The 72,089-nt window shown below is 46.0% G+C and overlaps 2 protein-coding genes across 2 annotated transcripts in view; one reads left to right on the forward strand and one right to left on the reverse strand.

The window, feature by feature from the left end:
- Positions 1–5,678: 5,678 nt before the first annotated feature.
- PABPC1 (poly(A) binding protein cytoplasmic 1) lies at positions 5,679–32,351 on the forward strand. Its single transcript, XM_068237736.1, has 16 exons — positions 5,679–6,070; positions 11,745–11,960; positions 14,581–14,774; positions 14,847–14,962; positions 16,154–16,293; positions 16,441–16,535; positions 19,714–19,851; positions 23,703–23,798; positions 23,884–24,153; positions 24,230–24,320; positions 25,663–25,776; positions 26,705–26,865; positions 27,781–27,865; positions 27,949–28,079; positions 28,170–28,269; positions 31,717–32,351. The coding sequence occupies exons 2-15, from the start codon at positions 11,768–11,770 to the stop codon at positions 28,260–28,262; spliced, it is 1,917 nt and encodes a 638-aa protein (XP_068093837.1). The 5' UTR covers positions 5,679–6,070; positions 11,745–11,767; the 3' UTR covers positions 28,263–28,269; positions 31,717–32,351.
- Positions 32,352–58,418: 26,067 nt separating this feature from the next.
- YWHAZ (tyrosine 3-monooxygenase/tryptophan 5-monooxygenase activation protein zeta) overlaps positions 58,419–72,089 on the reverse strand; it is a 70,356-nt gene continuing 56,685 nt past the window's right edge. The window contains exons 4-6 of the mRNA XM_068237737.1: positions 68,093–68,256; positions 67,902–67,997; positions 58,419–59,526 (exon numbers count right to left, since the gene is read on the reverse strand). Of these exons, the coding sequence (XP_068093838.1) occupies positions 59,464–59,526; positions 67,902–67,997; positions 68,093–68,256 (323 nt within the window). The 3' untranslated portion in view covers positions 58,419–59,463. The remainder of the gene's footprint in view (positions 59,527–67,901; positions 67,998–68,092; positions 68,257–72,089) is intronic.

The raw sequence follows: 72,089 nt of genomic DNA on the forward strand, positions 1-72,089 counted from the left end.
ATTTTCTAAGCTCAAAGTGCAAGGAAAAGCGCTTTAAAAAAAAAAGCTCAATAAATTGATCAGCGCTTGCGATAGCACTGGCGATTTATAATTTAAACAAGGCCTGAGTTGGCATTGCATCACAACGGCCTTTGGGGATTTCTGCGTTAATTTGCGGTAATCCCCGTTCAGGCATCAGGCCAAGCAGGATGTGAGGCTCTCTAGTGCTTACTTCCTGTGGTCGAAAAGACGAATTGCGTGGAAGTATATTGACAAAATATGTTTCCGCGCATGCACATCGCGAATACATACGGCGGCCACTTTAAAATATCTGCATCGCCATAGACTTACATGACTTCTGGTCCGGCATACGGCGAAAAACCTCATTTCCGTTGCATCGCGTTGCAGTGTCCCGGTATGAAAGGCCCCATAGACTTTCATTGGTGTTGCATTACACTGCGATAAAAACAGGTTGACGCAATGTCCCAGTGTGAAAGGGGCCTCAGTGCACGGATGTGACCAGGGGTTTCCATCACGTTCGTCGTCTGCGATTATCACATGCTGTTACTGCCGCGCCCCATGATCGAGTATGCCGGCCCGAGATTTTCCAGCATGTCAAATCAATACACGTGGCTGAATTGTTGATCGAGCATAATAATAATTAACAAATCTGATGGTCGATCGGCCGCCAAGTCTACAGATGTATGGCCACCTTTAGCTAGAGCAGTATACATTCCGGAGTGACAAATTGCAGTAAAGCTGAATAATCACCACCCAGCGGGTCCAGCACGGCGCAGGGGGGGGGGGGGGGGGGGGTCTGGAAGTGTGGCGATACAATGACCCAAAGGCATGTCATTGTGCACATGACATCTGGGTCCTATTAGGATTCCAGTATGCCGCCTCGGGTTCTCTTTAAAGATTCGATCTACTATGGTGGTTGTTATCGGTGCGCATCACTAAACGTCATTTGCGCGATCACACAACTGCACCCACGTTGCAAGATGGCGAAAACGACCGCTTGTCTCTCAAAAAATTACCGATCGTCAGAAAAATCATCAGGAAGTGCTGTAATCTACTAGGGAAGAGAGAGGGTTTTTTACTTACTCCACAGAGTTATCACGGACTTTACTGGCAGCCCAGCTGTTTACTTTTTTACTGACTATCAGTAAATTTACTAACAGTTGGCAACACTGTCTCTGATATTAGGTGACACAAGTCTATTAAACACAACCAAAGAGATGTTATTTTTCCAGCGGTGTATGGGCAGATCGATCAAGAGACAGATCTCTCTCAGATCAAATCTAATCTGAGAGAGATCTGTTGGCTGCCCATACACCTCAGGTCAATTCTCGAAAAAAATTTCAGCATGAAATCTTTTGGGAATTGGCCTTGTAATGCCGCCTCACCACCTACGCCACATGCTATGGGCTGGCAGTGAGTTGGCGTCAATGCGGAAGCAGCTAGCGGCGGGCGGCCATAAAGGTATAGCATCTTAATACACGGGTCCTGGAAGGGCACAATTAACATTTGGGGGACAGCAGCCGGGGGATCTGTCGCACTCGTCGTTCGTCCCGATATAACACGCCATTACTGCTGCGCACCCGACTACCCATGACAAGCCGAGATTTCCCAGCATGTGTGCGTCTGTCTTCCTCTACTCTGTCCATTTCTTTTTATCTCTCTTATACCCTCCTCAATCCTCCTCCCTTTGCCCCCCCCCACCCCACCTTGAAAAAAGTAATCAGCAATGGCTCATTGTAAATGCATCTAAACAAGCACATGTCCCTAGCACTTTGCAGTGTACATAACTGTGTTACTAGTCTAATATGAAACCATATAATTAATATGTATTTATATAGCATTGACATTTTCAGCAGCACTTCAGAGTACATAGTCATGTCCCTGCCATAGTCATATATGGTATCCTACCATATTCATATTATGTATTTATATAGCACTGGCATCTTCAGCAGCACTTTACAGTGTACATATTCAAGTCACTGACTGTCCTCATAGGAGCTCACAATCTAATCCCACCATAACCATAGTCTAATGTCCTACCATATTATTATTATTATGTATTTATATAGCACTGACATCTTCTGCAGCACATTACAGAGTACATAGTCATGTCACTGACTGTCCTCAGAGGAGCTCACACTCTAAGCCTACCATAGTCCTAGTCAAATGTCCTTCCATATTATTATTATGTATTTATATAGCACTGACATCTCCTGCAGCACGTTACAGAATACATAGTCATGTCACTGACTATCCTCAGAGGAGCTCACAATCTAATCCTACCATAGTCATAGTCTAATGTCCTACCATAATATTATTATTATGTATTTATATAGCACTGACATCTCCTGCAGCACATTACAGAGTACATAGTCATGTCACTGACTGTCCTCAGAGGAGCTCACAATCTAATCCTACCATAGTCATAGTCTAATGTCCTACCATATTATTATTGCTATTATGTATTTATATAGCACTGACATCTTCTGCAGCACATTACAGAGTACATATTCATGTCGCTGACTGTCCTCAAAAGAGCTCACACTCTAATCCTACCATAGTCATAATCTAATGTCCTACCATATTATTATGTATTTATATAGCACTGACATCTTCTGCAGCACATTACAGAATACATAGTCATGTCACTGACTGTCCTCAGAGGAGCTCACAATCTAATCCTACCATAGTCATAGCCTAATGTCCTACCATATTATTATTATGTATTTATATAGCACTGACATATTCTGCAGCACATTACAGAGTACATAGTCATGTCACTGACTGTCCTCAGAGGAGCTCAGTCTAATCCTACCATAGTCATAGTGTAATGTCCTACCATATTATTATGCATTTATATAGCCCTAAAAGTGACCCTGTAGTGTGTGGGAGTGGGGAGACACACACACACACACACACACAGACTACAGGTTCACTTTTAGGATTTAGATACTGGGCTGCAAGTTCATCTTTCATGCATATCCCCACATGCCCCTCCCCCACCAGTCACTTTTATGGTTCAGATGTCCGCCTTGCGTGCAGATCCTCAATGCCTACCAACACTCCACCACAGGGTTACTTTAATTTAGGGTTTAGGTGGCAGGTTATATATATTTCGGCAAAATACTACTCCATCGTGTGTATTTTGTAGGGAAACACTGCCCATTGTGTGTATTTTGTGGGGAAATGCTGTGCATCATGTGTATTTTGTAGGAAAACGCATGCGCTGTAGTGCACAGCTTGCCAAAAGAGACCTTTCAGGAATCCCCCCCTTGAAAATCCTGGGTTTGCCCCTGGTGTCGATTGGGCATGCTTATTGCCGAACCAATTTCACCAGATTAGATAACAATTATTGAATCGGATTGCAATGCGTTAGGCCTCGTTCACAGAAGTGCGTGGCGGCATAATGGCCGCTTTGTAAAGCATCTTGCAGCAGGACAATGCACCACCTATGCAACGTTCACAGTGCGGCGGGTACATTGAGTTTGCAGTATGGTAACGTACTGCTTGTAGTATGTTTCCAGGGAATGCGTACGTTAACAGTAGAAGTGAAGCATACTTTTCATTGACTCTGTACTTCACAACGTGGCCGTAATGTAAGACTTTTTTGTTCCATTGTGTTCCTGTTATACAGGGAATGCAACGCAATGTCTGACTATGAATGTGGCCTCTGGCTATGGTCATAGTGGGGCGTTGCAGTGCGACGTAACAGCTGCTTTGTAATGCGTAAAGTCGCACTGGAATGCCATACCTATTCAACGTTCACAGTGTGCCCAGTGCACTGTATGCAGTGTGTTACCACACAACATGCGCATTAACATTGGCAGTGAAAGATACTTTTCATTGACTGTATGCTTCACTTTATGCAGTGGAACGCAAGGATAATGTACGGTGCCACTTTTACATTCCATACCTGTCTTTTTTCAGGGAATGCAACACAATGTCCACTGTGAACCTAGCCTTAAAGGAACACTTATCTGAAAAAAAATATGCCCAGTTACCTACCTAGGGCTTCTTCCAGCCCCCTGAAGTCCTCCTGCATCCTCTCTGTGATTCTGCTGTCCTTTGTCACCCTCCATAAGATGGGCGACACAAGTCGCCTGACCACTGTGCATATGCAGTGCTGGCAGCGCCTTCTCTATCGCGCTCCCATGGCCTGTAGCATTCTGCGCATGTGCGGCAGCAATTTTTGCTTACTGTGAAAGCACAGAACGCTCTTGGCTACAGGAATGTGTTGGATGAAACATGTGGCCACAGGCATTAACACAGAAGGAACTGATCAGTGCGGGATGATGGCAAGGGACCAAGAAGACTTTAGATGCCCCCAGTATAGGTAGCAAGATATAGGTGCCACAGTATAGGTAGTAAGCTATAGTTACCCCTAGTATAAATAGCAAGCTATAGGTGCCCTCCCAGTATAGATAGCAAGTTATTGGTGCCCCTGGTATAGGTAGCAAGTTATAGGTGCCCCCAGTATAGGTAGCATGGAAGGGGGCGCAGCAGGCACACAACGGCAAGAAGGTGGGGCTACCGTCCAGAATTTAGCGCAGCGGCAGCGGGCAGGGAATGACTTACTTCTTCCTGGTTCCAGGCGCTGGAGATCTGCGTGTCACCGGTATTCTCTGTCTCCAATGCCAATCACTGTACTTCTGCTGATCAGGAAGTACAGTGAGCGGCACTGGAGACTGACGTACGAGAGATAGCGGCGCGGGAGACTTGGGCGCAGGACGCATCCGGTATATGGCTGATCCTGCTGCCGCACAAGTCTCGGCTGTATTAAATACTATTCCCCCTCCAGGCCGCCATGGATAGTGGGGGAATGAAACAATTCGGCTTCCAGCAATTGCTGGAAGCCGAATTGTTTTAAAAGTAACTTTAGCGCCATCTTTTGACAGCGCTGAAGTTACTCCCCGTGCCTGCTACAGCCATAATTCCTATTCTGCGGCCAAATCTCCTGCGCTGGTTTCAGCGTGTTCGTGATTCTGGGCACCGGTAATCCCCCTTAAACTTGCCTATGTACATATACTGAGGTATTTAACGTTTTTATTTTATAGAGTAACAGGTTTGCAGTAGTCCCAGGGACAAGAAGAGAACAACACTTTCCCTGTGTGGATAGACAACAGTCACATCCTCCGTTAAAACTGTGAAATTCCAATTCAGTTACACATGTGCTGCACACGTGTTGCAAAGTCTGTCTTCCATTACACAGCAGAGAAACGGTCCAGCTGTTTCAAACTACATTTCCCAGCACGCTTTGCGCGTGACCAGCCACGTACGTACGCATAAGCACGCTGCTAACAGAACTCGCTGATTCCCCGGGATCTCTCCACTCCTCTCCCCTCCATTTTGCCCTACAGTCCATCTACAGAACCGACGTAACTTTGCAAAGAGTAGTATACAGTAATCAGGCCGTACAGACTCGCTAAACTGTATTTTTTCCTATTCATGTCGTCATCTCCACAAAATGGCCGCCGCATCACGTGCCAATTCCCCCGCCCTCCCCCCAGCTGGAAGGCGGGGCCTGCGACATCCACGACGAAGATGTGTCTTTAGCTCTCTCCCTCTCTCATCCCCGCCCACCCGAAGTCACGCGCCTGGAGGATTGGCCTTCCCCGCCTCGTCATCGTCGCGTTAGCACGCTGTGCGTGCGTGCGCTCGTATAAATAGGGAGCCTGCAGGCTCCGGCCTTTTCCCCTTCTACCCCGGCTGTTAGTGCTGTGTGTGAGTGTGTGCTCCGGAGCCTGGCCTCGGCACACATTTCTTAATTCATAAAAAAAACTAAAAAAATAAAAAAAAATCACAAAATCCCTCGAAAAACCCAGAAAAATCCCCTCCGCTCCTCTTCTCCTTGCCGCGCGCGACCTCTTATTTTATTTTGCGTTGATTTTAAAGCGAAGAAGCAGCAGAGACGTTTCCCGCCGCCCCTCCTCTGTCTCCCCTTCTGGTTTTTAACGCTCCGGCACAACCACCGTGTAAAACACAAAAGAAAAAAAAAAGCGGAATAAAGTAACGGAAAACGCCACGAAGAGGAACCTCCGGAACAACCCCGAACGCGACACTCCGACCGCAGGTGAGACCCGGGAGGCTGCTGGGGGAGGGGAGGCTGCTGGCTTGTGTGTGGGGAGGCTGCTGGGGGAGCGGGCAGGGGAGGCTGCGGTCCGCCTCGGTAAGTGGGGAGGCTGCTGGCCTGTAGGCGGGTGTTAGGGGGAGCTGGGAGGTTTCTGGACTGAGCGAAGGGCTGTAGGTAAGGGGTGTTCGCAGGTATGACGGGGATGCAGCTGTGGGGCGGCTGTTGGCCTATGGCAGGAGGCTGCTAGACTGAGTGGACGTGGGGAGCCTGCTGAGGAGGGCTGGAAGGCTGCAGTTATCATGGGAAACAGGGAGGCTGCTGCATGGGGGGAGGGGAGGGATACAGGCTGCTGGCCTATATGTGTGGGACGAGGCTGCTGGCCTGCATGTGTGAGGGTGCTGGCTCCTGGCTTGCATATGTGAGGTATGCTGGCCTGCATGTGAGGATGCAGGCTCCTGGCCTGCATGAGGGTGGGTTGATGGCTTGCATGTATGGGGGGGGGGGGGGGGGGTTGCTGGCTGTTGGCCTGCATGCGTGAGAGGGGTTGCAGGCTCCTGTATGCGTGAGGGGGGGTGCAGGCTGCTGGTCTGCATGAGGGGGGTGCAGGCTGCCGGCCGGCATGTGTGAGGGGGGGTGGGGGGTGCAGGCTGCTGGTCGGCATGTGTGAGGGGGGGGGAGAGGGGGGGGAAAGCGGCTGGCCTGCATGTGTGTGGGGGGGGGGGGGGTTGCAGAGCTGCTGGCCTGCATGTGTGGGGGGTTGCAGAGCTGCTGGCCTGCGTGTGTGTGTGGGGGGTTGCAGAGCTGCTGGCCTGCGTGTGTGTGTGGGGGGTTGCAGAGCTGCTGGCCTGCATGTGTGGGGGGGTTGCAGAGCTGCTGGCCTGCATGTGTGGGGGGGTTGCAGAGCTGCTGGCCTGCATGTGTGGGGGGGTTGCAGAGCTGCTGGCCTGCATGTGTGGGGGGGTTGCAGAGCTGCTGGCCTGCATGTGTGGGGGGGTTGCAGAGCTGCTGGCCTGCATGTGGGGGGGGGGGGTTGCAGAGCTGCTGGCCTGCATGTGTGTGTGGGGGGGGGGGTTGCAGAGCTGCTGGCCTGCATGGGGGGGGGGGGGGTTGCAGAGCTGCTGGCCTGCATGGGGGGGGGGTTGCAGAGCTGCTGGCCTGCATGGTGTGGGGGGTTGCAGAGCTGCTGGCCTGCATGGGGGGGGGGGTTGCAGAGCTGCTGGCCTGCATGTGTGTGGGGGGGTTGCAGAGCTGCTGGCCTGCATGTGTGGGGGGGGGGGGGGGTTGCAGAGCTGCTGGCCTGCATGTGTGGGGGGGGGGTTGCAGAGCTGCTGGCCTGCATGTGTGTGGCGGGGGGGGGGGGGGGTTGCAGAGCTGCTGGCCTGCATGTGTGTGGCGGGGGGGGGGGGGGGTTGCAGAGCTGCTGGCCTGCATGTGTGGGGGGGGGTTGCAGAGCTGCTGGCCTGCATGTGTGTGGGGGGGGGGGTTGCAGAGCTGCTGGCCTGCATGTGTGTGGGGGGGGTTGCAGAGCTGCTGGCCTGCATGTGTGGGGGGGGGTTGCAGAGCTGCTGGCCTGCATGTGTGGGGGGGTTGCAGAGCTGCTGGCCTGCATGTGTGGGGGGGGGGTTGCAGAGCTGCTGGCCTGCATGTGTGTGTGTGTGGGGGGGGTTGCAGAGCTGCTGGCCTGCATGTGTGGGGGGGTTGCAGAGCTGCTGGCCTGCATGTGTGGGGGGGTTGCAGAGCTGCTGGCCTGCATGTGTGGGGGGGGTTGCAGAGCTGCTGGCCTGCATGTGTGGGGGGTTGCAGAGCTGCTGGCCTGCATGTGTGGGGGGGGGGTTGCAGAGCTGCTGGCCTGCATGTGTGGGGGGGTTGCAGAGCTGCTGGCCTGCATGTGTGGGGGGGTTGCAGAGCTGCTGGCCTGCATGTGTGTGTGTGGGGGGGGTTGCAGAGCTGCTGGCCTGCATGTGTGGGGGGGTTGCAGAGCTGCTGGCCTGCATGTGTGTGTGTGTGTGTGTGGGGGGGGGGGGGTTGCAGAGCTGCTGGCCTGCATGTGAGTGAGGGGTATTTAGTCTGAGGGGAAATGGAGAAGTTGCAGTGCTGTAGTGGAGTTAAGGGAAGTAGGTAGTCTGCTGGTCTGCATGTGAGGGGAATACAAAAGTGTAGTCTGCTGGCCTGCAGCTGACCCAGGTGAAGTGGGTGGCTGCAGGTATGGGGGGATACTGCTAGACTTCAGCTGAGTGAGAAGCTGAAGTCTGCTGGGCTCAAGTCTACTTTGGGAGACACAGCAGAAAACCTCCTAGGCATATTCTGGAAACATGATTGGGTACATAACACCCCCTCTAACTGCCAGGTTTCAGCCAATCACGCTTTGTGCTGTAGAGGGGGCTGTAATGGTGTAACTGTTCCCTATGAAATGTACTGCTGGGTCCCCTAAAGTAGACTAGTGCTGACTGCAGGTGAGTGAGGGGAGACTGTTGGCCTGCAGGTGAGTGAGGGAAAGTAGGGAGGCTGTTGGGGGGGGGGGGGGGGGGGCTTGTGGGTTCATGGGAGCAGCATGGTTGGCCCCAATGTGCATCATTGGGGTTTTGGATATGCTATTCAAAAATGGTGCAGGTGCTATATTTCCCCACATGCAAATTGTTTCAGCTTATTTTAATATGCTGTCAATCTGCTCCTAAATGTGAGGAAAAGGCAGCAAATCAGCTGGGCCTTATAAATTAGATTTGATGAATTTTGAATCTATGGAAATTTGGATATCTACACACTATGCAATTTCTTATCAGATCACCAGTTGATCTGATGGAAAATTGTACTGTGTAGAAGGGGCTTTAGACTTTTTAACGCATCAGATTTGGTTAAAACAACCAACTTAACTAATCTTTTAAAACCAGGGGCTAACATGCTCATGTCTCAATGCTATGTTAATTGGGTGAAGCTGCTGTTAAAATATATTGATTGGCTGCAGGGAGAAAGCAGCCATATGTGGTATTTGCATGGCATTTCCATAGCTATGTACTGCTTTGTGCACTCTGTTCTACCTCTGACTGGAACCCCCAGTCAAAGAATTATATAAAAATTAAGGTGCAGATTATTTTGCTTTTGTATTATGTATCCTTTGAAGTGGACTTGAACTCAAAACTTCCTCTCTGCTGTGAAAACTTATCAACAGCATAATGAACTTTAAAGTGAATGGGAACCCGGTTTTAAATAAGTCAGATACTCGCCTAAGGAGAGGAAGGCTCTGGGTCCCATAGAGCGTCCTCTCTCGGTCCCCGCTGTTGTCCTTGCTCCCCGTTGCGGTATTTGACCGTTTCGGTCAAATACCCCTTTTTCTCGGCCGAAGGGAGGCTCCGGAAATGCTTTGGGAGCCCGAGTGCTCCCGAAGATGGGCCGCTCTACACTGCGCACACGCGTGTTGCCTGTCTTCGCTAGGACTCGGCTCCCGAAGACTTCTGACGTCCCAGCGGCGGGGGGTGTGAACTATGGAGCCAGCGTTGCACCGAGGGCACCAGGAGAGGATGGCTCATTAGGACCGAGCATTCCCTCTCCTTAGGTGAGTATCTGACTTTTTTTATTTACATAGGGGTTCCAATTAGCTTTAAAGAAACATTTTTGTTACAGCTGATACTAGTCCTGCAATAAATCTGCAGTCTACTTCCTGCTTTCATAGGAGCAGGCATATTAACATCCTGTTTACAAACAAACAACAAACAAACACAGAACATTTATATTGCGCTTTTCTCCTGGCGGACTCAAAGCGCCAGAGCTGCAGCCACTAGGACGCGCTCTATAGGCAGTAGCAGTGTTAAGGAGACTTGCCCAAGATCTCCTACTGAATAGGTGCAGGCTTACTGAACAGGCAGAGCCGAGATTTGAACCCAGGTCTCCTGTGTCAGAGGCAGAGCCCTTAACCATTACACTATCCAGCCACTGCATACAAATGAGCGCTCTGCTATGGCAGTCAGCTAAGGCATCAAATTACGACTTCAGTGTTCTCCCCAGGCTCTTTTAGCCAGGTGGTCCACCTGGCTAGTTTTGGTGAGCACCCGGCTGTCATCAGCTCACTTCATCCTATGCTGCAAGTAGAATTGTGCAGAGAAGCACTGGCCCTGCATTCTCTCATCTCGCCCTGCTACTTTTTCATGCCACCTGGCTGGGAAAAACTTCTGGGGGAGAACACTGGACTTGTGTTTAGTCACGATGATTGGGAATTAGGCTAAACCCTCTAAAGACACACAGGGTGCATTTCTCTGTTTTCTTCTGTCCTGTGCAAGAATTCAGGTCCACTTTAACTAGTATGAAAGGAAAGCTAGGTAGACCAGTTGGACAGGATACTAGCCTGCTTGGTGAGCATCTTGACCTGGAATCTGCTTCTCCATACTTCTGCTTAGTTTTCACCTCTTCCTATTTTTAGGAGGGCTGGAGTGTCCCTGGATACTGGTTTTGACTAACTTTGGTTACTGGAACTGAAGTTCAGAGAAGCATTTTTAGAACATCAGCCATAGTTTTCTAGAGTGGTGGGTAGAAGGCGCAGCTAGCTCAGGAGCTTAACAATGCAGTCTACCAATAACCAGTTTCTAAAATTGATTCAAAATTTGTTTTAAATTAGTTGAAAATTAGTCAGCTTGCGATTACTATCTATACAGCTCACTTCCTGTTAAACCTTGCTAGTGTTGCAAAAGACAGGAAGCAAGTGAGATTTCCCAAATGGGTACATTTTCTGCAGTTTGATAGGAACTACAGAATCTCCAGCCACTAAATTTTTACTCAAATTTATCACGAGCAGCCGACCTGGGCCACAAAAATAAAGCATGCAGTTGCATGACTGCCCATACACAGTCCCCTGTTTAGTGATCTGCATGCTACATAACTCTATCAAAGTGACTTGAGGTACTCAATACAGTTACAGATGGCAGAAAGTTGATCTACCTCAAGTCAGAATCTGATCAGAGAAGGATCAGACCAATTGAATCCTTCCACACACTGCACCTAGATTTTAAATGGATTTCAGCATAAAATCTAATCTATTGAACCGCAGCATTGCAATTCAATGCAATGGACCATCTATCTATTGCCACACCCAATCAATATCTCCTGTCCAGTACAATAGGATTTCTAGCAGCATCGACTAGTGATCTAATCTGCCAGCAATTGACATGGAAAATCAGTGTATGGGCACCTTTACTGTAATCAACTTACAAATGTCACATGTTATGCCTTTATAGTGTACATTATATAGCATTGACCTCTTCCGCAGTGCTGTAGAGTACATAGTCGTGGCTTTGTCCTGCAGAGGAGCTCACATTCAAATACTGACCAGTTCAGTGTCCCTAATGCAGTCTAAAGCCTCACACACTCTAGATGAAATATGGCTGCAGTCGCTGACCACTGCCTTGGCTGGGAATCAAGTGTGAGCACTAGAACATGGGTGTGCTATTCAGCCACTACATTTTCTGTATGTCCCACATTTATGTACTGTAAACTGAGGAACTAATTACCTCCATTAGTATTTCCTAACTGTTGATTTTAGCTATCTTGATGATGAATTTACACAGTCAACATATTCCATGGTGATGATGTGATTTTTGGTTTAACACATGCGGTTGTTTGTCACCCTTTTACTATATTTAGTTCTGTGGATAAATCATTTACTTACCTGTAATTTTTTGTTTTTCAGTTGCACACAAATAATTATTCATCATGAATCCCGGAGCTCCCAGCTATCCTATGGCTTCCCTGTACGTGGGAGATCTGCACCCTGATGTGACTGAAGCTATGTTATATGAGAAATTCAGCCCAGCTGGACCCATTTTGTCCATCAGGGTTTGCCGTGACATGATCACCCGTCGCTCCCTGGGTTATGCTTATGTTAATTTCCAGCAACCAGCTGATGGTAAGCAAAAGTTTTCAGTCTTTCGCTGATCTGTTAATTTGTAGCCTTAAACCTGTCAGCCATTCTGCACCATCGATTCAAGGTAGTGGGTTTTGGTAGAAAGGGATAAATGGCTGTCTGCTTAGATATTTTAATGCTGAAGGCTTGCCATGCACAGAATGAGGTGGAGTGTCACTTTGATGTCTTGCCTTTTGGAACCGTTAATTCAATGATAGAGCGGCACTAATTTAACTGGGATAGGAGTGCCCAAGCCTCAATGGATCCTCTTACCCTTGGATCCAAGCTGGATACAAAAAAGGGGGGATGGAGGCTGGCACATCCAAAATAAAAAAAGCTCTTTTATTGAAAAGTCATGTTAGAATCGGTGGCTGTATGGCCACAGATTTTAACATGACTTCAATAAGAGCTTTTTCTATTTTGGATGTGCCAGCCTCCATCTCCCCTTTTTGCCTTTTGGAACCTGCATTCCCAGAACATGATGTAATGTGTTCAAGGAGGAAGTAGTCTAACACTTTGTGTTGCACAATCGCGCAATGTTTACTTTTGAGCCTTGTCCGGATTGATTTCACCTTACCTTCTAAAATGAACATTGAAAAATCAAGCACTATTAAGCTGGCCATAGCCACTGGTCTTATTCAGTGGCCTTGATCACATCAGCTGGGCATCTATTGCTCACACATCAGGTCGGTCCACGATTTGAATTTTAGATTGCCAATCAAGTATGATTTGGACATTTTTCTGGCGGTTGGTTGGGGATATATGTATCGTGTTGCACTGCATTGCGATTATGCATGCAGTTCAATGCTTGATGGATTTCTGCTGAAAATGTTGGAATCTCTCTAGTAGGAATAGATCTCTACCTTCCTGTCCAGACGTGAAAAATCAGACATCCACAAACAAAACTTTTTCTCTGAACTGTTTGGCAATGTCTTTTATGCTGGGCATACACGGCTCGGTTTATATTATCAATCGAGCCGCTGATGGCTCGATTGATGATGATCAACCTGTCTGATACCCCGCCGGATCGATTCAGCACTCGATACCGGCGGGGAGAACAGTGGGAGCAAACTAAACGCAGTGCCCGCGGGGACGAGCAGGAATTGATCCGCGAGCGGTGACGCGCCGCCTTCGAGCCGCTGGCTCGATACCGGCGCATTCTCGAGCCGTGTATGCCCAGCATTAGTCCATGTTAAAGGGAAGGTTCAGGGACGCCTTGAAAAAAATAAAAATCCATATCCACTTACCTGGGGCTTCCTCCAGCCCGTGGCAGGCAGGAGGTGCCCTCGCCGCCGCTCCAGAGGCTCCCGGTCGTCTTCGGTGGCCGACCTGGCCAGGCCGGGTGCCAGGTCGGGCTCTTCTGCGCTCCAAGGACGGGCTCTTCTGCGTCCCACGCGTGCGCGCAGACGTCATCGGACGTCCGCCGGGCTGTACTGCGCAGGCGACCTGGCAGCCGGCCTGGTCGGGTCGGCCACCGAAGACGACCGGGAGCCTCTGGAGCGGCGGCGAGGGCACCTCCTGTCTGCCACGGGCTGGAGGAAGCCCCAGGTAAGTGGATATGGATTTTTATTTTTTCCAAGGCGTCCCTGAACCTTCCCTTTAAGGCCATAAAGCTCCAGTCTGACAACTGCATTTCCTTTTTAATGATACCAGTTGCCTGGAAGCCCTGCTGATCTATTTGGCAGCAGTGGTATCTGAATCGCATCAGAAACAAGCATTCTGGTAATCTTGTTTAACGCCTGTTCTGCTGCATGCTTGTTCAGGGTCAATGGCAAAAAGTATTAGAGGCAGAGGATCAGCAGGGCTGCCAGGCAACTGTTATTGCTTAAAAGAAAGTAAATATGGCAGCTTCCATATCCCTCTTCAGTTAAACCTCTAGCCGGCTGCGTCATGCCGAAGGGCGTGGCCGCGGCTGCAGCCCCAGGACCGCCTAACGCTGATCAGCGCAAGTCCTGGGGCTCTGTTTTGCAGACCATCGCGCGCAGACTGCGTGCGCATCTCTTGCTTGGTGAGCGCAGCTCCACCTTCAGAGACTTAGATGGCAAAACCGCTGTCTAATTACTGGTACAGAACTGCAATCTACAGCAGCGCTGTACTGGGGACAGTCATGTGATACGGCTGTCCCCTCCAGAGGCACAGGGGTGATCGGTTGTCATAGGCTGAAGCCTATGACTGATGATCACAGGGATTGGCTGGCGGGGGGAGGGAGGACTACATTAGTAAAAAAAAATTTTTTTTTTATTTTGTAATAAAAAAAATAATCTGGGGGGTGATCAGACCCCTTCAACAGTGAGCTCTATTGGTGGGAAGAAATGGGGGGGGCGGACGGAATCACTAGTGTGCTGTCGTGTGGCCCTGCAACTTGGCCTTAAAGCAGCAGTGGCCAATTTTTCAAAAAATTGTCTGGTCTTTACGGGGGTTTAATACTGCGGTTCTCAATTGGCTAAGCATACAAATGGGTCACACTTGGCAATGCTCATTGACCACCCAGCTTAGGACTTCATTGCACATGAATAAACAAATTTTCTGCGGAGATCACTGCTAATGGGATTGACAAAATGACTATTTGTAGCAAGAACAGAATGTTTTGGCGTAATCTTAATGTAAAAACTTTATTTTTCAGCCGAACGTGCCCTAGACACCATGAATTTTGACGTCATTAAAGGCAAGCCAGTAAGGATAATGTGGTCACAGCGTGATCCATCTCTGCGCAAAAGCGGAGTTGGCAATATCTTCATCAAGAACCTGGACAAATCTATTGACAACAAAGCATTGTACGACACCTTCTCTGCCTTCGGCAACATCCTGTCTTGCAAGGTTGGTGACCGACATGAAGTTGTGCCTTTGTTTCTGTTTCATATACAGGTACTGATTAATATTATTTTATAGGTGGTGTGTGATGAAAATGGGTCCAAAGGCTACGGCTTCGTCCACTTTGAAACACAGGAAGCTGCAGAAAGAGCCATTGACAAAATGAATGGCATGCTTCTAAACGACCGCAAAGTGTACGTATTAAGATAGTTCTGCGCATTTAAAAACAAAGCTACGTATAATTTAAGCATTTTTTAGAATTTCCTACTAGAACCATGAATTTTAAACATTGTTGCCAGCTCTCAAGCTTGGTTTTAAGTCAGTTGAGCAGAGTGTAAGTTATGTGCTTTAGTTTCAAGGACAGTTGTCTGCCAGAAATGATCTATCGAACCATCTTTCTGCCCAAAAAAATCTCATGGTGTACATAATGCTCACAATAGAGCATTGAGGGTTCTGCTGGAAATGTTTTTCATGCTGTGATAACTGCATGATCTTAATTGGGGTCCATTGTATTGGTGTAGCAGATATGACCCTGCAATATTTGTACAAGTAGTAAACAATGTGCAAGTTTTTTAATCCAGCAGTGAAGGTTAGTTGGCTGCCTCTGGCTTTTGCTTATTTGATATGGAAGTGTTTGCAGAGTGACTCAGATGTCAGCCTTCAGAACAGACTTTGGGCCTCTGAGGAATTAGTGAAGGGAGCGTTCCAATACACTGGAAAGGGTGACATCACTGGTCTGGTGTGTGTGTGTATATAGATGCTGCCTGAAGGCAAATGTCAAGATACCCGTACATGCGTTGATTTTTCCCATTCGAATTCTTGCAGATTAGATTAATCTGCTGATAATCTATTCCACAAAGAATGTATGATTGCAGTTTGATTTTTTTTGGTCAAAATCCATATCGATCACGGTAGAAAATGTAGGTTGATTGGGTTGGGGCAGAAGCAGCAGTCGATTGACAATGCTGCAGTTGGATCGATTTTTCAATAGATTGCTCGCTTAAAATCAAATTCATCCGCTATGTGGTAGGAATCTGTTCCTATCAGATGAATTGATTGGTTTGACGCATCAGATCGATAAGCAGCGCTGCATCCCTTGTACTCTATTGGCAGTGGCCCTTATTCAGTTAACTTTTTATCCAGTTTTCTCCTAGATGTTATTTTCACTCATCAATAAAATGCCCTTTAAGCCACCAGCAGGCAAGGAAACCTTTAGAATAAAGTGCTCCCTAAACGCTCAAAGCGCTCTAGTGAGTTACAGGCCTCAATGAGGGTCATTTTGATTGAGATGTTCTAAAAGCTGTTAGCCTAACAGGACTAGCTCTTTTTCATGTAGTAAAATAGAGTTCAGGATTTCTAAAGAAAATACAAACCTTTTTGTGCAGGTTTGTGGGACGATTCAAATCCCGTAAAGAAAGGGAAGCTGAACTTGGAGCAAGAGCAAAAGAGTTCACAAACGTATACATCAAAAACTTCGGTGAAGACATGGATGACGAACGGCTGAAGGAAATGTTTGGAAAATATGGTGAGTTATCCTAGAGTGGTTGCCATCTCCTGCAATGCTAGAACTGATGTGCACATCTATTTTAAACTGCACGGCATTTTTTATGTACATGACAGTAGTTGGCGCTTGGAGATGTTTCCAATGCTTAACTTTTTTTTATTTTTTCAGGACCTGCTCTTAGCGTTAAAGTCATGACTGATGATAGCGGAAAGTCAAAAGGATTTGGATTTGTCAGCTTTGAAAGACACGAAGATGCTCAGAAGGTAAATTTTGCGTGCCTAGCTTGTGGCTTATTTGAAGTACTCATTTGTATTGTCTTGGCCTCTGCTTGGTCATTAGAATATATTTAGATATGCAAAAGCTGAAAGGGCACACGTGTGTACTGCAGATAATTACAGCCATGCCCAGCAGCACCCTCAGTACTTATGACAAGTGAAAAATCACATCCTAAAATTATAAATCTGGACAGTTAACCTAACTTTTGTAATTAGGAAATTAGGCTTAAAGTGCAGCTAAAGGAAGAACTTCCTATGTGCTCTAAAAAAATTAACAGATTGAAAAGTTACAGAAAATGTCTTTATTACAATTTAAAGGACTTACGAGCCCAAAAGAGGAAAAAAATGTCTTTACCTTTGTGAATTTGTAACGCACGGAGGACGCCATCCGCACCCTCCGTGCAGCTCCGCCGGGTCCCTGCTGCTTTTGTCCCCCCCCCCCCCCCCCGGCCGGACCCCGACCCCACAGCCCGGGTCGGGCGCTCCTTCCTCCACAAATATGGCCGCCGGAGGAGGCCGCGGCTGAGCAGTCCGCACCGCCGCGAGTGCGGCTGCGCAGCTCTAGGTCCTCCCTCCTCGATCCACGCTACGTAGCGTGGAACGGGGAGGGAGGCCCTAGAGCTGCGCAGCCGCACTCGCGGCGGTGCGGACTGCGCAGCCGCGGCCTCCGGCGGCCATATTTGTGGAGGAAGGAGCGCCTGACCCGGGCTGTGGGGTCGGGGTCCGGCCGGGGGGGACAAAAGCAGCGGGGAACCGGCGGAGCTGCACGGAGGGCGCGGATGGCGACCTCCGTGCGTTACAAATTCACAAAGGTAAAGACATTTTTTTCCTCTTTTGGGCTCGTAAGTCCTTTAAGGAAAGCCTAAAAATCTAAAGTTTTTAACTTGGTCTTTCTTTGCAGAACACTGAAATAGTGGTTTAAATGTTTACTGAATGGGTACAGCTGCCTAGGCAGTGTTCCTGCAGTCTATTTACAGCAGCTTTTAGGCCTGGTGCACACCATGCAATTTACCGTCAGATAAATGGGTCTAAAGGCCCATACACATGTCAGATTTTTTTAAACGACGGGTCGTTTGGATCCGCCAGACGGATCGCTCAAAGCCAGTCTTATCAGCTGAACGACTGACTGTACACATGCCCGATTTTATGTCCGGACGACTGAACGACGGGACGTCCAAACGACCCGTCGGTTTAAAAAATCCGACTTGTGTATGGGCCTTAATAGACAATTTCCGACAGGTCCAATTTGATGGTTTTTCTGATCGATTTGCATAGGAGTCGAAATCCGATCGGACCTGTTGGAAATAAACTATCGACCCATCTGATGAGAAATCGCATGGTGTACCAGGCATTAAGAACGAACGAGACACTTCGATCTGGCTAAGTAGATCGAAGTGTTTAATTTCACATTAACCTCCTTGGCGGTATGAAAAATACCGCCAGGAGGGAGCGCAGCAGTTTTTTTTAAAAAAAAAAAAATTTTTTAATCATGTAGCGAGCCGAGGGCTCGCTACATGATAGCCGCTGCTGAGCGGCACCCCCCCGCCCGCTTCGATCGCCTTCGGCGATCTCCGATCAGGAAATCCCGTTCATAGAACGGGATTTCCTGGAGGGCTTCCCCCGTCGCCATGGCGACGGGGCGGGATGACGTCACCGACGTCACTGACGTCGGGACGTCATTGGGAGTCCCGGGCCACCCCTCGGCGCTGCCTGGCACTGATTGGCCAGGCAGCGCTGGGGTCTGGAGGGGGGGGGGGGCCCGCGCCGCAGCAGATAGCGGCGATCGGGCAGGGGCCGGCGGCGATCAGAGTGCTGGCGCAGCTAGCAAAGTGCTAGCTGCGTCCAGCAAAAAAAAAATTATGAAAATCGGCCCAGCAGGGCCTGAGCGGCACCCTCCGGCGGCTTACCCCGTGTCACACACGGGGTTACCGCCAAGGAGGTTAATTAAGTTCTTGTGAAATAAAACCTTTTCATTGTGTGGCGTGTAAAGGTAGCCATACATCTAGCGATTTGGCTGCACGATGGACAATTTGATTTGATCATTTTATAGAATCGAGTGTTCCAGAATTCCCAGTGGATGTGGTTGATTTCATGTGGAATCAACCGATTTAGTCGATCGAGCATGATGCAAGATATCGGTGAATCGCACACAAATCTGCTACTGATCACATGTCGTTCAATCGATTCTTGTATTCAGAGCATGGAGACGCATCGAGCAGATCGAATGTGAAGATAAATCGCAGAGGATATTTGTAGTGTGTGGGTCACTGGCCGACCAACTTTCGATCAACCATACTGAAGTCTATTCCCTAATAGTCTATTGCTTTGTCGAATGAATCAGAATTGCTAGATGTATGTCTACCCTAATTAAGCTAGGTACACTAAATTAACCTTGGTAATAGCGACCAAAGACCACATTGGTCAAGAATCTTGCGTGACTCAGCGTTGTTACAGCCGCCGACTTCTTAAAGCGGAATGAAACCCAGCATTGCTTCTTTGCCCTAAAAAATTTACAGCATATTATATACAATGGGCACTTTTTTTTTTATTTTTTTTTATACTAGAACAGCATTCAAAGGGTAATGCTGGGCATACACGGTACATTTTTGCCAATGTAATCGATTCCGTCTCGTCCCCGCAGGCGCCTGGATTGATTCCCGGTCGTCCCCGCAGGCGCTGCTCATCTTTTCGTTTTACCATTGTCCTGCCCGCAGTATCGAGCTGGGAATCGATCCGGCGGGTGATCGGACACGTCGGAAATTATCAATCGAGCCATCAGCGGCTCGATTACAACGTACCGTGTATTCCCAGCATTACACACAGTACTTGAGTTCAGTGCAGAGAAATCTAGACTCCTCGCATTTCTGCCTTCAATACATAAACAATTAAACCAGTTATAAATAAAGTGCAAAGTCAGCACTCAAAGCAAGAAACTGTACTTTTAGGAACGTATAATTTCTAGACTCCCCAACACTGCAGGGTGGCCTCTTAAGCACGTCCCAGTGGCTGCTGCTCTTGAGCGCTTTGAGTCTGACAGAAAAGCTCTATACATATGTTTGGATTATTAATGCATTGTAAGGAACTGCATTCATTTTTGTCACAATTCTGCCTATACATAAAGACAATTTATAAATGGGCTTGCTGGCTGCTTTTTTTTTTTTTTTAGGCCGTTGACGATATGAACGGTAAAGATATGAATGGGAAGTCGATTTATGTCGGACGAGCCCAGAAAAAAGTAGAACGGCAAACGGAGCTGAAACGGAAATTTGAACAAATGAAGCAAGACCGGATCACTCGGTATCAGGTATGTTTTCCTATAGTGGTTTTAGTAGGGTTTGTCAATTTGTACAGTGTGCAGACTTTTAATTCCTTTTATTACATACTCTTCATCGAATGGCCTACATCTAGAATTCCGAATCCCAATGTAAATCACAAGATATTTTGAAAGTTTTTAAAATTGTATAAATTACAGGTTCTGGCTTAAAGGATACCTTAAAGTGAATCCGTCTAACTGTTTAGAGTGGCACTATGGCCCAAGATGTAAATTGTGCCTACTACTTTCTCCCTTAAAGAAAACCGGAACTGAAAATAAAGTCAAAATAAGCATACACAAGTCATACTTGCCTCCTGTGTAGTCTACTCTTCAGTGTCTTTCTCCTGTCCCACGTTCTATTTGTTCGCTGTGATCAAGGGAATTTTCCGTCCTCCATTTTGAAAATGGCCAATACCCATAACAGCTTTCTGGTCAGCACACAGTTAAACTGTAACATCGCCCACTTGAGCCATAGGGAAACATGGACATTACCTGGTACATCAGTTTTCCTCTCAGCTATAACTGACAGCAACTGATATATTTCAGATCTGACAAAATATTGTCAGAACTGGAAGGGATTATTGTCAGAAGAAAATGGAGAGCTACTGAGAGGAACTGATGGCAAGGTAACTATGCAATGTTCATTTTGAAGTTACCTCATGTGTTTGTTTTAAATATTTTTACTCAGTACAGGTTCTCTTTAAGGTGCTTATTAATAATTTCTATATGGATTGTACAATCTTACCACTCCTATGTAATATGAGGGGCTACTGAAGTATCCATCCACAGGATATACACTTATTACCTTCTACTTCATAGTTCTAAGATTTTAGTTAAGATTGTATTATTGATGGGGTTTACCACTTGACGACCGCAGTGGTAAACCCCCCTCCCCAAAGACCAGACTCATGTTGGCATTGCTGGGCTGTGCAGGCTTTTCAGCCTCATGCACAGCCCAGCTTAGGTGCCCAGCAATCGGACTCACCTCTTTTTTGTCTCTAAGGGGACATGCCGCCGGAGGGGTCTGATCGCTGCAGGCTTTGTTCTTTTTTTTTTTTTTTTTTTTTTTTTTCAGGATGCCTCGGCGAGGCTCTCTTTCCCCGGCCCCCTCCCTCCCTCCTCCATGTAATTTGGAACAGGATGGTGATCCGTCCTGTTCCGCCTCTCATAGGCATCAGCCTATGAGAGGGCGCTCCCCGGCCAATCAGAGGCCGGGGATCAAAATAAACAAGTGTCAGCGCCAAGGCAAAAGGCGACCGCAGCCTAGAAGGACAATGTCCAAAAGTCCACACAAGCAATGAATATATAAAGTCAGCGCAGGTCTATAGTAATACAGCTTTCGTCATTTTCCTGTATACAGGATCTTCGAACAAAAGGTAAACAAGGCTTACCAGATTCCAACAACCCACATTATAAGGTTGTAAACGAGTTTGATAGATGGTCCGCAGAACTTTCAAATGGTGTCAATTCACCAGCGATGTTGTACACCAGAGATTCCTCGAATATAGTAGATATCCTGAGGTCGCAGAGACTCTCCAAAGGGGAGTCCAGTAGGATAATGACATGAAAGAGATATACGGCACATCTAAGTGTAAACCGTCTTTATTACAGAACAAGTAAAACAATTTAAAAACGAGGATAAAAACTCATACGGGGCCCGTGCACTGGGAACCCCGAAAAAGTAGCACGCATAAAATGGTCAATAGAAGACCTCATATAAAATGGTGCCACCTGCCAAGGTGACAGGCGGCACCATTTTATTTGAGGTCTTCTATTGACCATTTTATGCATGCTACTTTTTCGTGGTTCCCCTTGCACGGGCCCCATATGTGTTTTTTTATCCTTGTTTTTAAATTTTTTTTATTTATGTAATAAAGACGGTTTACACTTAGATGTGCCGTACATCTTTCATGTCACTATCCTACTGGACTTCCCTTTGGCGAGTCTCTGCGACCTCAGGATATCTACTATATTCTGGAGGAATCTGTGGTGTGCAACATCGCTAGTGAAATGACACCATTTGAAAGTTCTGCAGACAAGCTATCAAACTCGTTTACAACCTTATAATGTGGGTTGTTGAAATCCTGGTAAGCCTTGTTTGTTTACCTTTTTGTTCGAAGATCCTGTATACCAGAAAATGACGAAAGCTGTATTACTATAGACCTGCGCTGACTATATATTCAGAGGCCGGGGATCGCTGATCTCGTACAGCGCTGCGACCCCCAGCAGCGATGTATGCTTGTAAACAAAGGGGATTTCTTTCCCCTTATGTTTACAAGCAGCCTGCTAGCTGCGATCGGCGGCTAGCAGGCTATTCACAGAACTCCGTTCCGTGAAGCGGCAGGGAACGATCGCGCATGCGCGCGCGGCTGTTCCCTGGGAAACTGCAGCCTCAGGACTTGACGCCAGTTGCCGTTAGCCGGTCCTGGGGCTGCCGCCGAGGTCACACCCATCGGCGTGAGGCGGTCCTTAAGTAGTTAAGCTATACTCCCACTGGTCAGCTATCACTATATCACGGCATGTATCAGTGACTGTATTGGTCTTGATTTAGCTTCTTGTAGTAGTGTAACTATACAACAGTTGGCAATGGGCTATGTTCAAATTCAGTATGTCATCACTGTGAATTTAATTTAACATTATGACCTCCGCTTTAATTGTGTTTTTTTTTAAGTGGGATTGTCTGCCACAAAATCAAATTCCATTTATCCACTGCTGTTTAAAACAGAAACCTATTGGAATGCTTGCATAATGCATCTTGTCAGCCAGCCTGACTCCTTTCTGGTACATTTCCAGGGAGAGAAAAGCTAATCTCCCCTCCCACATTCCTGATCCTCACTGATTGGCTGAGGGCAGTTCAGTGTGACATGAGGCTGAGAAGGGAAATAGAATTCACCCCTCTGCAGAAGCTGCTGAAATATGATCTATGCTGTGCTCATGTGTTTACACAGAAAGCTAGCTATTACAGTGCAGTTTGTAGGAGAGAAAAAGAGAGAGGGTGAAAATTACATCAGGGTTGGCTTCAGAGGCAGAAAATATGGGAGAATGCCTGGAACAATTTTTTGATTCACTATATTAAATTCACTGAAATCAAAATCTGGACAGTAAAATAAATGTTGTCTGATCTGGGGTCTAAACCTGAAGGTCCTTTTTTGTGTTCACACCTCCATATAAATGGAGTGACTAAGACTGTGGCTGGAGAATGGTAATGTAGTTAGTCAACCTTCTAGATTATTGTAGTGGGCATCCCAAAAACAAATGGTCCACATTCACCTGTGTTCCTGTTGTGCTAGGTGCCTGCCCTACCTATTGGAGTGCACTCACTGAATCGTATTGCTTCTGCATTTCAACTCACTGCTCATACAATCTTATGGGTCTGTTCACGACTCTGCGCTGTAACAGATCGCATTATTCGAATGTGCTGCATTAGTAAAAACAACGCTTGCACTGTGCAACGCACAGTGTGAAGCCAGACTTATTGTATTCAAAACCATAGCTGCAGTCAGTCAGGCAGCTACTAGACAGGTAGTGTCTGCTCTTTAGTCCACATTAAGGAGACTTTATTTCATAGTTGGGTTTCCCACGTGATCGCAGCCGGGGGAGGAACTCCTTCCTAGTATGTTGAAAAATGGCTGGCCACAACCACTTTACATATCCAGAAAGCACTCATGGAGAGCCTGGCCTATATACAGCCGAGGTTCAATTAACTGTCTTACTGTGTAGCGTGGCAAAATGAAAGTAGCTTATTGTGCTATGACGTGGACAGAAGTGACCTAGGAAGGCCCACACTTAATATAATTGACAGTTGAATTTTAAGCACCTTTTCATACTTTTTCCTGTTTCAGGGTGTAAATCTTTATGTCAAAAACCTTGATGATGGCATAGACGATGAGAGATTAAGGAAGGAATTCTCCCCCTTCGGGACAATCACAAGTGCTAAGGTGAGTACTAGTGTGGTGAGCAGTGACGTAAATGGATTTACGCTTGGTCTGGTGGTTTTCTAATGAAACATGCTCGTTGCTGCAGGTGATGATGGAAGGAGGCAGAAGTAAAGGATTCGGGTTCGTTTGTTTCTCCTCTCCGGAAGAGGCCACCAAAGCTGTCACTGAAATGAACGGTCGCATCGTAGCAACTAAGCCGTTATACGTTGCTCTCGCTCAGCGCAAGGAGGAGCGCCAAGCCCATCTGACCAATCAGTACATGCAGAGGATGGCAAGCGTCAGAGCAGTGCCAAACCCTGTGATCAACCCATACCAGCCACCACCATCAAGCTACTTTATGGCTGCCCTTCCACCGGTAAGTGCCATCAAAACTTCAGCCAGTCTGAATGTAAAGGAATGAGATCATCTGCTAACCACTCTTCCTCTTACAGACCCAGAACCGTGCTGCCTATTATCCAGCTGGACAAATAGCACAGCTCCGACCAAACCCTCGCTGGACTGCACAAGGTGCCAGGCCACATCGTAAGTACAAGTACCTTTGTAATGGAACATTGAGGCCCCTGAGAGTCTGTTCTAGCAGGCATTGCTTGTAAAATGACAGTGAAAACAAAGTGAAGATAAACAACTGTATATATCCTACTTATAAAAATGACTTTAAGATATCCTTCTCAGTGAAGGACACAATAGCCCGATTGGGTTCGGGCTGGAGAAAAACTGGCTGTTGCATAGCCTAACCCTAACATAAACATTCAGGCAGAGAAAAAAAGCATCACAGCATGTCTTCTTGGCACTGGACATATAAATGTCTTCATGTTGCATGCCATTTAAAGAGAACCAGAGATGAAGCACCCTCTTGTATTTTACCTTATAAATCAGTGAGAACATGACAGTAAACGCCTAATCTGCTCTGTTTCATTGTTCTCTGTTTAATCTGACTTATCACCTCTGATAAGAATCCCCGACTGAGCACTCAGTCTAGCTTTGCTACGGAAAGATTATAGCTGAGTCGGTCTTCTCTGGTGTCTTTTCAATCCCAAGCCTGCCCCCTTGTGGCTCTGCTATAATGACTCGGCTATAATTATTCCCTGCAAAGCCAGACTGAATGCTCAGTCCAGGATTCTTATCACAGCTAACAGACACTTTTAGCTGTGAGGATAAAACAGAGAGCATGGTAAGTGTTTTCTCTAATGTTCTTAGAGGGTGCTTTATCTCTGATTCCCTTTAATTGGTATGCCATTAGTCATTTTAGTCGGTGTGCAACAAAAGTATTCTTTTTACTAGAAGAGGTCCAATGACCAACTGCTAGACACCCTTCCCTTACATTAGTGTCCCCTGGAAAAGGGTGTGTTTGGCCTATTAAGCAACAGCAACATCAGAAGGCACAAAAAGGCATTTAATGAAACCTAAATGGAAATTCCATTTTTGAAGATTTGTGAAACGCCCATCTATAACCACTTTATAACAAAAGGGAATAGGGGAGAGTCTGGCTCTGTAGCTTTGCCACTGGGCATCTCAAATTGCCGTATTTTACCATGGCAACCGTATGGTGTACAATTTGGGAGAACTGTTCCAAGGCTTTCTAGAGACTACTTCCTTGCTGTGTTTCACAACAGGACTGATCCAGTGAGTGAAGGCAAAATGCCACTCGTAGCTTCCAGTTGCTATCTAAACTGGCATTCCTATTTGCATTTAAAAAGGTGATCAATCAGAAAGTGTGCACATTAATCCTTGCAATTTTTAAAGTCCAAGAGCTTTCTGGATGGTACAGTTTGTATTTCCTTGACAAATGCTTGTAGACTTGGGTGTGAATGTGGTTAGTAACTAGCATAGAGATAATTTAAGAATATATTTCCCTTCTCTGCAGCCTTCCAGAACATGCCAGGTGCCATCCGCCCCGCAGCTCCACGGCCACCAACCTTCGGTGCAATGAGACCGACTTCATCTCAGGTCCCAAGAGTAGTGTCTGCGCAGAGAGTGGGTGAGTTCTTGGCACAGTTTTTTTAACCTGTGGTGGCTGAAATGCTGGTGTTACCAGCTGATAGGCGGACCTGTTTGAGTCAGACTTGGAGAATTAGATTGTTGGCGCAGTACACATTTTCCGTGCTTAGCAAGTGAAAAAGGAAAGCGATAAAACTAAAGTTTGGTGCAACTTGTTTTAGAGTACTTATTTGCTCTCAAGTGGCGGAAAACAGAATTTGGTCCAGTTTTGTCTTCAACAGAATGGCTTGGAGAGACTTCTTATAAACACAGCCGGTATAAATAATCCAACTTTTGAGTAAAGCTTTCAATAGTGGGAATGCCGGTTTCAGCAATCATTCAAAGCAAAGGGAAAAGCAGTATTAAGCTGTTGCAATAAGTGTGCCAAATTTAAATAGCCTGTCATGGAGTGCTCCTGTAAAATGCAGCATTTGACCAGAAAATCTTTTTGGCTTTTGGCTCCACCTTTGTAATTGCAGCCCTGTCTCATTCCAAACAAGACTGTTTGTCACATTACACACAGGCAGGCTGCTGTGCATCTCCAGCCCTCAGCCTGTAAAACTTCACTCCCCTATCCTCCTCCGGCTCTCTGAAATCTCTGGCTAGTAACCTTCTCCTGCCCAGACTGAGCTCCCATAAGCCCTTGCTACTAAGGTTCAAAGTGCCAAGGCACCCTGGAGAAGCTGTGGGTTAGGCTTGTTTAGTTTAGAGGGAATTAGAGTTAAAACAAAGTATTTGGCTTGAGGAATGCCCTATAAACTATATGAAAGGAACACAATTATGCAATGAGTAAAAGTTTATCTCGAATCCACTTTAAACTGAGCAAATGGGTTTTGTCATTTTCAACGTTGGGAAGCCGTTTCTCCAGGGTTAGGTAACTGGCTTTATGGAATTGTCTAATATTGTGTTATGTTTTTTTTCCTTTGTAGCAAATACCTCGACACAGACCATGGGTCCTCGTCCTGCGACTGCTGCGGCTGCTGCAGCTGCCAATTCCACTGTGCGTTCAGTCACTCAATACAAATATGCAGCTGGCGTGCGCAACCCTCAGCAGCATCTCAATACTCAACCACAAGTGGCTATGCAGCAGGTAGGTTACTATAAGTTTGTCTGCAGAATGTGTAAGCATTCTACAATGTGCAAATAGGCAATATCTTGCTTGCCTTAAGGTGTGTACACACGCAACACGCACTACTATAAGGAACAACTGGTCTGCCGGACAGGCGTTCCAGCGATAGTAGAACGTGTACAGTCTGTTGGCTCAACAGATCGTTCAGAAACAATGTTATCAGTCTGCCGACAGACTACACACGCTTTATCGCTGGAACTCCCGGCCAGCGGGAGGGTCTGACGGACCAGTCAATGTGTGTACGCACCTTTAAAGTGAACCTGAACTCAGATTTTTTTGTTCTAAAAGATAAGCAACTCCATAACTGCCTTGTACAGAAAAACATTTTTTTGTTACAGCTTATTGAACTCCTTCAGAGATGCTGCTGTGCAGTTACTTCCTGGTTTTCTGGGAGCACAGAAAGTGTTTAACTCTTATTTACGTACTAAAGTAGAATCTCATAGTAAACATCGATATAGTAAACTCAGGTCTCAGCAAATGCATCTGTATAAATACACTGACCATTCTGATATAGTAAACTACTTTTCCAGGTCTCTTAGAGCTTGCTATAAAGATTTTCACTGTAGCTCTCAACTGGACAGCTGGGAGCTCAAATTACACTAGCACATTACTTGCCAAGAAGGGAGAATTAGGATATTCTCTGTAGGGTGGATTTCTCTGTATGCCTTTGCTTCCGTGCAAGAGTTAAGGTCCGCTTTTAATACTTCTACAGCAGTGGCACTTGAAATAAACAGATAAAGCTCTCTAGTTGTCTGTTGTTCATTCAATAGTTTTTTTTTTCAAATAAGTTTTATTGAAATGTTTTCCGTATACCAACATACATACATTGGTAACAACAGTTCTTTCAATAGTTTACCGGGTGTGTTTTTCTTCCAGCCGGCTGTTCATGTACAGGGTCAAGAGCCTCTGACTGCCTCTATGCTCGCTGCTGCGCCTGCCCAGGAGCAGAAGCAAATGCTGGGTAAGATACCATCTCCCCTCTTCTGACACTTTGCAGGCTCGCTCATCAGAAGTGGTGTTGAACTGTGGCTTTATTCTGTTTAGGTGAGCGCCTCTTCCCATTGATCCAGGCTATGCACCCAACCTTGGCTGGCAAAATCACTGGAATGCTGCTAGAAATCGATAACTCAGAGCTGCTTCACATGCTGGAATCACCGGAGTCCCTGAGATCTAAAGTATGAACTCTGCCTTGTTACATTCATACATCATGTCATGTGACCGGGCGGTGCAGAAGCTGTAACTCACCTCATGCTTTATTTGTGCAGGTTGACGAAGCTGTTGCTGTGCTCCAAGCTCATCAGGCCAAGGAAGCTGCGCAGAAAGCTGTGGGCAATGCTACAGGAGTGGCTGCTATCTAAAATGCATGTAAGTAGATTGCTTTTTCCCCATCTGTTTACACAAAAAATCTAAAGCTTCGACTTTCAAAGAGGAACTACAAGGTTTGAACTTCATTCCAATCAGTAGCTAAAACTCCTTCCAATGAGAAATTTTCCTTTTCTCAAATAGATCAGCTTCTGTCTAGCCCCGCCTTTAATGGATAGTGGTCATAGGTGTTCTAGAACCAATCAGAAAAACCTGTGACCTCTTCTAAGGGGTGGGGCAACAGGCATAAGCAGAACAAATTGGGACACTCGATGAGTATAATTTAAAATTCATTGCACTAGTGGGTTACCCACCCTTTAAATTGGCAAAGCGCTTTTTGGAATTGTAGGCGATCCAAAAACACTGCCGAAATAGCCCTAGAGCAGGGGTCTCAAACTTGCGGCCCTCGATACAATATTTTGTGGCCCTCGCCGGCAAAAGCTTCCTTATAGTTCGCTTCAGTGCTCCCAAGTAATCCGCCACATCCCCGCCGCTAAACGAGGGCTGCAGAGCCCCCAAATTGCCCGGGGGGCAATCCGCCGGCATTTCCTGGAAGGGGCAGAGCTTTTAGCTCTGCTCCTCCTGACGTCAATCGCGGCGCATCGCCGCTATGCCCGCCCCTCTCTCTTCCTTCAGAGAGGGGCGGGGAGAGGCGGCGATGCGCTGCAATTGCCGTCAGGAGGGGCAGAGCTGAAAGCTCTGCCCCTTCCAGGAAATGCCGGCGGATTGCCCCCTGGGCGATTTGAGTTTGAGACCCCTGCCCTAGAGGGTCACAGCACTAAGGCTGCAAAGGAAGCAGTTGGCTTTTTTACCTTTGTGCAAACTTATGAACTGCATGAGGCGCTCAACTCTGCCAAGGGGTATGGCGTTAGGGGGAAATGTTTGCTTTAGATCATGTGTGCTTTAGAGGCAATGCAATGACTTACAGTAGAATGTAGTACATTCACAATGCCAAACTTATGTTCATTAGAAAGGTTTTCATATCAAACACCACCTATATTTAATAATCCGGGTTACTCGTGTGTAACGCTGCCCTCCCAGTGATGTTTACCCTAGGCGGTTTTGTTGTGAAGCCTTCTGCACTAGAGCAATCTGGGAGACCATTCTGCCGTGATGCTACTTGCCACCTGTGATAAGTGTTAGAATGTAGATCTGGAAGGAGAACGTTGGGTCCTACAGGAGAAAAGTACCTTTACAAATGTTGAAGCAATTTTAATTGCTCCATTCAGTACATTTCCTCTTTGTACAGGAAGGGACTAATTTTGCTACTGTGCAGCAAAACAGTAAGTTATAGTTATACCACAGTTTGGAACTTCTGCTTCCTGGTAGAACTTTTTACTGTAATAGTGCAAGAACTCTGCCAGGGTTCTCTTCATAAACTTAAGTCTCGCTACTAAATGTGGGTTTAATTCTTTTACCACCTCAGAGAAGTAATAGTGATTTTAACTTTTGGATCGCCTGGTTAGCATCCTTACTTTTTTACCGGATAAAAATAGTTGATTTAGTGCCTGACAGTTACACTTTTAGCCCAAAGCATTTTTATAACTCTCACCCTGATTGGTCCCCAGTGAAGTGGACTCCCGATTGGTGCAGTTAGCAGCAGTGAATGTGAAGTCATGGCTTGAGCTTGTAAAGCCAGTATAGTTAAATCTACACATTGTTGGGATTGAACATCCATAAGCACAATGTAGCTTTGGCCATGCATGGTCCTGAAGGGTGTGGAATTGAAGTCTACTGGAAGCAGTGAATTGTGCCCAGCTGCAGATTGCTTGCAATCTCATAACTTACAATAGGATTGGGTGTGCATGTTAATGCAAATTGGATCTAAAATATTACTTGGCAAAGTCACTGTTGCTGCACCCATGACTATGCTGCAAATACATTCCACACTTAAAGTGAACCAGAGACAAAGCACCCTCATGTATTTTACCATATAGATCACTGGGAACATTAGAGAAAACACCTACCCTGCTCTGTTTCATTTTTTTCACTGTTCAGCTTGCTTCTAATCAGCCCTGATAAAATTCCTGACTGAGCATTCAGTCTGGCTTTGCTATGACTCAGCTATGATTCCTGAGCAGAGCCAGAAGGGGGCAGGGTTGGGCTTGAGAAGACAGACTAGGCTATGATTCCTGAGCAAAGCCAGACTGAATGCTCAGTCAGGGATTTTTTTTATCAGGGCTGATAACATGCAGGCTGAGCAGTGAAGAATGAAACAGAGCAGGGTAGGTGTTTTCTCTAATGTTCCCACTGATATATATGGTAAAATACATGAGGGTGCTTCGTCTCTGGTTCACTTTACAGTGAAAAAGTGCCCCAATTGGGTACTTGGGAGGGGAAGCCTCTGGATCCTTGAGGCTTCCGTCCTCTTCAGCCTCTGGATCCACCGGCAATTTCTGACAAGCACTACACAGTAGAACTGGAACTCAAACAGACTTGGCCATTTCTGCCTGATCAGAAAGCTGCGCAGATTGTAAATATTGCTGCATGTGGTGTGTGTTGGTCGCTAATGAAGAGGACAGGGGAAGCCTCATTAGAACCCAGATGTTTGCCTCTCCCAAGGCAAGTTCTCGTCAGGGGCACTTCTCAGATTTCCTTTGAGACCCTGACAATTTTAGTTGGGTTGTATATTTGCTTTATACTAATGAAGGCTATTGTCACGAGTATAATAAACAGCTTCCAGTAGATGCCTACCCAGTATTCCTAAAAATATTTAAAAACAAGGAACACCAAGAGCCCCAATAGTGTAATATGTACTGGTAAATGGTTACTAGATAGAGTAAATATTAAAACTCACAAACCAGGGTTACCATTAGGCAACCACTGTAAAGGCAGGTGGGGAGATTTTCCTGACCCCACTCAGGAACAAGTCGCGATCTGTAGATGAGAAAAAAGGGGGGTCAATCCTCCACCCAGGGTGAACTCCATATTATGCAGGAGAACAGAGGCGCCAAAAGGATAAAAGGAAGCTAAATGAGCTTAAAAACCAAATTCAGAGGTGCCTGGCTCTTCTACTGACCACATATGCTATTGCTCCGTTGTTGTTGCCTGTTGAAGCTGGATCAGACCTGTGAAACGTGTTCCATATTTGGAGTTCATAAATAAAATATATTGACTGTCTTTACTACAGTCGTTGTGTGTCTACTTGTAGGAGGGAAGTCCACCACTACCTCCTCTATTTACCAAGAATTTGGTTTTTCAGCTCATTTAGCTTCCTTTTATCCTTTTGGTGCCTCTGTTCTCCTGCATCCTTAAAATATTTGTATCTGGAGTTGGTTTAGTGTTAAAAATAGTGGCTGCTTTGTCCATCTTGAAATATGAATAGAACTCCCAAATTCAGTATAACTGCCTTTACTGTAATAACCCTTCCTTTCTAGTGTAATGAATTTCCCTTTTTGTGTAGCTTCCCTAATGTTTGCATTGGTTAACCCTGCTTTGTTACTTTTCTAGGACAACATGAACTTCAAGTTTCCATCACTGAAGTTTAGTTTTATTTTGAAATCTTCAAGTACCATCGCCGAAAGTTACCATCTGGGATTTTAAAGCCAACATCATTGATCGGGTCATTTGTGTCTTCGACGATTCACTTATTCGGGGTCTTGAGAAAAACATTTGACACCACCTTCAGTTCCTTTTAATGGGGGTTATGGAAGAACTTCAAACAGTACTGTTGAAGTTCCCTTCATAGGAAGAAAAATCTATGAAAACAGCGTAAAATATTAAACCTTGTAAAAACACCGCAAAAATCTAATAAAAAAATCATAAAAAAGGAAAGGAAACTACCATGCTTACGTACGTAACAAATGCCAGGTCTGGCATACTGCTGCTAGTCCTAGATACTACACAAAAAAACAAAAAAAAATTGTAAAATATAAAATCAAATGTAATTGTTTTTTAGACCCGGGGAAAGGCATTTTGATCAGAGTACGGAAAGTTAAGCATTCCTTTCTTTGATTTTTGTAATTCTTTACTGTGGAAAAGCTCAGATTTCCACCACAGTTGGTATCGTGTGGGAAAGATAGCTGGGCACGAGACATAATTTGGATTATAAAATTCTTGCTTTAATAAAAATTAAAACCGTTCAACTGGCTTTTGTGGTTATTTGAATATAGTGGTTTGTGAATAGTCTCTAGCACAGAGGGAGGGGGTGTTATGCCACACACTGCTCTTTTATCATTTCACAGGAAACCTCAAAAGGAACATGGAGGCTGCCCCTTTATATCAATGTTCACACACCTGAAACAAGCATGTGGGCTAATCCAGCTACTCTGTTGCAAACATCTAATATATGTGCTTGTTCAGCATCTGTGGCATACACATGCTCAACAAGTCTTTTAAAGCTAATGGGAATCCCGATGTAAATAAGTCAGATACTCGCCTAAGGCGAGGGAAGGCTCGGCCCTAATGAGCCTTCCCTCTCCTCTCCTGTTGCCCTCCGTGCTGCGCTGGCTCCCCTGTTCTGAACCCCCGCCGAGGGGACTTCAGGAGCCAAGTCCTCCCAAAGACAGGCGGTGCACACGCGAGTGCGTCATAGAGGGCGTGCACAGTGTAGAGTGGCCCTTCTTTGGGAGCACTCGGGCTTCAGAAGCCTCCCTTCGGCCGGGAGACAGCGGTATTTGGGGACTGGGAGAGGAGAGGGGATGCTCTATGGGACCCAGAGCCTCCCTCTCCTTAGGTGAGTATCTGACTTTTTATCAAATTATCAATTATCAAACCACTTTTGCTGTGTCCTATCAGTTTGAACAATGGCAAACAAATTTTTTTGGTTTAACAAAAGTTGTTTCATAATTGTGCATTTAAAAGACTTGAGCATGTGAGGCTTAAAGGAGTCATCAGGGCAAATCTATTAAAATGAGTGGTACTTACTGGGTGCTTCCTCCAGTCCTAAGCTCCCAGGACCTCCCTCGCCGCAGCCGTTCGCCAGAGCTCCGACCCAGTCCCCGGCGATGACAGAGCGACCTGGAGGTCGCTCTGTACTGCGCCTGCGCGATTGGTGCTGTCAATCACGGCTACGTGGGCCAGAGCAGACTGTGCAGTAGTTCTGCGCCTGCGCAGTCCACAGCGACCTCCAGGTCGCTCTGACATCGCCGGGGATCGGGTCGGAGCTCCGGCAAACTGCTGCGGGCAGAGCTGTGGCGAGGGAGGTCCTGGGAGCTTGGGGCAGGAGGAAGCCCCCGGTAAGTACCACTCATTTGAATAGATTTGCCCTCATGACTTAAGGTTCATACACACGCTCAAGTCTTTTCAATGCATGATTGTCAAACAACCTGAAGATGTTGGACAACTTTTGTCAAAATGACAAGGCGTTATCACTGAGACGACAAACTAAGATGCAGCTGAAGTCAATCAACTGTTAAATTGACTTGAGCCGCGTCTTTAGTCATTGGTTGCCTCTTATCAGTGATAACGTTTTGTCTTGACAAAAGTTGTCCAAGTTGTTTGCAAATTGTGCATTTACATAGCCTCAGCAGGACAGCCAAGCAATATGCATTGTTAAAGTCAACCTCCATATCCCTGTTGGATCAGGTGCGCTTTAAAAAAGCCAGTGCAGTCAGAAAACCTGATCAGCATAAGGCTCTGTACACGCATCCAATCTGCAGATGAATGGCCAATTTTACCACTGCCATGTATTATGAGGGCCATCAGATTATGAATACTATAAATGGACAGTGTAGGTAATCCTTTGCACTTGCATGCAGGTGGTAAAATAGGCTAGTCACCTGCAGATACAAATTGGATGTGTATGGAGCTTTAGTTTTCAGGGGAAGAATAGTTGGGTAGCTTCACCATAACGGCCACCTTTCTATAGGTTTCCTTAACGTGTATCTTCCATAAAGTTAACCTTTCAATCTGCCTGGTTTCTAATTTTATAGCTCAACTCATACCTGTACTTGGGTTATGGCAATTGAGGGCTAGAATTGCAAGACTCTTGCTGCTTGTCTTTGGGGTCCCTCCAGTTCCACGTTCTTCTAAATATTTGACTAGCTCACTCCGTTTAATACACTTGTGGAAGTTTCTCCATGATTCATAGCTCTACAAGTGCACAGCAAGAAAGTACTTGTGAATAAGCACTTGCTCTGCACATCAGTGGTTTAGAACTTGTGCATGTGTAGTTCAGAATAGTTTGGGGATCTTCTGGAAGATTGTGGGGAGAAGAGGATTAGGTAATCTTGCCCAGTGGAGTCGGAGCAATTTTGGGTACCTGAGGTCTGAATCTGTGGTATAAACAGGAGTTGGAGTCCAATGATTTGTGTACTAAATCCACAGCCCTGGTAAGTATTAGACTAAGGACAAAAGTGGAAAATGATCCGCAACGTTGTCTTCACCAGATTCTTTATTTAGGACATATCCTTAGTACAGTCAAAAGCTATGAGGTCTTTTGACTGTACTAAGGATATGTCCTAAATAAAGAATCTGGTGAAGACAACGTTGCAGATCATTTTCCACTTGTCAGTATTGAGCTTGGCTGCTTTGGATCTAGCACTGCCTTCCCAGGAGCGGTATTTCACTTGTATTGCTTATTAGACTAAGGAGTCGGCCATTTTGGGTACCTGGAGTTAGAGATTTTATAAACGGAGTGATTTTTGTACAGACTCGAGCCCTGGTTTCTCAAGCGTGGTAAGCATATACCCCATGTGTACTGCTGGGGTACGCATTCTTCATCTGAATTGGCTTTGTGTAGCCATTCAGCCTCAGTGTGTACAGTGAGCCTATCTATTTGCATACTCTGTTGCCGAGCTTATGTGGCTGTACCTTTCCCAGAACTGCTGCCATGTGCATTAATAGGCCGTTAGGTTGTATTAATGTGGCCAGTCTGATGTGCACATCAGACTGCAACAGACTGGGGAGGTCAGACGTGTTTTTACCAATAAACCTGTTTGTCAGCTGGTAGAGACAGTGGAGCCAGCAAGTTAACTGCAGCATGTTTTCATGGTATATTGCTGCATGGGAGCCAGCCAGGTGGAGAGGACAGATTACATCATGAAGTTGGGAGGGCGCCAAATGCTTTCCTCCATCTCCATAGACTTACAGAAATGTGCAGCAGTGGTGAAGAAAGCCTGATGCTGCTATAGCCTAGTCTGCCAGGCAATCAGTGTTGCAGCCGGCTGAACTCTGCTTACTACTTTACCTCACTGGACATGTGAGAAGACCGGACATGACAATGGAGGGGAGTGGTAGGCTCCAGCATCAAGATTGTGCATTACTGATGCACCAGTCTGCAATTGTGTGGTGGGTGCTAGAAATGCTTAGCAACTTAGGGGGTATACAGGAGGGGACCATATTAATTTATAAATAGCCAGCAATATTAGACAATGGTATACGCAAATATGGACACTGGTACAAAATTCAGAATTGGTGATAAGTGACAAATGCAACATGGTGCATAAAGTATAACAGATTGCAAGATACAAACTGGAAAACAATTTCCAAGACACAGAAGGGTGAGAGTCCTGCCCTTGCGAGCTTACAATCTAAAGGAGCGGAAGGCATTTCCCCATAGGGGATTTTTTATGGAAAGGTGGGGAAACGGAAGCCACGCATACATGCACGTGTGTGTGTGTATATATATATATATGTGTATATATATGTATATATATATATATATATATATATATATATATATATATTCTCCCCACTTATTGCCAGATCACCCTTCAGATACAAGTAATGTGGTGCCTGTCCCTGCTCCTCCCAGGTATAAGGTATCTATGCCCACCCCCAATTGTAGAATAAACAGTGCAGCATAATCTGGCCTGTCCTACTACCTCTTGCCCAATTAGTGCACTCCAGCTTCCAGATGGCTTTCCACAGCAAGTACTTCACCACTATTTCCTGTGTAGCAGGAATGAACCCTTGTGACCCACTGAATCATGGTAACTCTGTGGCTGCAAGGTAGCCATAGAGACCAGATGCTCACACTGGAGAGGAAAGACTTCGGACAGGTGCACTATCACTGCTAGTATTAGAATGTTTAGCATGTTTCAGCATTACCAGCTATAACCACAGGGTGGCAGTGTGCTCTAGTGACAAAGTTCTTCCGGTCTGTAAAGGAAGCTGTGTATAAAACTTGTTTGTTCTAGGTGTGATATAGCTAAGAGAGCCTTTTGCGATGAGGCTGCTGAATCTTTCTCTTGGTTTCTTCATTGATGTGCACTAAGAAGCTTGACTTGGGTAGGAGTCTGGCTGTGACGTTTCAGCTGCAAGCATGGCTGAGCCCAACTTTGTTTTTTTTTTTAATTATTATTATTGCAGTACGTTTGTGGGGCCCCAAGCAGGTAGCTTAGCAGGGATAGCTTGGTCAATTGCTCCTCTAGTGAGGCTAGTCCTGCAGAAGTGGCATTCTGTTTTTGTTTTAAAGAGCTAGCACACATTTTAAGTATTAATAAAAAGCCCTGAGGGTATTTTTATGCTATTTGGACCCTTTTTACTTTGTGAGGTGTGCTGGAAGACTCTCCTGCAGGATGGAGGATGGTAGACAGAATGCCTGAGAGGTTAGGGGTGGCCATACCACACTGCAAGCAAAGTTAATGGAAGTCTCAGCATCTGAGTCGTCACCCTTCGGAGGGAGCATGGTGTGTTCATTTCGGAGGTGGTTGACTTCTGGTTTTCCAAGAATTTATGACGACATAGTGCCTGTGGAGTCGATAACCAGATTTGAGCGCTACTCTATACATTTTGAACCACAGTTTGCCACTCATTGCAGTATATGTGGCTGGTGGTGTCTAACTGGAGTTAGATGATCTGATCTTTAGGCCTCTTTTCCAGACAGTTGATAAGCCTAGTAACTGCTTACTGAGCACACAGTTCAACTGTCCAGAAAGCAGTTGCCAGGCAGCAGTTAGAGTTTGAGAGGCATTTCACTGCTTATCAACTGCCCGTGGAAAAGAGGCCTTAGGCCACATACACACATCAGACCATAGTCTTTTGAAAATGAAAGATCACAGACCAAGTTTACCCCCTTCCATGTAGTATGAGAGCCATACCTACAGTCTATTCTATGGAGCTGAACTCCCCATCAGAAAAAAATCTTTGCAAGATGCTGCACACACAGATGCTGTACAGACACAAAAGATCAGTATCTGCAAAAGATCTGTTCCTGCCAAAGATCCGTTCCTGCAAATTGCATTCATAGTCTATGAGATCTGCAGATCATCATACACACCTTGTTTAACTGACATTCATCTGCAGATCTAAAAATCCATCCTGGTGGATCTGATCTGCAGATGAATGTCAGTTAAACAAGGTGTATGAGGATCTGCAGATCTCATAGACTACGAATGCAATTTGCAGGAACTGATCTTTGGCAGGAACAGATCTTTTGCAGATACTGATCTTTTGTGTCTGTACAGCATCTGTGTGTGCAGCATCTTGCAAAGATTTTTTTCTGATGGGGAGTTCAGCTCTATAGAATAGACTGTGTAGGTATGGCTCTCATACTACATGGAAGGGGGTAAAATTGGTCTGTGATCTTTCATTTTCCAAAGACTATGGTCTGATGTGTGTATGAGCCTTTACACTTGTTCTGTGTCACTGAAAAAAAATGTATTGCAGCTGAGCAAGCAGCATTCCCTAAAAGCTGATAAGGTGGCCTTAATATGCCTTGCCATATTATTGATAAAGCACCAACATTCTGTGCATTACTGCTTTCATTTGTTTTCCAGTCCCGGAGGGCCCTTAGCAAATCTTACCAAAATGGTAGGCGCAGTAATCTCTACTGCCTAACTCTCATACAGTATATTCAAAGCTCACATTAAAAAGACTTCAAACATCATCACTGTGGCTCCTGGCCTGTGCACATTTAAAATTGCAAGGGTCAAATTTGAGTTACAGCCAAGACTGCTCAGCCTGCTCCCGCTGAAACTCTGGGCTGTTACTGTTCACACTTCTAGTGTTCTTATTCAAGTTCTGGCAATCCTAGGCACCCAAATTACTTACGGAGCGCTGCTATAGCAATAATTCTCACTATGGCCTATGGCAGCATCCAGGGATGAGCTCCGGATCAAATTCGGATAAAATCCGAATGGGTTTCATTTGAATTTCATCCTCTAGTGCAGCTGAGCGTGTGTGCGAGAGGTGGATAAACTTAAAGGGAACCCGAAGCGAGTAAAATTTAAAATAAACACATGATTTAGCTGCAAATGAATATTACATACTAACCTCACCGTCAGTTCCTCTCAGAAGATCACCATTTTCTTCTTACAGTGATCCCTTCCAGTTCTGACAATATTTTGTCAGAACTGAAATAGACCAGTTCCTGTCAGTTATATATCAGCTGCTGTCAGTTACAGCTGAATGTGCAAAGTAATGTTCATGTTTCCCTTTGGCTCAAGTGGGTGATATTACAGTTTAACAGTGTGCTGACCAGGAAGCTGTTATGGGGTAATTGCCATTTTCAAAATGGAGGACAGAGAATTCTATTGATCACAGTGGACAAACGGGACACAGTAGAGGAGAAAGAGATTAAGGAGTAGACTACACAGGAGGTAAGTATGGCCTGTGTATGGTTATTTTGACTTTATTTTCAGTTCAGGTTCTCTTTAACCAGCAGCCTTCTTTTTTAATCTGTTCCAAGCCATGTCATGTGACTACTACTCTTCCTCCTTTGAAGGAGGAAGCGTTTGTAGTCACATGACTGCAGCGTGAGATGGGTTAAAGAAGGATGCTGGGTAAGTTTAACCTCACACTCTCTCTCAAGTGCACTAATTGGGAGGATGAAACCCATTCGGATTTAATCCGTACCTCATCCCTGGCAGCATCAAAACGATTGGCGCTGTTCTAAAATTAGCTGATCCGACTGATCACTGTGAGCCAATCGGTGATCACAGTGTGGGGTTTTGTTCATTAACCTCTTAAGGCTCCTCTGTTTTGGGGTTAAAACAGGTGCCTGCTTGTGTATTTCAGCAGAATGGACTTGTATTAATAGTCCTATTTGCACAAATAACGGCAAAATAGATTTTATGAACGTCCCATATATGCACGAAGCGATTAAAGTGTACCCAAGGCATAATGTGTTTAAAGGCGATCCTTAACTGAACTTAAAAAAAAAAAAAAAGTTTAACTTACCTGGGGCTTCTACCGGCCCCTTGCAGATGTCACCAATCTGCCGGTCCCCTGCAGCGAGCCAGTTTTGTTTCTGGCGACTGGCCAGTTGGCCACTGCACCTGCGTGGCCCTGGCCGGGAGTGTGACCGAGTTAAACTTTATTTTAAGTTCATTTAAGGATCACAGGATCACTTTAATTCTTTGGACACAGTCACGTTAGTGAATTCATCACATATCTCTGTGTTATTCCTTCTCTCCTGTGGTTCTCCCCTGGCTTGTTGGCAGCTTGAGAAGGTAAGGGGCAATCATTGCAGGAGAGGGATGCCTGCAGCACGCCCTCTCATGCACTCAGAGCGCCCTTTCACCACCTCTGTGCCCTGGACTGCCACTCCTCCCTGCTTACCCCCTATCCCCCGGACCATTTTTTTAAATTGATAACAAAACCAACTAAAAATGGGACACAGGAGTGGCGAAAACGGGCTTTACTTGATCCAGCTAGCCCCTTGGATCAGGTATGTTTTTTTTTTATTGGGTGCCGCGTTCTCTTTAACCTGTAGCCGACTGTGTTGTGCTGATGGGCGTGGCTGCAGCGGCAGCCCTGGGACCGCCTAACGCCAATTGGCATAAGGCCCTGTGGGCCTGTTTTGCAGGAGAGCCTGCGCATCCCTGCTTGAATGACGGAGTTCCACTCCGTCATTAGCCTCCCAACGGCCAGCGCTGCTAGAAGACTGTTAGACTCTTCTATGTTCACTACTATGAAAAATTGATCAGAAAAATGAACGGACATGACGGAAATTATCTATTGAGCCATTTATCTGCCGAAAAAACGTATGGTGTATTCCCAGCATTAAAATGTTCCCTCTCCACCTGATGCAGTGGAGTCTCGGTTATACGGCAGCAATGGGGATCGGCTGATAAGTGTGCTTTCTGGTTGCTTGAGACTGAATGTTAAAAACCAGTAGCTGGTTTATTGTTCTTCTTGCTATTGTTATATTGCAGTTCTGTGTCCATTGTCCAGTGCACTGACTTAACCACTTAACCTCTTGAGGACTGCAGGGCTAAACCCCCCTAGTGACCAGGCATTTTTTAGCTAAAATGGCCACTGCAGCTTTAAGGCCAAGCTGCAGGGCCGCATAACTCAGCACACAAGTGATTCCCCCCCCCCTTTTCTCCCCACCAACAGAGCTCTCTGTTGGTGGGGTCTGATCGCTCCCCCCATGTTTATTTTTTTTTTAATAAATATTATTGTTTGGTTTTTTTTAAAAAAAACCCCTGTTTCTTTAACTCCCTTCCCTCCCTCCCTCCCTCCCTCCCCACAGCCGGCCAAATATGGCGATCGGCTGTCATAGGCTTCTGCCTATGAGAGCCGATCGCTCTCTTGTCCCCCATGGGGACAGCCGTGTCACACGGCTGTCCCCAGTGCAGCGCTGCTGCTGATCGCAGCGCTGCACAAAGTAAATAGACGGCGATCACGCCGTCTACCGGTCTCCCGAGCGGCAATAGCCGCTCGGAGACTGAAGGCGGGGCGGAGCTCCGCCCCCAAGCAGGAGATGCGCGCGCAGCCTGCGCGCGATCTCCTGCAAAACCGAGCCCCAGGACTTTACGCCAATTGGCGTTAGGCGGTCCTGGGGCTGCCGCCGCGGCCACGCCTACTGGCGTGACGCGGTCGGCAAGAAGTTAAAGACCGGCTGGATTTTCTATGATCTGTGCTTCAGCCCACAGACCAGCAGGGCGATCAGACTTCCCCCCCCCCCCCCCCCTTTTTTTCCCCCACTAGGGGGATGTCCTGCTCGGGGGATCTGATCGCCACCGGCTACTTGTGTGTAGCGGGGGAGCTTCTCAAATCCCCCCTCAGCAGCGATATCCTGCCCTCCCGCTGCTTCCCTCCCCTCCTCACTATGGGTGGCACAGGACGGCAATACATCCTGTACCGCCTCTGATAGGCTTCAGCCAATCAGAGGTCGGGGATCGCCGATCTCCTTTCCTTCCCCGCGTGTTTACATTTCGCCTGCGAGCCACGATCGGAGGCTCGCAGGCTGTTCACGGAGACTCCCTCCGTGAACTGACATGGAACGGCCGCTCTAACGAGCGCCCGTTTCCATGGAAACACCACTGCGACCAGCCGCCGCCGTCGTTAAGTGGTTAAGCTGTTGGACACTGCTGCAGTAGTGCTACAGTACCTTCCATAACAGCGCTTAACCACTTGCCAACCGCCCACAGACGATGGGCGGCGGCAAAGTGGACACCGAAAGGACCGCAATACGCCCATCGACGGCGGGTCCTTTCGGCATGCGCGGGGAGTGATCGCGTCACTGGTGACGTGCACTGCCCCCCGGTAACTGTCTCCGCCCACCCGCAACGACAACGACGTTAGGAAGCGCCGGTGGGTTGTTAACCCCACGAGCGCCGCATGCAAAGCGTATAATACGCTTTGTAATGTATACAAAACGTATTATACAGGCTGCCTCCTGCCCTGGTGGTCCCAGTGTTCGAGGGACCACCAGGGCAGGCTGCAGCCACCCTAGTCTGCAGCCACACACACTGATCTGCCCCCTGATCGCCCACAGCACCCCTCAGACCCCCCCCCTGCCCACCCCCCAGACCACTGTTTGCACCCAATCACCCCCCCCTAATCACCCATCAATCACTCCCTGTCACTATCTGTCAACGCTATTTTTTTTAATGTCCTAAACTGCCCCCTGGGGGCTCCTGATCACCCCCCCCCACCCCTCAGATTCTCCCCAGACCCTCCCCCCCCCCCCCTGTGTACTGTATGCATCTATCCCCCCTGTAATAACCCACTGATCACCTGTCAATTACCCATCAATCACCCCCTGTCACTGCCACCCATCAGATCAGCCCCTAACCTGCCCCTTGCGGCATGGCATCTGATCACCCACCCACACCATCAGATCATCCACAGACCCGCCGTCAGATCACCTCCCAAGTGCATTGTTTACATCTGTTCTCTCCTCTAAACACCCACTAATTACCCATCAATCACACCTTATCACCACCTGTCACTGTTACCCATCAGATCAGACCCTAATCTGCCCCTTGCGGGCACCCAATCAACCGCCCACATGCTCAGATTGCCCTCAGACCCCCCTTATCAATTCGCCAGTGCATTATTTACATCTGTTCTTCCCTGTAATCACCTATTGATAACCTATCAATCACCCCGTCACCACCTGTCACTGTTAGCCATCAGATCAGACCCTCATCTGCCCCTTGTGGGCACCCAAACAACCCCCCACACCCTCAGATTGCCCTCAGGCCACCCCTTATCACCTCCCCAGTGCAATTGTTACATCTGTTCTCCCCTCTAATCAGCCACTGGTCACCCATCAATCACCCCCTTGTCACCACCTGTCACTGCTACACATCATACCCATCAGATCAGACCCTCATCTGCCCCTTGCGGGCGCCCAATCACCCGCCCACACGCTCAGATTGCCCTCAGACCCCCCCTTATCAATTTGCAAGTGCATTATTGACATCTGTTCTTCCCTGTAATCACCTATCAATCACTCCTTCACCAACTGTCACTGCTACCCATCGAATCAGACCCTAATTTGCCCCCTTGAGGGCACCCAAACACCCGCCACACCCTCAGATTGCCCTCAGACCCCCCCCCTTCCTATCACCTCCCCAGTGCATTATTTATATCTGTTCTACCCTCTAATCACCCACTGATCACCCATCAATCACCTCCTGTCACTGCTACCTATCATACCCATCAGATCAGACCCCTATCTGCCCCTTGCGGGTACCCAATCACCCGCCCACACCCGCAAATAGCCCTCAGACCCACCCTGATCACCTCCCCAGTGCATTGTTTACATCTATTCCCCCTTCTAATCACACCCTGAGACACCTATCAATCACCTCCTGTCACCACCTGTCACACCAACCCATCAGATCAGGCCCTAATTTGCCCCGTGTGGGCTCCTGATCACTCGGCCAAAACCTCAGATCCCCCTCAGACCCCCTCCAGATCACCTCCCCAGTGCATTGATTGCATCTATTCCCCCCTCTAATCACACTCTGAGACACCTATCAATCACCTCCTGTCACCCCCTAGCACACCTACCCATCAGATCAGGCCCTAATCTGCCCCCTGCGGGCTTCTGATCACCCGGCCAAACCCTCACCCGCCCCACCGCAGTGACAGACTTTTTTTTTCTGATCACTGCTGGTTTCTACGACTTAATTGTGGCTGAGACCAACCGTTATGCCACACAATACACAACCGCCAATCCAAGAAGCTACCATGCCCAGCCTTTTCGGTGCAAACCACTCCAAGTGTCCAAACGTAACATTTTTTGGGGCCTTCTCCTTAACATAGGTCTAGTCAAAAAGAATGTATTGCGGTCTTATTGGTCTACGCACCCAATACATCACATGCCCATGTTCTCTGATGCCATGTCCAGGTCACGATTTGAGAACATCCTGCACTTCAGTGCCAATACAACCTGTCATCTAAGAGGCCACCCTGCTTATGACCGGTTCCACAAAATTCGGCCCCTCATAGACCACCTGTCATCAAAATTTGCAGTTGTTTATACCCCTGAACAGTCATTTTGAGGCATTTGGTTTCCAGACTACTACTCACGGTGTTGGGCCCCTAAAATGCCATGGCAGTATAGGAACCCCACAAGTGACCCCATTTTAGAAAGAAGACACCCCAAGGTATTTTATTAGATGTATGATGAGTTCATAGATTTTATTTTTGTCACAAAAAAAAACCCAATAAAAATCAATTTCTGCTAACTTGTGACAAAAAATAAAATCTTCTATGAACTCACCATACACCTAACGGAATACTTTGGGGTGTCTTCTTTCTAAAATGGGGTCACTTGTGGGGTTCCTTTTTTGCCCCTGATCATGCGGACAATTGGCCGCGTCCGCCGGAAGTGACGGGACCCGGTACCGGCCGATCCAGGAAGCGGAGGATGGCGGCGTGGGAGCGATCCAGGCTTATGGGGCTGGAAGTATGAAATTCTTTTTTCATGTCCGGAGTCTCTGGTTCCCTTTAAAGGGGAACTGAAGAGAGAGGTATATGGAGGCTGTCCTGTTTATTTCCTTTTAATCAATACCAGTTGCCTGGCAGCCCTGCTGGTCTATTTCTCTGCAGTAGTATCTGATTAAAACCAGAAACAAGCATGCAGCTAGTCTTGTCAGATCAGACTTATAAGTCTGAACCACTGAAACACCTGATCTGCTGCATGCTTGTTCAGGGGCTATAACTAATAGTATTAGAGGCAGAGGATCAGCAGGGCTGCCAGGCAACTGGTATTGTCTAAAAGGAAATAAACATGCCAGCCTCCATATACCTCTCTCTTCAGTTCCCCTTTAAGGGCTGGTTTATTGTTTTCCTTGCTATTGTCATATTGCTCTTGTGTGCACACGTTAGTCATTGGAGACTGGTCTGCTAATCATAGTAGTGCACCGACTAGATAATCCAATAATTCTTCACCATCACTACTGGCATCATCTAGTATCCACTACTGCCCCCTGTATAAGGCCTCACAGGCAGGGCCTATATTGTGAATTGATTGTTGCAGGTAGTACAAACCCATCAGTCAACTGACCTGAGTGAAGCAACATTGTTTCGCAAAAAAAAAAAAACAGCTGAGTGTCCAGAACCTAAGGCATTCTCCATTACATGTGCACAAGCACGGCCACCACTAAACAAAGTTTGCTGCCGAGAGGACTAACATTTATGTCCTGAGGGTATCCACTACTAGTAAAAACAATAATGGGCTCACCTAAGGGTATCACTTATGTTCTTTGTGGTGCGGTAAACCTGGCATTTCGTCTGTCAGTGTGAACCGCACAGATAAGTTATTTGGCTTCCCTGTTAATTGGCCCAGCGCCGATCACTGGCAGGCTAATGGCTGGGTTCTGCTGTGTAAACTGACGGGAGCAAAAGCTCAAACTCCCATCAAATCTCGTTCCTCATAAGATGACGCATTTATGTGTTTTGCGGTAGAACGAGAGAGCCGCGGACCTGGTGCCAATCTGCGTTAGGTGGTCCGCAAGAAGTTAACTACTCACCATGTACAGCGCTGCAATCTAATGCAGCGCTGTACTGGGGACAGCAGTCTGTCCCCTCCAGAGGCTCAGTGGTGATTGGCTGGCAAGAGGAGGGAGGGTGGGGAATTAAAGGAGTACTATCGATTGAAACGACTTTTTTTTTTAATACTGTATATTAGTGTACACATTACCACTAGTGCTAGGGGCACTTTATTTATTCACCCAGGTCTCTCTCTTGCTATCCCTGCTTAAAAATTCATTTCTCACACAGCTCATAGTAGTTTGGGTCACCCTGAGCTGCTTGGTTACTCTGTCACACAGCTCACAAATATATGTCACTGTGTCACTCACAGCAATCAGCAGACATGAGGAGAAATAGGCTGATCTGAGGTGGTAACAGGTAACTAAATGAGCTGGAATATTGCTGGAATATAACTAGCTATACCACGAGTCTGTGTTTACACTCAGACTGGCTGCCTGCTTGAGGAGATTCACTCCAGGCTGCATCCACTTTACAAGCTGCTGAGAGGGGCAGACCACTGTCTACAATTAGCATTATTAGTATCTTTATCAGTCAAGAGAAGCAAAGATAATAAACACACATTGCTAGAATCTTTAACCCCTTACCACCATATCAATAAGATTCTTTCAGCAAGGTGATAATTAAACTATAAACTGAGGAGTTGATAGCAACTCCCCTGTGCAGACATGGGCTTAGCCCTCTGGGAGCCCTCAGCATATAGATACATTTGTATCAAACACTGACGGCCAAAACTGACGGAGGATTTTACAGCTGAGAGGAACAGCTGTGTGAGGAATCAAATTGCTCCTAGTACTTGTCCTAATGTGTGCTACAACATACAGCATTTAAAAATAAATGCATACATCGATAGTATTCCTTTAAATAAATAAGCACATTTATTATAAAAAAAAACAACAAATATTTGCAAAAAAACCCCCAAAACACTAGGGGAGCGATCAGACCCCAACAACAGAAATCTCTGTTGGTGGGGAGAAAAGGGGGGTGGGGGGGGAGGTGGAATCACTTGTGTGCTGTGTTGTACGGCCCTGCAGCAAGGACTTAAATGAAAAATGGCCTGGTCTTTAGGGAGGGTTAACACTGCAGTCATCAAGTGGTTAAACAATGCAAATGACATGGCTGTCCTGCTGATCCTCTGCCTCTAAGGGCCCTTGCACACTGCATGTTGTGTAATGCATGCGCTATGAGTGTGAACTGCAATGGAGACTGAACATACACATTAATTCAAAGCAGAGTTAGAATAATGCAGTCTGTTACAACACAGAAGTGTGAACAGCCCCATTATAGTATTGTATGGGCAATGGGTTGTGTGTCTAGCAGTGATGGTCAGAGTGCTACTAATAATTTTCATGGTATTTCACATTTTATTACTAAAACTGATAAATCAATAAAATAAAAAGTAAGTCTGTAAAAAGGAAAGATTAAAATAATACTTCTACTGTATTGTGGATGTCATCTTGTGCAGCCTTCCCATCCCATAACATTCCCTGTGGAAAGCCAGGGATACAGTAAAAAGGGAAAAATGCATCATGATATTGATAGTTTAACTGTGAAGAACATACTGTACATCTGCTCAGTCAGCACATGGAATCTATTCATGTATGCTGGTGACAGGATTGCACGCACTGGGTACAGCAGACATGGGTGTAACCAACTCATTTTAAAGAACCAAGTAGGCCAGCACCTATTCAGTAGGAGACCTTGGGCAAGACTTCCTAACACTGCTACTGCCTGCTGAGCGCACCCTAGTGGCTGCAGCTCTGGCGTTTGAGCATGCAAGGAGGAAAGCGCAATATAAATGTTCTGTGTCTGGTCTCCACCTGATGAGTCATTTAACAGCCATTACTTCACTGCAGTCACAAAGATCTGCAGCTGTGTGCAGGGACTATGGGAATTATGAAGGAACAAGTATACTTCAGGTAATTGAAAATGCTATTTATTTTTCTTACAAAAGAATTTTGCTCAGTTGTCTTAACCACTTAACCACCGCAGTGTTAATCCCCCCTAATGACCAGGCTCATTTTTTGCTGCATTGAGCTGTGCAGCCTTTTCAGCCTCCTGCACAGCCCAGCTATGGTGCCCAGCGATCGGACTCACCTCCTTTTTTTGTCCCTAAGGGGACATGCCGCCTGAGGTGTCCGATCGCTGTGGCCGTTTTTTTTTTTCTTAGCCTCTATGAGGGTCTCTCTCTTTCCCTCCGTAATCTTTATGGAACAGGACGGCGATCCGTCCTGTTCCGTGCCTATGAGAGGACGGCGCTCCCTGGCTAATCAGAGGCCGGGATCGCCGATCTCGTACAGCACTGCGGGGGACTGCAGCGATGTACAGTTGTAAACAAAGGGGATTTCTTTCCCCTTTTGTTTACAAACAGCCTGCTAGCCGCTAATCACGGAAGTGGCAGGGAATGATCGCACATGCGTGCAGCCGTACCCTGGGAAACTGCAGCCCCAGGACTTCAGTTAGGCGGTCCTGGGGCTGCCGCCGTGGCCACGCCCATCGGCGTTAGGCTGTCCCCAGATGGTTAAAGACAGCTTCACGCCAATTGACTTGGATGCGGCGGCAGCCCCAGGACTGCCCAACGCTGATCGTTGTGCAGTCCTGGGAGCGTTTTGCAGGAGATCGTGCGCTCATCTCCTCTTGAGTGACGGAGCTCCGCTCCACCATCAATCTCCCAGTGGCGAAACCGCCGTCTATTTACACGGTACAGCGCTGTGATCTATGGCAGCGCTGTACTGCGGACAGCCATAAGACACAGCTGCCCCCTCTAGAGACACAGGAGTGATTAGCTGTCATAGGTTGATGCCTATGACAGCCGATCACGGTGATTGGTTGGCGGGTGGGGGGTTGGGGGGAGAAGGGAGGGTGGGGTTTCAATAAAAATAAACAATAGTACAATTTATTCAAAAATAAAACAAATAAATAAACACGCCGGCAGGGATCAGACCCCGCCAACAGAAAGCTCTGTTGGTGGGGAGAATTGGGGGAGGGGGGGGGGGTTGAATCACTTGTGTGCAGAGTTGTACAGCCCTGCAGCAAGGCCTTAAAGCTGCAGAGGCTTAATTAGCTAAAATGGCCTGGTCACTAGGGGGTTTTAAGCCCGTGGTCCTTAACCTCCTTGCCGGTTATCCCGAACTCAGTTCGGGGTAACCTGCGCAGGAGGATTTCTCAGGCCCCGCTGGGCCGATTTGCATAATTTTTTTTTTGTTACAAGCAGCTAGCACTTTGCTAGCTGCTTGTAACTTCCGATCGCCGCTGATCCGCCACAATCCGCCGCGCTGAGTCGCTCCCCCCCGCCCCAGACCCCTGCGCTGCCTGGCCAATCAGTGCCAGGCAGCGTTGAGGGGCGGATCGGGATTCCCTATGACGTCCATGACGTCGGTGACGTCATCCCGCCCGGTCGCCATGGCGACCGGGGAAGTCCTGCAGGAAATCCCGTTCTGAACGGCATTTCCTGCATACTCTGATCGCCGAAGGTGATCGGAGTGGGTGGGGGGATGCCGCCGCTCAGCGGCTATCATGTAGCGAGCCCTAGGCTCGCTACATGATTTAAAAAAAAAAAAACCTCCTGCGCTGCCTCCTTGCCGGAGGAATTGAACCGGCAAGGAGGTTAAAGAAGAACTGTCACGAAAATCTTATAATTTAAAACACATACAAATAAGAAGTACATTTCTCCCAGAGTAAAATGAGCCATAAATGATTTTTCTCCTAGGTTGCTGTCACTTACAGTAGGCAGTAGAAATCTGACATAACCGACAGGTTTTGGGTTAGTCCATCTCTTCATGGGGGATTCTCAGCATGGCATTTATTCTTTATAAAGACATTCCCTGAAAAAGATTTATACAATGATGCTGGCCAGCCTCCCTGCTCGCCATACACTATTTTGGCAGTTGGATGGAACAACTGCCATTCACTAAGTGCTTTTAAAAAATAAAAACCCTGAGAACCCCCCTATGAGAAGATGGGCTAGTCCAAAATCTGTCGGTAATGTCAGATTTCTACTACCTACTGTAAGTGACAGCAACATAGGAGAAAATGTATCTATGGCTCATTTTACTCTGGGAAAAATGTACTTATTTGTATGGGTTTCAAATTTTAACATTTTTGCGACAGTTTCTCTTTAAGTGGTTAACACGAATGATTTCTTGGGTAGCAGGATGCCACATTTTTAATGATGGTGGGGAGAAATTTCTGGCTGGGAATGTGCAGCAAATAAAGAACGCATCTGTCACGGACAAGGACGATAAACTTCCTCCTGTTTCCGCAGGAACGCACAATGTAGATACTGTAGATATCTATCAGAGGGGTCACTAGGGATAGTGTGATGGGCCGCCTCCCTCCTTCGCACATAGCAATAGGTCGCCTTTGCTTATTGACCCCTCAGATAGCGCTAATAGATAACCTTTGCGTTGTGCCCTGACTCCATCTACAAAAACCGTTAGGTAGCCTTTTTTCCCCTTCTCATAAGGTGTGTGTGCACAGCACCCCAACCCCCCAATTTTTTTTTCTGCTGTCCACATCCCCAACTCCTCCACCCCGTGCATTGCAAATCTAATGTGTCTAGCTGCCATGAGTCGCAGTCTACTTTGAGCGCTGCCAGTGGTGAGACGGTGGCACTTGGAGGAGATCGGGTGTCGGTGCAGCTGGATAGGCGAGATTTACACTGCACATGCACCAGGGTGGGAACATTACCATTTGGGGGTGGCCAGATGGTTGGAATCTTCAGTGTCCCAAGGCTGATTTCTTATTTCCTGCTGAAATTGATCGGGAGTCGATGTATGGGCAGCCAACAGATCTTTTTTTACGATCAGGGAGAGTTCCATCTCTTGGTCGATCTGCCCATACATTGCTAGCTGTTATTGTTTAAAGAGAATCTGTATTGTTAAAATCGCTCAAAAGTAAACATACCAGTGCGTTAGGGGACATCTCCTATTACCCTCTGTCACAATTTCGCCGCTCCTCGCCACATTAAAAGTAGTTAAAAACAGTTTTAAAAAGTTTGTTTGTAAACAAACAAAATGGCCACCAAAACAGGAAGTAGGTTGATGTACAGTATGTCCACACATAGAAAAATACATCCATAAACAAGCAGGCTGTATACAGCCTTCCTTTTGAATCTCAAAAGATCATTTGTGTGTTTTTCCCCCTGTTCTCATGCACTGAAGTTTCAGGCTGCTTGTTTCTTCCTGCAAACAGCTTTGCCCTTGTTTGTAATTCCTCAGTATGTGAAAGCCCAGCCAGTTCAGAGGACGATTTATCCAGCTTGTAAAAGATAAGAGAGAAGCTGCTCTAATCTAAATAATACACAGGCAGTGTGCAGAGAGGGGCCGGGAAGGGGGAGTTCATAGCAGAACCACAACACTGAAGAGCTTGGCAGCCTTCCAGACACAGGCCGACAAGTCTGACAGGGGAAAGATACATTGATTTATTACAGAGACAGTGATAGTATAAAGTGCTGCAGTAAGCCAGGACACATTAGAATAGCTTTTGGAACTTGTAGGATGATAAAAAACAGGATGCAATTTTTGTTACGGAGTCTCTTTAAAGAGAAACTCCAGTGGAAATAATGTAATAAAAGTGCTTCATTTTTACAATAATTATGTATAAATGATTTGTCAGTGTGTGCCAATTATAAAAGCTTTTAAATCCCTGATTTACATTCTGACATTACAGGGTGACATTTTTACTGTTGGCAGATGATGTAGCTGCTGTATGCTTTTTTGGCAGTTGGAAACAGCTGTAAACAGCTATTTCCCACAATGCAGCAAGGTTCACAGACAGGAAACTGCCAAGAGTACGTATTCAGAATTTCTTTGTGGGAGGGGTTTCTTCACAATATCAGCCATACAGCGTCCCCTGATGGTCTGTTTGTGAAAAGGAATAGATTCCTCATGTAAAAGGGGGGGTATCAGCTACTGATTGGGATAAAGCTCAATTCTCGGTCAGAGTTTCTCTTTACAATTAAATATGTCAGAGCCTTCATATCCCTCTTACTTCAGGTTCCCTTTAAGTGTGGAAATATGCCTTCATTTTATATCTGCAGTGACTAACACCAGCATTCACAATAGGTTTCTGTCCTGGAACTGATCTGCTGGCATCACGTCATCGTACACAAAGGCAGAGCAGTGTCAATGCAAATAGACAGCTGTCATTTCTCCAGAAACAATGTCCCATCTATGAATAGTCTGCACGGGAACTTGCTGTGTGCATCATGGAGGAAATACATGTAGGAAAATGAGGTGGTGACGCTGGGCTGCTCTGTACTCATGCAGCGATTATCCACGAGCTTATCTCTAATATCCATGGCATCTGCTTGTAAGTCCAGGCTAACCTGAAGGGCCGAGGTTACAATCCTCAGCAAGGTCATGGGCTCAGTTCAGTAGGGACAGGCTCCATCTACATAATGCTGTGAAGGCTCCTCTATGCACCAAAGACTTCATCATCAGTCATTATGGCTATACTGATCTGATCACTAGTCAGCTGTTGCAAGGTCATAACTGTAGGGGAGACGGAAAATTCTCAGTCGGTAGGGATGACAAATGGAAGAAATAGGCCGGTGTCCAGCAGAAACTGAAGGTTTTACATTAACCACCTCACTCCATAGCAGTTTTTACCCTAACGGACAAGAGCAATTTTCACCTGTCAGTGCTCTGCCCTTTTATTCGCCAATAACTTTATTACTATTTATCGCAACAAAATGATCTATACCTTGTTTTTTGCCACCAATTAGGCTTTCTGTGGGTAGTGCATTTTGCTAATAATTTTTTTTAATTCTAAATGTATTTTTACAATGGGAAATTAAAAAAAAAATCATTTCTCAGGTTTTGTCCATTATAGTTTTAAAATAAAACATTCTCCCGTGGATAAAACCCCCCCAATTGTATTTGCCCATTTGTCCCAATTATTAGACCGTTTAAATTATATCCCAATGACAATGTAAGGAGACAATGGCCTCAATTCACTAAACTTATCTCCTGTCTTTAATAACTCTTCTAGAGTTGTTACCATGGTGATAAGGCAGGTAGTATTCAGGAAACATTTTACCTCAGGCAAACCTAAAGTTAACTCTTCTGTCTTTAAATTAACTCTCCAATCCTTAAAATAACTCCAGAGTTAAAGACAGGCTGTTAATTAGCTGCATGTGAAAATAACTACAGAGGAGGTAAATTAACTACAGGAGAGGTAACTTAAAGGGAAGGTCCAAGCAAAAAAAAAAAAATGAGTTTCACTTACCTGGGGCTTCTACCAGCCCCATGCAGCCATCCTGTGCCCTCGTAGTCACCCACTGCTGCTCCAGTCCCCCTCTGGCAGCTTTCTGACCTCGGAGGTCAGGGCCACATTGCATACATTTTTACACATTCCCGCTGGTGCAGGAACATTACCACATACATTTTTACGCGTTAGTGGTGCAACGCGTACATTTTTGTTCCTGCACTAGCTGGAATGCGTAAAAATGTATGCAATGTGGCCCTGACCTCCGAGGTCAGAAAGCTGCCAGCGGGGGACTGGAGCAGCAGTGAGTGACTACGAGGGCACAGGATGGCTACATGGGGCTGGTAGAAGCCCCAGGTAAGTGAAACTCATTTTTTTTTTTTTTTGCTTGGACCTTCCCTTTAAGGAATGAAGAGGTAAGATAACTCTCACGTGTGGAGGTAAGTTTTCTCTTGCCTTATTATCTCTAGCATGATCTTAGTGAATTGAGGCCAATATATTATTGGGAAATAAACAGTAGGTGTAATTTTTCTGTCTTTTTTTGTCCGATCCATAATTACAAGCCCCTATGTAGTAACGTAATAGTAATATACCCTCATAAAATAAAAGCTAAGTCCATAAGGCAACTATTTACGGTGTTGCGACGCATTAAAACATCCTGGAGCCGTTAACAGGCTCTAATAGGACGTTTTAATGCATCAGCTTGTCAGTGGTTAAAGGGGAACTTCAGCCTAAACAAACAGTCAGTAAGTTACATTAGTTATGTTAATTTAAATAGATAGGTAATATAATCTCTTACCCACCCTGTTTTAAAAGAACAGGCAAATGTTTGTGATTTCATGGGGGCAGCCATCTTTTTGGTTGAAAGGAGGTGACCGGGAGCATGAGACACAGTTCCAGCTGTCCTGATCACCCCTCCCAGCTGCGCGAGTTAGGCAACGAGAACATCATCAGAAATCCCATCCTGCTTTGCACAGCATCAGGGGAAAAATGCCTGGGCAGTTTTTTGCTGTGCTGCTAAAAATGAGGCTTGGGTAAGAAAAACAAAGTTCTGTTGCTGTGAAACGGTTAAACACCAAGCCTTTTCAGTGCTGCCGAGTAGATTTTTAGTCTGGAGGTTCACTTTAAGGCATGTTTCACAATTCCAACCAGCGGTGGAAACCACTGCGGTGTGATGGTCGCATTGCACCGTAACGCTAACAATCTCCTTTGGGGATTATCGCGACAATGCACAGTAAACTCCCTTCTGGCCCCAGGCCAAGCAGGAAGTAAGGCTCTCTAGGGAGAACTGATGTGTCCATGTTTCCCTATGGCTCAAGTGGGCGATATTACAGTTTAACTGTGTGCTGACCAGGAAGCTGTTATGAGGTAATGGCCATTTTCAAAATGGAGGACGGAGAATTCCATTGATCACAGTGGATAAACAGGACATGGGAGAGGAGAAAGATTGAGGAGTAGACTACACAGCAGGTAAGTATGACGTGTGTATGGTCATTTTGACTTAATTTTCAGTACAGGTTTTCGTTAAGGGCTCTGCCTCTACAGGAGACCAGGATCCAATCGTGCCTCTGCCTGTTCAGTAAGCCAGCACCTATTCAGTAGACCTTAGGCAAGTTTCCCTAACACTGCTACTGCCTATAGAGCGTGCCCTAGTGGCTGCTGCTCTGGCGCTTTGAGTCCACCAGGAGAAAAGCGCAATATAAATGTAATTTGTCTTGTCTAAAGTACACCTGAAGTAAGAAGGATGTGGTGGCTGACATTTATTTCCTTTTAAAACAATACCGGTTGCCTGGCTGTCCTGATGATCTTTCTGGTCAGTAGGGTCTGAATCACACACCTGAAACAAGCAAGTGGCAGGGCCTATGTCTAAAAGTATTAGAGACAGAGGATCAGCAGGACAACCAGGCAATGTGCATTGTTTAAAAGAAAATAAATAGGTCAGTCTCCATATCTCTCCGTTCAGGTGTAGTTTAACTACTCTACGACCGCCTCACGCCAATGGGCGTGACCGCGGCGGCAGCCCCAGGACCACCTAATGCCAATTGGTGTCAGGTCCTGGAGCCGGCTACTGAATAAGATCACGCGCATCTCCTTCTCGGGGGGCGGGGCAGTCTCTGATCGGCAATCTCCGCTCGGGAGACTGTTAGACGGTGTAATCGCGGGGATTGGCTGGTGGGGAGGAAATACAGCAAAAAACAAAACAAAAAAAAACGTTTTTATTAAAAAATACATATAAACAGACAAACAAACATCTGGGGAGCAATCAGACCCCACCAACAGAGAACTATGGGAGGCCGCAATAGCAGCATAGGGGGTGCTATTCTGGCTGGGAACGCGAAGAATCACTCGCGTTCACAGCCTGTCGGCCGGTGACGGCGAAACCAGAAGTCGCCGCCGGCCGGTCCAGGGACATCTGATGGAGTCAGCGTGGGCACTGATCAGCTTCAGGGGGCTGAGGGAAGCCCCAGGTGAGTTAAACTCATTTTTTTCATCCTGACTTTAGGTTCACTTTAAAGCTGCAGAGGCCAATTTCTTAAAAAATGGCCTGGTCTTTAGGGGGTTCAATACTGCAGTCCTCAAGTGGTTAATGTGCTAATTATTATTCTGACCCCCAATTTAGTGCTTCTTTTTACAATCCCCCCCCCCATTATAATGTACTGTTATAGTCCCCCCCCCCCCCCAACGATGGGGGAAAATGCCAAGGATCCCCTGCAGAGTCCTCAAGGAACCCTGGTTGAGAAAGCCTGATCTATGGTAACGCAGATGCATAGCGTTTTGCATGCGTTTTTTAATTAAAAAAATGAAGATGTCTGATGCGTGTATATGTATGTATGTATGTATGTATGTATGTGTATATGTGTATATGTATGTATGTATGTGTATATATATGTGTATATGTATGTATGTATGTATGTATGTGTATATATATGTGTATATGTATGTATGTATGTATGTGTATATATATGTGTATACGTATGTATGTATGTGTATATATATGTGTATATGTATGTATGTGTGTGTGTGTGTGTGTGTGTGTGTGTGTGTGTGTGTGTGTGTGTGTGTGTGTGTGTGTGTGTGTGTGTGTGTGTGTGTGTGTGTGTGTGTGTGTGTGTGTGTGTGTGTGTGTGTGTGTGTGTGTGTGTGTGTGTGTGTGTGTGTGTGTGTGTATATGCGTTTTACATTAGCAAACCACAAACAAGCCTACGGTCCTTCAGTGGTTAATCCATGTGTTATGCTGGGCATACACGGCTTGGTGCCCCCTTATCAATCGATCCGGCGGCTAATCGGACGCTGGATCGACCCGTGTATGCCCAGCATTAGATTTGTGCTTTGTAAGGTGGTGGTGCACACAGATACACGGTATCACAAGATGTTACTACTTATGTGGTATGCAGGCTTTAGAGAAAAAATGCTTGCCAGTGATGAGCTACAAAATTAAACAACAAAAATACAAATTCCTTTTTGAAAGTGTATGTCGTTTGAGAAGATGAAATGGACCTTTACAGCAGGCTGATCAATTGGCAACTCACAAGATTCTTTGGTAGAATCTTGAGATAAAAATAAAGCCACGTTGATGCTAATTTTATACAGGTGAAGGGCGAATCTGCTTCAACTAATCTCAGGCACCAGGAACAGGATAATGTCACTCAGGAATGGTAGAAGGAAAGTCATAGCCATGACTAAGCAGCTACGCTCGCTCCGATACGCATGAGCTGTTGTATGCGGATTGGAAATAAAGATTGGAAGTTTTATGACAACGGTGAGCAGATTCTTTCCACCTACTAATTTTATGTACGTTGGAAGTGGACCAAATGGGGTAGCAGCTGAAAGTAGCAGGCAAGCACAGGCCAAAACATTGTTTAAAATTTATCTTTTTGATGTATCAAGTTTAAAAATAAAATAATTTCAACGGTTCCATCAGGGACTCCACTGTTCCATATTAAGTGATGCACCTCTGATACCAGTAATATCAGCTGCAGATGCAAATACAGGTTGCCTGTTGACGGCACACACAGTGCCTCCCCGTAGATCGCACAAGAGCAGTGCATCACAACAAGTGTGATCATGCGACTAAACCAGTACAGGTGTGGTGCTGCTAGAATACTGAAATGTGTTGCATAAGATTAGAGACTTCATGTGCATCGTGAGGTTTTTCTTATACTGGAGTTGATAAAGTTTTTCTCTTGAATTCTCACCTTATTTTTTCATCTCTACTAGGAGGAGAGCTGATTCTTAAAGGGAAGGTCCAAGCAAAAAAAAAAAAAAAATGAGTTTCACTTACCTGGGGCTTCTACCAGCCCTATGCAGCCATCCTGTGCCCTCGTAGTCACTCACTGCTGCTCCAGTCCCCCGCTGGCAGCTTTCTGACCTCGGAGGTCAGGGCCGAATTGCGTACATTTTTACACATTCCCGCTAGTGCAGGAACATTAACACATACATTTTTACGCGTTAGTGGTGCAACGCGTACATTTTTGTTCCTGCACTAGCTAGAATGCGTAAAAATGTATGCAATGTGGCCCTGACCTCCGAGGTCAGAAAGCTGCCAGCGGGGGACTGGAGCAGCAGTGGGTGACTACGAGGGCACAGGATGGCTACATGGGGCTGGTAGAAGCCCCAGGTAAGTGAAACTCTTTTTTTGCTTGGACCTTCCCTTTAAGATAGTCAGTTAAAGGTTGCAAGTAAAACAAACCGGATACTTACCTCGAGAGGTGAGAAGCCTCTGGATCCTCCATTGGCCGCACTATGCCATCATTCTGCAAATGTATTCAACTTGAAAATTGACAAATCGATTCCCACCAAGGTGGAATTGGACTGGTACATTTTTGCCAATTCTGCTTTAACTTGGATTTATATATCTCATTGACCATCCTCAGTAAAGACCTTAAAGAGTCTGAAGCCTTATAAAAATCAACTTTTTATCAAACATTTATCTTCAGCACTATCAGCACTGATAAAATGCTGAATTCCCGCAGCAGAACGCGGTCATTAAACCCCCCCAAATACTGGGGCAAAATTCCACGACTTTCAAAGTCGTGGATTTTGCTGCCCGGAGAGGCAGAGCTCAGCGCTGTAGCTCTGCCTCCATTAGTGTCAATGAAAGAAGACAGAGGGGCGGGGAGAGGCGGCGATCAGCGCGAGTAGAGGCAGAGCTACAGAGAAGCGACCCCACATTTTGCCCTGGGGATTTGGGGGGTTTAATGATATTCTTCTACCGCGGGAATTAAGCGTTTTAGCAGTGCAGATAGTGCTAAAGATAAATGTCTAATAAAAAGAGGATTTTTATAAAGCTTCAGACTCTGAATGTAGCCAAATCCCTGCAGGGAAGACTAATTCAGCACTGCCCTGTGTTATTCTTTACCACCATTATCTGTAGGTAGTGCTTAGAGAGCTGCCTGTGCCCCCCAGGGAACAGTTTAGGGGAGGGAGGACCACTAGATACCAGAGAACTTTATGAGGGAGGAAGGTGGCCAGTAGACATTGAGGTTGGCCTGCGACTAGGTCCCAGGGTACAATTTCAGCACTTTGTATACTAGTATGACACCCCTGCTTTACGGGAACTAGGAAGCTGTGTCATACTCCAGTAACAGAAGTTTTCCTTCTTAAAACACTGAAAAGTCCCGGATGGAAACGGGAGAACACAAAAATGGAAAAGGCAGCAATGCACGGCAGTGTTACACTAGTCAGCACTAGATCTTCTGTTCAACTTATGTTTAGATGGGTGTTAACACGGAGTGATAAAACAGTGAACCCTTGTTTGCATGACCACATGTCAGCTGGTGTCCTCAACTGCGGTAACAAAATTTCACAATTAAAACCACAGCTTTAGTAGTTGAAAAGTCCATTCATAAAACTTTTATTCCACTTACATCAACTTATTACACATGTTCTTTAACAATTATGCTTGGATTGTTCATGAAAATCTCATAAGACATTAAACAAAGCTAGCCGTCATCTCAAGTTATTTCCCCTGCTAACTATATTGTATTGTAATTTTTTACAGCCACATGCATGTTAGGCAAGTATCAAAAACAAAAAATAAAACTAAAAAGTTAAATATATGGGTTTTCTTTTTTCTGCTGTGCTTGATATATAGTGACATTATGGATACCAAGCATGTACGTAATGTATTTAATGCGTCAAGTACTTTTCTCTTTTTTTTTTTGATCTTAGGTTGTTTTTAAACAATTTAAATACAAATAAAATGGAGGAGAATAGCAACAAACAAAAGAAAAAAAAATTGCAAAAAGTTAGCTAACCGTAAAGGAGAATGGAATGTGAACCGTTCTTAATTCACAAATTTGACTGGCTATCAGGAATCGCTTAATGAATACGTTTGGTTGGGCAGATGGGAGGAGCTTAGGGTCTCCGCCTCCGGCTCGATGAATGCATCTGGTTAGGCAAATGGGAGGAGCTTAGAGTCTCCGCCTCCAGCCCCAACCAAAAGCCGCCCGTAGGGAGGTTCTTTTGTGTGTGTGTTTTTCCCTGAAGTTAAATCAGATTGATACACGAGCTGGTCACGCTTCTCAGATATGGGAATCTGCTTAAACATTGGCCCTGCTGTAACCTACAATGCCAAACATTTAAAACGTATAAAAATTCCGTATTCCCCATATTGGTCACATTGTGAGGTTGGAAAGGAGAAAAAAATAGAAAAGAAAAAAAATAATCATTACTCCCCAAAATGTTAACTGGCCCTACTCCCTATTTAACACAAAACCACATGGGAAATATAGAAATCCAATAGAAGTAACAAAACTTATAATTGTAAACAAAAAAGAAAAAAAAATAAACCTATGTGTGGGACAGTAAGGATGACAATGGTCTATTGTGGAAATTTTTAGAATGAGGCAGATAGAAGAAGGCTGATTAATTATCTGCACCGCATTCCCCTTGTTCAGCTTCATCTCCTTGGGTGTCTGATGTCCACAACTGCAAGAGAGACACAAAGGATTGTCACATAACTTCAATACAAACTCATTAGAAGTACCAGTGTCCAATAAGGCAGGACTGCATGCAGCCTATGCATCCTTATCACACACTGTACACAGTAAGGCAAGACTGCAGCCTTTGCATCCTAATCACACACTGTGCCCAGTAAGGCAAGACTGCAGCCTATGCATCCTTATCACACACTGCACCCAGTAAGGCAAGACTGCAACCTATGCACCCCAATCACACACTGTGCCCAGTAAGGCAGGCCTTCTGCCTATGCTTCCTAATCACACACTGTACACAGTAAGGCAGGCCTGCAGCCTATGCATCCTAATCACACACTGCACCCAGTAAGGCAGGCCTGCAGCCTATGCATCCTAATCACACACTGCACCCAGTAAGGCAAGACTGCAGCCTTTGCATCCTAATCACACACTGCATCCAGTAAGGCAAGACTGCAGCCTATGCATCCTAATCACACACTGCACCCAGTAAGGCAAGACTGCAGCCTATGCACCCTAATCACACACTGCACCCAGTAAGGCAAGACTGCAGCCTATGCATCCTAATCACACACTGCACCCAGTAAGGCAAGACTGCAGCCTATGCACCCTAATCACACACTGCACCCAGTAAGGCAAGACTGCAGCCTATGCATCCTAATCACACACTGCACCCAGTAAGGCAAGACTGCAGCCTATGCATCCTAATCACACACTGTGCCCAGTAAGGCAAGACTGCAGCCTATGCATCCTAATCACACACTGCACCCAGTAAGGCAAGACTGCAGCCTATGCACCCTAATCACACACTGCACCCAGTAAGGCAAGACTGCAGCCTATGCATCCTAATCACACACTGCACCCAGTAAGGCAAGACTGCAGCCTATGCACCCTAATCACACACTGTGCCCAGTAAGGCAAGACTGCAGCCTATGCACCCTAATCACACACTGCACCCAGTAAGGCAAGACTGCAGCCTATGCACCCTAATCACACACTGCACCCAGTAAGGCAAGACTGCAGCCTATGCATCCTAATCACACACTGTGCCCAGTAAGGCAGGCCTGCAGCCTATGCACCCTAATCACACTACACCCAGTAAGGCAAGACTGCAGCCTATGCACCCTAATCACACACTGTGCCCAGTAAGGCAGGCCTGCAGCCTATGCACCCTAATCACACACTGCACCCAGTAAGACAAGACTGCAAAAATCGTTATATTTAAAATGATATCAGCGCTCAGCAGGTCTCATCTGTATGGATATTCAGTGCATCATCATACACACCTCACTGTTTTTATATCAGCACTACAAAATATGACATCTACAAGGATTCTCAAAAGACAGATGAATATCTTCTGCAAAAGACCTAAAACACTGCTCCTAAAATATCTCGGTCAAAAAATGCATATATCAGTATGAAACCCTAATCAGAGAAGTTATTTACATCAATAGATAACCGTTAAATGGCCCAATATTAAGGACCCAACTTCATGACACAACTTAGGGCCTTGCTTCCAAGCACCCTGTGAGTTCTAAATTCACAATTATTCAGCGACCTTTCTTATACTCCGTTCTTACACAATTTTTAAAACCGACAAAAAGTTTAAAAGTCCTAAATAGAAAAAAAGTCTCAAATTCCAGATAAACTCCTAAATAGGTGAATCTTAGTGCTTATCACATCATCAGGGGTTATCCTGTTTAAGGAAAATGATTATGCTCACCAAATCCAAGGGCCAATTATGACAGTTGGCACTCAGCGCCTGTGGCCCAGCCAGTATATCTCAGTCGATCCTCCTGTGTACTTCCAACCGTATCCAGACCATGCATGAAAGGAAAGGGAGACCTCTATGGCGTAGTATGCTTGTAATTCCTCACCACAAAGTGCTCATCACCTCAACTCTCGCATACCGTGTCCCAGCACCAGAACTTCCTCCTCATGCAGGCACTCCCAGACTGCAACACTAACCGCTTACCAGATATTATGGCTGACCCAACAAGACCAGCATACACGTTTGTTCAGGCAGCTTGAATCTCTCTATGCACTGTGTGTAACCTCATAGCACCTTAAACTCAGACAGAGATATGCATAGCGTGCTACCGGTTTATTCCAGATAAAAATAATTAAAATTGCACTCACAAAGCTCAGTTTAAAATGCGCATATCAGTAAGAACATCCACGTGGCTCAGCGTCTCCCTCTGTGGTAGGCTCCTTGTTGGGTCAGCCATAATATCTGGTAAGTGGTTAGTGTTGCAGTCTGGGAGTGCCTGCATGAGGAGGAATTTCTGGTGCTGGGACACGGTATGCGAGAGTTGAGGTGATGAGCACTTTGTGGTGAGGAATTACAAGCATACTACGCCATAGAGGTCTCTTTCCTTTCATGCATGGTCTGGATACGGTTGGAAGTACACAGGAGGATCGGCTGAGATATACTGGCTGGGCCACAGGCGCTGAGTGCCAACTGTCATATTTGGCCCTTGGATTTGGGGAGCATAATCGTTTTCCTTAAACAGGATAACCACCGATGATGTGATAAGCACTAAGATTCACCTATTTAGGAGTTTATCTGGAATTTGAGACTTTTTTTCTATTTAGGACTTTTAAACATTGACTTTTACCAGTTTTAAAAATTGTGTAAGAACGGAGTATAAGAAAGGTCGCTGAATAATTTTGTGAATTTAGAACTCACAGGGTCACTTATGTCATGAAGTTGGGTCCTTAATATTGGGCCATTTAACGGTTATCTATTGATGTAAATAACACTTCTCTGATTAGGGTTTCATACTAATATATGCATTTTTTGACCGAGATATTTTAGGAGCAGTGTTTTAGGTCTTTTGCAGAAGATATTCACCTGTCTTTTGAGAATCCTTGTAGAGGTCATATTTTGTAGTGCCGATATAAAAACAGTGAGGTGTGTATGATGATACACTTAAAGAGGAACTGTAACGACAAAACGGCCCCTGGGGGATACTCACCTCAGGTGGGGAAAGCCTCAGGATCCTAATGAGGCTTCCCACGCCGTCCTGCATCCCTCGGGGGTCTCGCTGTAGCCCTCTGTACAGCCGTGACGCAATATTTACCTTCCTGGCTCCTGCGCAGGCGCTCTGATGGCTGTCGGCGCCGAAGTAGGCGGAAATACCCGATCGCCGTCGGGTCTGCTCTACTGCGCAGGCGCAAGTTTCCGGCGCCTGCGCAGTAGAGCGGACCCGACGGAGATCGGGTATTTCTGTCTATTTCCGTGCCGAAAGTCGCCACAGCGCCCCCGCTGGAGCCAGCAAAGGTAAATATTGAAGCTACAGTCGGCTCTGTCGCCGGCTGTTCGGAGGGCTGCAGCGAGACCCCCGTGGGACAGAGGACGGCGTGGGAAGCCTCATTAGGATCCGGAGGCTTCCCCCACCCGAGGTGAGTACCCCCCAGGGGAGGTTTTTGAGACCCCCATGGGACAGAGGACGGCGTGGGAAGCCTCATTAGGATCCGGAGGCTTCCCCCACCCGAGGTGAGTACCCCCCAGGGGAGGTTTTTGTTGTTACAGAGTCTCTTTAATATCCATACAGATAAGACCTGCTGAGCGCTGATATTTTAAATACAACGATTTTTATTTAGGGTATACACCCCTTTTTGATCATAGCGCACCAGGCAAATTATTATTTTTTTAACTCAATTTTTAAAGAGTTATCAATTACATCATCTTTTCACCCTGAGGAGCGCACTTTTTTTTTACCCCATTTATCTGTTTAAGACTGCAGCCTGTGCATCCTAAGAGGGGTTAGGCACTTTAGAGGTGGCGATACATCTAGCTGTACGATCAACTACCTGAAATGATCATTTTATTGAGAGGGAATAGAGTGTGTTCCAGTATGCCCAATGAATGAAAAGTGGCTGATATGTTGAATCAACCAGCTTAGTCGATCGATCAGGATGTAAGATATCGGTCAATCGCACAGAAATCAGCTACTGTTTACATCATTCGATCGACTGAATCGACTTTTGCATTCAGACCATGTAAACAAAACATCGGTCAGATTGACTAGTGCAGGTAAATTGCATAGGATATGATTTGTAGTGTGTGGGCCACTAGTCGATCGACTTTCGATCAGCCATACTGAAGCCGATCCTTTGAACCAGAATCGCTAGCTGTATGGCTACCTTTAGGGCAATTTTGGGGGGAGCAAACGATCTTATCTCTTTATGCTTCTGGGATGTGGAAGGAAATCATACACTCACCATGCAGATAAAGTGCTGGCTGACATTTGAACAAAAAGGCCCAAACACCACACGACAAGAATGCTACTACCCACTAAGCCATCATGCTGACCACCTAGTCACAGTCCATAATCACTCATCACTAATAAATCTTCATCAGGTTTCTATGCAATGCCCTCACACAACTTTGCTGTGACATTCCACCTTGTGTGGGCGTTGAATGCTTATTGGGAGGCAACAGCAAGCTCAGCTCTCCTCATAAGTGGCTTACATACACAATCACAGGGGGATAAGGGTATAATGTATTGCGCTGACATCCACTGCAGTGTTCTCCCCAGAATTTTTTTCCAGCCGGGTGGCATGAAATAGTAGCCGGGTGGCATAAAAAAGTAGCCGGGTGGTGAGAGTTGAAAATGCAGGGCAACTGTGCTTACAGCATAGGAGGAGGTGAAGAGGTGAGCCGATGACAGCCGGGTGGTCACCAAATCTAGCCGGGTGGAGCACCCGGCTAAAAGAGCCTGGGGAGAACACTGCACTGTCAGAAGCTATGGGAAGAGCTGTTAGGGTCAGATACTACAACATAGGACTTATGAACAGCAGTTATCAAAAGGATAAGTACTGCATCTATTACACTTTATATTAGGGTATTTGGGGTCAGCCTATCCACCTTTCAAGTGGTATTATATTCCCAAAACTAAAATTTCAGTAACTACTCTTAAGGGGCCCATACACCTAACGATTTTCCCGCCGAAATACAGCAGATGATTCGATCACTGTGATCGAATCTGCTGTGAAATCGTTGCGAAAAAGCTGACAGAACGATAGATTTCCGTCCGAAATCAATTGTTCCCGTTGATCCGTCCGTGTGGAAGATTTCGCTAGATCGCCGGCGGGTCGGGAGTGTGTCGATAGCGCCGTTCGAATGCCCGACGACCAACAATACATTACCTGCTCCAGCCAGCGCGTGTCCCCTGGTCTCCGCTGTCCCATCTCTGAGCTCAGCTCCTCCAGCTTCACTGAAATTCCTGTCCCGGCAGGAAGTTTGACCACTTACCGACCGCCTAACGCCGATAGGCGTCGGCAGGTCTTAAGTGGTTTTACATGGAACCGGCCGCTCGTAAGAGCGGCATTTCCTTGTCAGTTCACGGAGGGTGTCTCCGTGAACAGCCTGCGAGCCTCCGATCGCGGCTCTCAGGCATAGTGTAAACACGCGGGATCATCTGGCGCTGCTTCGCAGCAGCGCCGTAAAGCAGATCGCCGGCATCTGATAGGCTGAAGCCTATCAGAGGCGGCGCAGAACCCATCGCCGTCCTGTGCCGCCCAGGGGAAGGAGGGGCGGGAGGGAAAGGGAGCGAGGCAGAAAATCACTGCGGAGGGGGGCTTTGAGGAGCCCCCCCCGCTCAGCCACACAGAGCGGCGGTGATCAGACACCCCCTAGTCGCCCTGCATGGTTCCTGATCTGTGCTGTGGGCTGGAGAGCCCACGCAGCACAGATCAGACAGAAATAGCCCGGTCTTCAAGTGGATAAACAGAGCGCCTTCTACTTAAAGCTCCCTAGCAGGAAGTTCCGTGAAGTTGGAGGAGCAGAGCATGGAGAAGACAGCGGAGACCAGGGGACACGCGCCAGCCGGACCAGGTAATGTATGGGGAAGGGGGCAGTGGCAGCTTCACAGATTGTGATCGGTTTCATGCTGAAATCGATTCACAACCTGTTTGCAGTAAAGGCAGCCATACGATCCCTCTCTGATCAGATTCGATCAGAGAGGGACCAACAGGTCGGATCTGATGGCAAATCGACCAGCGTATGGCTACCTTTAGGGCTGGTTCAGACAGACGGTTTGCCAACATTTAAAGCAACGTTTTCCGGGATTGACCGCCGTCCCATTCAAGTGAATGGGAGCATTCCAAACCGGCTTTTGCAAGCTTTTATGAAAGCCCGGTGGTAGATCCTGGCGTCGCGTCTCATCTCAAATGCAACATGTTGCTTTCAGAGACGTTAAAGAGAAACCGTGACCAAGAACTGAACTTCATCCCAATCAATACCCCCTTTCCCATGAGAAATCTTTTCCTTTTCACAAACTGATCATCAGGGGGCTCTGTATGGCTGATATCCCACAGTGTGATGTCAGGACCATGGTCCTGACAGTTTCCTGTCTGAACTTCATTGCATTGTGGGAAATAACAGCTGTTCCTCTTTAAACGTTGGCAAACCAGTGTAAGGACCGAACTGCTAGCCTTGAAGGCTTCCCAAAAGCCTTGAAAAGCTAGCGTTTAAACCCAGGTGTTTGAGACGTCCGTGTGAACCAGCCCTAAGTTACATAAAACATTAGAAAGCATTCCCAGTGTGTTAAAACGTTTACTCCCTCCCTTTTATTACAGAGAGCAGTGGAGGCTTGCTTATCTCTGGCTAATCTGCAAATATAATGATTGCCGGCCAGGAGATCCTCTCAGCTGGTGTCTATTCAGGCAGAGAGATTCTTGCCAGCAATGATTATGTTGAGAGGCTCATACACACACTCAACAAGTCTTTTAAATGCACGATTATCAAACGACTTTTGTCATTGAAACAAACCACAAAAAAGTGGTTTGCTATTGTTGAAACAAATGATTTACTTTGTACAGCGCCACAGAATATGTTGGCGCTTTATAAATCAATAATAATGAGGTAGCTCAAGTCAATCCAACTGCTGGATTGACTTGAGCTGCGTCTTATCAGTTGTGTGAAAAATAGCAAACAACTTTTTTTTGGTTTTGTTTCAACAACAAAAAGTTGTTTGATGATAACCATGCATTTAAAAGACTTTTGATGAGCATGCGTATGAGCCTTAAAGCCCGATACACACGCTCAACAGCGGCCTTTTATGCAGCACAATTATCAAACAACTTTTGTTGCGAAACAACCCCAAAAAAGTTGTTTGCTATTGTTCACACAACTAACAAAACGGATTCAAACTCAATCCAACTGTTGGATTGACGATTTATCAGTTGTTTGAACAAAAGCAAACAACTTTTTTGGGTTGTTTCAGCTTGTTTCACAACAAAAATTGTTTGATAATTGTGCTGCATAAAAGACCGCTGTTGAGCGTGTGTATCGGGCTTAAGAGTTATTCAGCAGAGACGGCTTGATAGATGGGATCCGACAGGTCGGATCCCACTTACTATTGGGAGTATAATCCCACTTTAAAGATATACGTGAGATATTCTGTGACTGAAGATACAGTTGTGCTCATAAGTTTACACAGCCTGGCAGAATTTATGATTTCTTAACCATTTTTCATAGAATATGAATGATAGCACAAAAAAACATTTCACTCATGGTTAGTGGTTGGCTGAAGCCATTTATTGTCAAATAACCATTTACTTTTTTAAATCATAATCGCTACACAAAACTACCCAAATGACCCTGATCAAAGGTTTACATACCCCAGTAGTTCCCCCTTTAACATAAATGACTGACATTTTAAAATGGACGGAGAATTCCATGGATCACAGTAAACAGGACACAGTAGAGGAGCAAGATTGATAAGCAGATTGCGCATGTAATTATGAAGTGTGTATGTCTAGTTTTAATTTTATTTTTCCATGTTTGCTTTATTTTGAACACTGCTGATTGGCATTCTCAAATCCTTGAATATGTTCTATCCCTTTCCCGGTTTACATGACATAGCACCCAAAAAAACATCAGTGCAGCACTGGATGAAAGATGCAATGGTCTATCAGGAGTCCAGAAACTCATTGACCTTTTATACACACCCACTAATTACAAGCAAACAGATCACAGGTGAAGAAGGCATTAAAACCAGTTTGTGTCAAGTTTTGTGCATTTTATCAGTCCAAATCACCAGGGATTGTAAACGTTTGATCAGGATCATTTGGGTAGTTTGTGTAGTGATGATTTAAAAGAGTAAATACAGTTTGACAATAAAAGGCTTCAGCCAACCACTAACCAGGAGTAAAAAAGTTTGTTTTTGCGTTCTTTATATTCTAAGAAAAATGGTTAAGAAATCAAATTCTTTCAAGGTAAGTAAACTTATTAGCACAACTGTACTTTAAAAAGTTCAGGTTTTTCATCAACACAAACAAGTGTGTTTAGAGGCAACAAGACCAAGCATAATCATAAAATAATTAAAAAACCAAAAAAACCCAAAAACAAACAAAACTTACTGTCAAGTTATCTCGCAGTAACTGCATTATTAATGTGCTGTCTTTGTAGGATTCTTCGCTCAGGGTATCGAGTTCGGCTATAGCTTCGTCAAAGGCCTACAGAAAAAAATAAAAATAAACCCAGATGACACGTCAACAATCTGCTATAACCCGCTACTCCAGTGGTGTGATGTGTCTGGGGAGGAGCTTACAGTTTTCGCCAGAGAGCAGGCTTTTTCTGGGGAGTTCAGGATCTCGTAATAGAAGACAGAGAAATTCAAAGCCAGTCCAAGTCGAATGGGGTGTGTTGGTTGCATCTCCTTTTTGCTGATGTCAAATGCATCCTGGTAGGCTTGCTGGGATTGTTCTACGATTTCTGGAATCACAAGACCACAGCGTTAGGATTTCAGCAGGACTAGTTCTTCATTCCACAGCATAGATTATGCGCAGTACAGTTTATCAATATAAATGCCTTACAGGAGATGTGTTTTTCATTACGATTTTTAATTAAAATGAATTGCTAAGATTTGTATAGTGCTGTTCTATCAGACTGAAAGCTCTAGAGTGCGGCAGCCACTTGGAACATCCAGGAGCGGCAGAGGGTCTTGCCCAAGGACCCCTAACTGGTTAGGTACTGGCGCTAGCCAGGACTCAAACCCTGGACCATACGCCAAAGGTGCTACACTATGCACTGCTACACAGATTCACTGACTATCTATGAAAAAGCCAAAAGTAACTGCTGCCTACAGTACAGATTATACATTTTCCAAGTTTCTTAAGTCTAAGAACAAAGAATCCGATTGGGCAGATTTCTGCTTTTATATTGGAGACTCAAAAGAACAACGTAGTGAGGGACGTGAAGGCTGTCTAACCAAACCAGTTTCCCAGCAGTCCTTCTGATCTCTCTGATGCCTGGTACACACCATGCAATTTCCCATCAGATAGACAGGGCGAATGATTGTTTTTCCCCGACAGGACCGATCTGATTTCTGATCATATTTCTAATTGATATTCCGATCACTTCTGTACAAAATCAATCAGAAAACTGATCAGACCTGTCGGAAATCAATTTGACCTGTCTGACGGGAAATTGCATGGTGTGTACCAGGCATAAGGGCTATTGTACACCCCGTTCCGCTTAACGGATCACATGCGATTTTTCAAATGCAAGTTATACCTCAGCACAACAGGAATTGCAGCAGCTATTTTACACATGTGCATTTCTCAGAACAACCTGACATCTGTGAGCAAAAACAGTAGCCTAGGTGAATGCTACATGTAGTTACACCATATACGCTGAAGGATTTAGAGGAAAGGTACTGACATCCATAGGTACGGGTACAGAGTGAAAGAAGCTCTTACTATCAAGACTATATCAAAACTCATATTGTTAATTTATTTTGTTCTTTGAAAGTATCTTTAACGGGAACCTTAACTGAGAAGGATATGGAGGTTTCCTTTTAAACAATACCAGTTGCTTGGCAGTCCTGCTGATCTCTGGTTGTAGTAGTGTCTGAATCACACACCTGAAACAGGCATGCAGCTAATCCAGTCTGACTTCAGTCAGAGCACCTGATCTGCATGCTTGTTCAGGGGCTTTGGCTAAAAGTATTAGAGACACAGGATCAGCAGGAGAGTCAGGCAACTGGTATTATTTTAAAAGGAAAAATCCATATCCTTCTCAGTTTAGGTTCCCTTTATAGGCACAGCTATCATTAAATCTAGTTACAAATTTGGATCATTACCCAGTGAAAAAACAAATGACACTGAATAATACACTTGAGAACTGGACAATATGCATATACTGTGCAATGGTGATGCATTGTGGGAAACCTCATATGCTCACTCCAACCTGAATAATCACAAATACCTTCCGTTTTCAGAAGGCAAATTTTTGTTTTGCATAAAATTTTAGTAAGAGAGCTTTTTGGTCTCTTACACATGCCTTAGGCCCTGTTCATATTATGTGCGTGTGGAAAACGTGCAGAACGCATGTAGTAAACGCACTGGAAAAACGCATGCGTTTGTACGCGTTTTTGTAATGCGTTTGTATGCGTTTTTTCCTTATGCGTTTTTGATCATACCTGGAAGAGTCAGCTACACTTCCGACGAGAAACGCACCTCCGAATACGCATACAAAAACGCATGCCATGCGTTTTTAGTGTGCGCCCATTGACTTTCATTATAATGAGTTTCTGTGCGCGACGCACAGAAATGCATCCAACTATGCGTTTCTGCCACGCATACGTTTGCCACGCGTATATGTGAACGAGGGCCATACCTTTGCATTGATTTTTCTGGCCCTCGCAAAACGCACACAAAACGCGTACCTTAAAAACGGACACAAACGCGTGCAGTGTGAACGGGGCCAGTTCTGGTTCACCATGAGCTTGCTGGCAATCTAACTATAGTATACTATAGATGTGCTTTTTATAAAAAAAAAAATAAAAAAAAATGAACTTACCCGGGGCTTCTAATGGTCCCCCGCAGACATCCACCAATGCTCCGGCCCCGCCTCCGGTTCACTTCTGGAATTTTAGACTTTAAAGTCGGAAAACCACTGGGTCTGTGTGGCCGTGTCCTCACTCCCGCTGATGTCATCAGAAGCGTACTGTGCAGGTGCAGACTACTAGGCCTGCAAAATACACTCCTGGTGACATCAGCAGGAGAGAGGGCGCGGCCACACAGGCGCAGTGGTTTTCCAACTTTAAAGTCGGAAATTCCAGAAGTGAACCAGAGGCGGGGCCGGAGCATCGGTGAGTGGCTGCATGGCCACAGGATGTCTGCGGGGGACCATTAGAAGCCCCAGGTAAGTTCAACTCTTTTTTTCCCACCTACCCCCCTACAATACTTCTTTAACCACTTCCGGATTCCGGGTGGTTTGGCTGATCTGTGCTGCGGGGGCTCTTCAGCCCGCAGCACAGATCAGAAATCAGGCAGGGCGATCAGACCTCCCCCCTTTTTTCCCCACTAGGGGGATGTCCTGCTGGGGGGGGTCTGATCGCCGCCGCGCTGCTGTGCCTAGCGGGGGGGCTCCTCAAAGCCCCCCTCCGCAGCACTAGTCCTCCCTCTGCCTCCTTCCCTCCCTCTCCCGTCCCCTGTGTGCGGCGCAGGACGGAAAGCCGTCCTGCTCCAGATAGGATAGGCTTTAGCCTATCAGATGCCGGCGATCCCCGGCCAATCAGAGGCCGGGGATCGTCGATCTCCTCTACAGCGCTGCTGCTGACCGCATATATGTAAACACCGGGGAAGATCTTCCCCGCGTGTTTACATTTACCCTGCGAGCCGCGATCGGCGGCTCGCAGGGTGTTCACGGAGACACCCTCCGTGAACTGACATGGAACGGCCGCTCATATGAGCGGCCGTTTCCATGGAAACCACTTCAGGATTCAGGGGCGTAGTTAAGCGTACGCAGAATCCTGAAGTGGTTAAGGCAGTATAAAACCCTAACAGAATATTCAATAAAAACAGGTTTTCCTACTTTTTATATGCCATACGGTTATCATATTTGCTCTTGTGCATAAGTATTATTCATTTAGAAACTATACCTTCCCAAAGTACCCTTTTTTTGCTCTGAAAGCGGACTTTGCATTTTATTCATAACTGCTTTATTCTTCTTCTAACATAAGCAGACATGCTTTCCGATTGTCTCACTGTCTTCAGGAGACTCTGCAGTGTCAGAGAAGGGTTAATTTACATTTCTCACTTGAGACAATTAAACACAAGATAACATTATGTCTAGTTCTGATTCCTCCAGATTTCCCTGCAGGGGAGCTTCTAATGCTGGGTACACACTATGAGGTTTTATGGTTGATTTACTGTCAGATCGATTATTTCCAACATGTCCCATTTGCTTTCTGATCGATTTCCGAGTATTTTCCGATCGGTTTCCATTAACTGTAAAAGGAAATCGATCGGAAAATGAAGATAAAAAGATCGAAAAGCAAATAATTGATCTGACAGTAAATCGACCATAAAATCTCATAGCTTCCTCCATCCCCATGTAGTCCATGGGCTCCCTCTGTGTCCGTCCAAGTCCCATCCGTTCTCCAGCTTCTATCCCCAGTACGCTGTCATCCCTTGGTCACACTCCCATGGCCAGGAGCATTCTGCGCATGCACAGTTGGTTAAGACTTGTAACTGCTTAGGTGACCAAGAGAGAACAGACAGGACTGGAGGGACAGTTCACGGAGGGTGCCTCCGTGAACA

The sequence above is a fragment of the Hyperolius riggenbachi genome, chromosome 5 (genome assembly GCF_040937935.1).
Source record: "Hyperolius riggenbachi isolate aHypRig1 chromosome 5, aHypRig1.pri, whole genome shotgun sequence".
In the NCBI taxonomy this organism is placed as follows: domain Eukaryota; kingdom Metazoa; phylum Chordata; class Amphibia; order Anura; family Hyperoliidae; genus Hyperolius; species Hyperolius riggenbachi.

Coding starts and splice junctions, on each gene's coding strand:
- PABPC1 (XM_068237736.1), top strand. CDS start 11,768: ATGAATCCCGGAGCTCCCAGCTATCCTATGGCTTCCCTGTACGTGGGA. Junction 16,294..16,440: donor GGAAATGTTTGGAAAATATG/GTGAGTTATCCT, acceptor TTATTTTTTCAG/GACCTGCTCTTAGCGTTAAA. Junction 16,536..19,713: donor GACACGAAGATGCTCAGAAG/GTAAATTTTGCG, acceptor TTTTTTTTTTAG/GCCGTTGACGATATGAACGG.